At 39.1% G+C, this 72,089-nt stretch overlaps 1 long non-coding RNA gene across 1 annotated transcript; it reads left to right on the top strand.

Moving 5' to 3' along the window:
* The first annotated feature begins 29,719 nt into the window (after positions 1 to 29,719).
* On the top strand, positions 29,720 to 47,096 carry LOC116659584. Its single transcript, XR_004314935.1, has 3 exons — positions 29,720 to 29,803; positions 41,916 to 41,918; positions 47,087 to 47,096. It is a non-coding gene; the product is annotated as an uncharacterized LOC116659584 (long non-coding RNA).
* The last annotated feature ends 24,993 nt before the right edge of the window (positions 47,097 to 72,089 follow it).

The following is a 72,089-nucleotide window of genomic DNA, read 5'->3' as shown; positions in this document are numbered from 1 at the left end:
CAATTCTTGTTACAATTAAATTTTTGTGATTTCTCTTAATCTATCTTCAGGCTTACTGAATACTTTTTTTCAACTTCATTTAATGTAAACCCATCAAAAGTACTCTTCATCTTTTTACTCTTTCTTTAATGTCTGCATCTTTGTTAATTATTTATTATTGTTTCCATCTTTTTTGCTAAAATCACCTCTTTGAACTTGCATATTCATGCATGTTTTCAGTTACAGCCTTTCCCATACCACCATATTAGCTATTTTAAATTTCCCTTCTGATAATTTCAACATCTGTGTCCTGTCTGAGTCTAATGACTGCCTTGTCTCTTCAGACTGAGTTTATTATTAACTTTCTGTACGTCTCCTAATCTTTTGTTGGTAACTGGACATATCGTATAGGACAGTGGATCCTGAAGTAATGCTTGAAAATGAACTCGTCTTTCCTCCTGCTGGGCATATTTGGGTTAATGTAGTCAGGAAGTAGGCTGGGTTTGATGTTAGCTGTTACTATGGTTACCCACAGCTCACTAGGGATTTCAAATTCTCTAGGGACACCTCATTTTTAAGGCTTGAGCTAAAACGTCTCTCTTTCTTCATGTTTAATCATCACTTGTCTTAGAATGTTCTTACTTGCTTTTAAGTCTTCCCTTTTTTCCACCGTTCCTCCCAGTTGCATTCCTGTTATTTTCACTCAACATTTCTTAACATTTTCACTTCTAGAAATTATATCTGGTCATTTTTCAAATCTGTCATTTTGTTGCTATATTTTTAATTCTACTCATTTTCCCCAAATTTCATGTATTTGTTATTACATGTATAATTACATAATTAACAGTGTCTGATATCTTTGAATGTCTTGTTCTGATGTGTGTTTTTCCTGCTGATTCTCACTCATTATGTCTTTTTTTATGATTTTCTTTTAGTACCACCATTTCATAATTAATTTGAGATAATGTGGGAGTTCCTTGAGATCTTGATTTATATTTGGTTCCTCTAGATAGGACTTTATTTTTCATTCTGTTGAGAACTTAGTGTTTCCACCAAATCAGAATCTTTTTATATTCTTGGCCTGAGGTTTCATTTGCTTATTTTATAGTAACAAAGGTGCTTTGCATTTGGACTAAAAACTTGCATAAAGACTAGATTTTGGTTAATAGTTCTCCTAAAAATAATTACCCCAACTCAATGATGATTTTAGACTGGCAATTTTCTTTTCATGAAGCAATCATATAAATTTGCAATCATGTAAATTTTGACACTTCCTAATTTTATACATTTTTTCTGTTTGTTTTTCTACTGATTTTACAAATTTGTTGACTTCAAATATAACATTGAATGGAAGCATTTCTCGCCTTGTTCCTGGATTTAATGAGAACGCTTTTAAAGTAAAACGAGACTAATATTTATAACATTTTTTTCTATTTCAAGGAGATATGCTCTATCTGATTACAAACATCTATTCCATTTCTACTAAGTCTTTATTAAGTAAAAATTATGATTTTTTTTTTTACTGGATTGGTTACTGTTCCATTTCCTATAACAATGTCATTAAAGCTCAAAATGAGCAATGTAGATTTTCCTAATTTTTAAATCTGTTAACAATTACGTATGACAGCAATTATTTGCTCCTTCAAGGTCAGTAAAATTTGCTTTTAAAATTATCTAAGCTTTTTGTTTTTTTGAGAGAAAGGATTTAGACTATATGTTAACTATCTCTAAACATTTTTATTTTATTTAATTTTGTACATCTTATTTTTAATTTTAGGGGAGTATCCATTTCATCTAGGTTTTTCAATAAAATGATTAAAAATTGGTCATCTGTACATCTACAACTGTGTTCATTTTAATATCTAAAATTATTTATGACTTTTCTATGATTTTTTAGTCTTTGTTTTAACATTTTTATTGAGTTATAGTCATTTTAAAATGTTATGTCAATTCCAGTGTAGAGCACAATTTTTCAGTTATACATGAACATATATATATTCATTGTCACATTTTTTTCCTCTGTGAGCTACCATATGATTTTTTAGTCTTGACAGAGGTATTTTCCTATATTCTTTCTCAAAATAGGAATTTTTTTTATTTAACAGACTCTACTTTTTAAAGCAATTTTAGATTTACAGAAAAATTGAGCAGAAAATATAAAATGTTCTCCATCTCCCCCCATACAAGTTCCCATATTATTAACACTTTGCATTAGTATGGTACATTTGTTATAGCTGATGAATAAATATTCATATATTATACATTATTGATACCTAAAGTTTATAGGTTCACTCTTTTGTACAATTCTATGGGTTTTAACCAACGTATGTCATACATATGCCAATGTATATGTATTATAACAACCATATATGTGACAATTACAATGTCAGATCCATCACTGCAGTATTATACAGAGTAATTCCACTGACACCAAAATCCTATTTATTCATCCTATTTATTCATCCTTCCCTCCCTCCCTTAAGCCCCTGGCAGCCACTACAGTTTTACTGCCTCAGTAGATCTACCTTTTCCTCATACATCTGGAATCAAACAGCATGTAGCCCCTTCAAACTGGCTTCTTCACATATACATATACATTCAAGTTTCCTCCCCGTCTTTTGTGGCTTGATAGCTTATTTCCTTTCATCACTGAATGATATTCCACTGCATGGACATACCACAGTCGTTTTAGTAGCTATGTGGGTGTATCTCACAGCTGTGATTTTCAGTTCCCTAATAAACACATGATGCTGAGTGCTTTTCTTTCATATGCCTGTTTGTCAAGACAATATTCTTAGTTTTGCTTATTGCTGTAACTTTCTTGTATTTCATTTAAATGATTTTCTTTTCATTTATTGATTTTTAAAATCGTTTTTGAGGGTATTTATTTCATCTATTCTTTCTTTACCACTTCGATTCTTGAGTTGGACTCTTACCTTATTTATTTCATATTTTATTTGTTTAATGATGGAATATATGTAATATCTATAGTAGTTTTATTGTGAGACTTTAGCTGTCCCCAAAACAGACTTGGAGAGTTGCCAGAGGAGTCAGAATGCATATACTAAGAACAGGCACACGAGGAACACTGCAAGTACTGTGGTAGGTGTTAGATGTATCTGTTTACCCAGCAGAGAGAATCAGATGGAAAGTTATAGTAAGTCAAGCAGAAAATGAGAACCAGGTCTTAGCTAAATATCTAACACCCACATAAAACTGAGATCAGAGGGCAGATATATAAAAGGATAGGTTGTATGCAAAAAGAAACTCTTGAGAATTTTGTATGTGGTGTAAAATAGACAATTTCTTTTCATTACAAATAAGATCTGAACACATTAGCCTCTAGTTCTTCACCTATATCCTGAATTGTGCCTCATCCTTGAGATCTGTTTTTAATATAAAGAAGAACAAAATGTCTTAGACTAAACAGAAAAAAGCTAGAGGGAGCATGATGGTGATCTTTCAAAAAATTAAACAGAAACATCTAAAAGGAAGAAGAACCAAGTTGTTTTATTTTTCCTCTATGTGAACTGGAAACAATTAATCGAAGTCTCAAAGAAAGAAGTTATAGAATTGGAGAATTTTATAACAATTTCATTTTCCAACAAAAGAGAAAGTAATTGCTTATGATAAAACACAGCCTTCTCAGTAACCCTGCTAAACAAAGATTAATGAGCACTGCCCAGTCCTCTGACAGTTCATCCTAAATCTGAGTGTCCACATTTTCCCACGTGTGCATATATTTCCGTATGTGTGTGTGCGTGTATTTGTGAAAGCATATAAGTGTGTATGTGTGTAATTGCCTGCCAAAATATTTTTATTGCATTTCCTATAAAGAGCATCCCAGTTTCATAATACTTAAGAACAATCTGTGGGTTTTCAGGACCTGTGCTTAGCAAATTTATGACATAGAACAACATTTTCTCCTACCAAATTTGAGGGGTTTTCTCACCAAATACATTTCTGTCTTTTTGTTTGTCTGTTTACACTTTTCTCAGAAATTCTTTTCCCTAATTTTTCTAAATTTTCTGATAAAGGATTTGAATGCAAGACATTGGTTTTACACTAGGGCTTTAAGGCAGTGTCTTTGTTCCTCCAGGTATATTTGCTCAGATCTCTTCCCTCTAATTGAGGAATAAAAGTCTGTCCTATGCTAAAAAGTTCCAGCCATCCACAATAAAGAGAATGGAATTATAAATTGAAGAGAGCTTTATCCTGGCACCCCCCAAATCCCAATATTAAGCAGATACATTGACTATGAATTAAACCAGAATTGTAGGGGCAGAATTTAAAATAAAGTGTTGCGAGTTTCCTTGTCCAAATGCTGTGAACCTAGGGGAACAACATCTGAAATGTTGAGTGGGTCTCTCCAACCCCCTTGTTCCCCGTCACATTCTAAGGCAGGTGGGAAGGAGTGGTGTTGATGGGAAATGGCTCATTTTCCCTCTTAAATGTTATCTCCCCTGAGTTACAAGACGGACAAAGGGTGCAACTTTGTAAGGCAAGTGGGGACACTGGGAGGCAATGAATACACAGCCTCTTTATTTTAGCAAGTCTTGATGGAATTTTCTTCTGCCCAGGCCCCAATCTCCATATACAAATTATTAGAAGATGAATGAGTTTCAGAAAATGAAAATTAAACTCAGAAAGTCAAAGGAAATCAGAGTCAGGCAGAGGGGTCCTCAGAGAAAGAGAACAAAGGCAAGAAAGACAAAGAGAAAAGAAGGGGAAAGTGAAGAAAAGGCAAGGAAATAGGAGAATACAGGGAAGGTCCCAGAAGGGCACAAGCAAGAAAGGACAGAGATGCCGTTCTGCATGGCTCTCTCATCTTGGGAGACCCTAGAGACGGCGGAGAGTGTACGGGAAGACTCCCTACCAAGGAAGCTATTCTGTGATGCACAATTCCCCCAAGGTTCCATATCCAAATGAAATTGTAACACATGATTATCTTTTGTCATACAGTGACCAAAGGCTGGGCATATCCACTCTGGATAGCCAGAATCAGTTCTAAAACTTTGGAAGATGATATACTCCAAATATATATTGTCTAGGAGCCCCTTAAAGTCACCCAACCTCTCTTCATCCATTTTATTTCTTGTTCTGAACTTCCCACCTAGACTGTGAATGCCTGATGGGCAAGGAGTAGGTTAAGCTGCCTTTCGCTTACATTCCCTCCTTGCACAAGGCTAGGAAATCTCTCTCTGCTATTTAAGTTCAAAGTTGATAAAAGTCAGATCAGCCTAGTCTAGACAAAAAAGTTTCATGGAAAAAGAAGCATGCTGAGTTTGTTTCCAAATGATTGGCAGTACATGAATAAGCACAGAGAGAGAGTGTAGGTTTAAGCAATGGTAGGGCATGTCCATTAACGAGTTGATTAAAAAGGTTATCCCAGATATAGTATGGAAAAAATATAAGTGCACCAAAAGACCAATGGATAAATTAAACCATAGCAGAATCACAAATTAATCTAAATAGAAGCTCTACTAGCATGTTCGATTTTCTGGGTGTGATGAAGACAAGGAGGCCACTTTATTGCAATGCCTCTGAGGTTCATGTTGTCAAAGTTTACTGCGCTGAAAAGGGTTAACTTAACATAAGGTCTCCTGTATCTCTACAACCAGAGGAAGAAAGTAAAAGCCAGAGCTGAGGCTGATATAAGTATGATATATAAGGGAGTAAGGATTTTGTGTGTGGGGAAGGAGGGAATGGCTGGAGATGAGATAGAAAAGAGAGATTCTCCCTTGTCTACGACTTTTGTGGGATACACTGCTAAACATTGCTGCTTCCAAAACTTTTCTTTTGATCACCCTCTGTTCAAGGGCACCAGACATTTATCCACATCCACATCCACATCCATACCCAAGTCAGGTCAGATACTGTTTTACCAAGGGGCTCTACCTGTGGTTATCAGCCCATCTGCAACATGTTTTGGAATTGATTTCCTTTGCTAGAGCCTGGTTGATATCCCTTTAAATACGCTGAGATCTACAGCTTGATCTTCTGATCCTTATCAGTCACGTTAACAAATTCTATGATTTTTCCCATCACAATATCGCTTGTGGCAAGAGAACCAGCAGAGGTGAAACAGCAGTGATGGCAGTAGTCACCTCGAGGTCTCTACACGGATGTGCATCTCATTAAGGCCAGGACAGGCCTCTTACAGGGAAGATTCAAGTGATGCCAACCGTCCAGCTAGCCAGAGCTGAATCACAGCAATATTTCCATGCTAAAGATGAAGATGTGAGTACCAGAGATTTCCACATATATATTTCCAATTTTGCCCTTGTGTTATAAGATGTGAAGATTCTTTGGATGGTGGAAAACAAAAGAAAACCACTTGGATTGACGAAAAGCATAACCCTTTGTTACCTACAGATCCCAATGAGAGAAGGCTGCCATGTGGGGCCACACAGGGTGTTGCATCTGGGGACAGGGTACCAGCAAGCTAGAACAATAGGAGGAGGATTTTTTATGGTAAATATGGTGGGATTAGTTAGTTTCACTGGATTACTGGAGATTGGGCAACTTGAATAATTCTGTGGGCCCAAGAAAGAAGGGGCTGTCCCTGGATATTACATGCCTGGGGATCTCCTGAAGTTGAATATGTGTGTACTGTAACCCAGAAACGTTAGACTTTGATAAACGCGGCTGGGGCAGGTAGAGTTGAGCATTGTTAGCCATGACTTCAAAACTGGGTGAAGACAGTACTTGGGAAATATACCATAGACCTCTCGCCTAAAACTCCTATCCCAAATATTTAACTGCCTTCTAGGCAGTTCCATACAGATGTCCAATAGGCATCTCTAACTCAAAATGTCCAAAACTAAGCTTAGACAATCATCCTAACCCATTCCTTTGTTCTTCCAAAAATCCCTCCCCATCTTGGTTGCTTTAAAGTTGCCTTTTCCCTTGCAAAGTATCAAGTCTCTCACCCATCACTACTACCTGATCTCAAACTTTCTCTCCTTCTGCCACGCAGTGAGATGAAATGGCTAGCAGCTTGACCTTCTCTAATATGATGTAGACAAGTGTTGAAGCAACAAAAGACAGAACTCAGACAGGTGGACCAGCTGTGACTTTTGATTTACAGTGAGCACCATCATAAGTTTTTATAACATGTCACCAGCTTAGTCTTGGTCAGTGGTGTTAATCTTGGGTGACAAGTCATGAATGATAAGCAGCTGTAACTCGGAAGTTTCCCCCATCACACACTTGACAGGGCCAGAAATCCTGACCTGAGATAAAATGCCAGCTGCTTGCTCAATGGCTACGGTAAAACCAAACATTGCAGCATAGAGAATGGGGAAAAAATGTCAAAAGTTCCTCAATACATATCTCATTAACACATAATAAAAATTATCTAGTTATTCTCTTGGAAGGGACAAAAAGTTAGTACGAATTAGTTTTTACTCACATTTTTTTCAAAGGGATATTTTCTAGTCCCCACTACTGTGAACTCTAGTCTACAACAGCTCTCCACCAATCTTGTTAATTAACATTAAATGCATGGATAATAAACTTAAACATTGTGGTAATAAGATTTTTGGAGTTGTTTCCCTCTACAGAATCATAAAACTGAAGGATTAAATGGAACTTTAGATTAAGTGACCTAAAACCTCACTTAAATATGAAGCAACTGGAGCTCAGAAACTCAGAGGAATTTTCCCAAGGGCCAATAGCTATTAAATGAAAGAGGTGGAATTTTAACTTATGTCTCCTGACTGTGAGTCAGGGTTCTTTCCATTCATCACACTACCCTTCCTTTTTAAGATGATTCAACCAATTAAACGAAATTGCTTTCTTTGTATTGTCTTTGGCTACAATTATAAATAAATGGGCGACTTCATGGAGAAAATGAAGGTGCAATTTGATGGGAAATTATGAGAAAGCAACTGGATTCAGAAATTGTATCCTTACATAGACCAAAAAAGTAAATAGTAAACTTAAAGAAATTCAAAATGGCCAACTTGAATAGAGAGTATTCCACAAAATTCTAATAAACATGAAATACTTTAGAAAACTTACTTGGGGCAGGGAAGCTGGAATGGTGTGAAGGGTGACACAAGCAGAAACTAGGGTAAGGGGCATCCAGAAAAGGCTTTGTTGTCCAAATCACCAATAAAAAAGAAGCTTCAAGTCAGCTCTGTAGCTGCTCACAAGTCTTAAGCTTCTTTAAAAGTCTATGTGTCAATATAAGACCTGACTCCAACCCCAGTTAGGAGCCCTCTTTATCACATAATCTCACTGTCTATTTAAAACAATTTTCATTCATTTCTGTTGTGGGGAGATGAGCTGCTGATGCCTGCTCTGGGCCTGCTGGTACCCATGTGGCCATCCTGCTGACACACTTCCTTGACCAACGGCCAAGGAGGGGCACAGCAGACATCCACAAATACGGAAGGGCAAGCCTATAAAAAGGACAGAGACCAATTATTCTCATTAGTCAACAAGGACAGAGTAGGAGCTAATGGGGCTTCTGCTTCAACAGAGGGAGAATTTAGGTTAATTATTAGGAAAAACCTTGTAACTATTAGAACAGTTAGGACTCTGGAAACAAGGTACCCAGGGAGGAAGCAAAATCACCTTCACTTAAAGGTACTCCAGGTAAGGGTAGCTCACATTTATCAAGGAAGATTAAAAGAGTATTAAATAAGGACCACTGAGAAGTGCAAAAAATAAATAAATAAATAAATAATCCTGGCCCAATATACTATCTGGCACTTCAAGTTGTGTCATGAGCAGAATGTCAGACAGCAATCTAGGCACTAACAATAGAGCAGAAAACAAAACCAACAAAAAATCTCTCCTCTCACAAAGCTTACAATGTAATGGGGATGAGGGAACGGATTGGAGGGCACAATAAACAAAATAAACAAGTACAATAAATGCCATTTTAAGTCATTATAAGTGCTGAAGAGAAAACTAAAGCCAGGAAGAAGGATGGGAGATGACTGGATAAGAGGAGTGGCAATTTTAGATAGGGCTGTCAGAGTAACACTCAGTGAGAAGATGATATTTCAGTGAAAATCTTAAGAAGCAAAATTATCACAGGAAGCCTGCAGTGTTCCAGGCAGAGGGAAGAGCAAATAACAGACCCTGGGTAAAGCCTAACTGATATGGTAAAGAAAAGGCAAGGATCCCCTCTTACTTTAATTATTGTGATTAAGAAGGAAGTAATATGAGATGAGCACAAAGGGGTAACGGGGGATAAAGATGGAGCAGATCACACAGGCTCTGTATTCTTGTAGGACTTCAGCTTTTTCAATTAGTTTAGTGGGAAACAGAGAAATGGTGTGATCTCACTTGTAGTTGAACAGGATCTAGCTTCAGCTGTCATGTTTGGAATAGACGAAAAAGGAGCAGGCATAGAGAAAATGAATGAATAATCTTGGTGACTTTTACAACAACTAAGGTGGAAGAGCATGGTGGCATAAGCTGAGATGACTACGGTGGAGATGGTTTAATGAAGTCAAATCCTAAATTAACTTTAAAGATCTAGACAACAGGGTTTGATGAAGAGTCAACAGAACACACTGAGGTATGAAAGGAAGAGCATGAGGAGCAACATACCATAGAGCAATCTCAAGATAGACTATTAAAAAACAACACAAAATGGTATATGCCTAAAAGGCCAATAGAAGAATTAAGTAGAAAAGTGAAAATCAAAGGGAGAAATAGGAAAATACACAATCACAGCTGAAAATTTTAATGTCCATCTCCCGTAAGTAATAGAACTAGACAAAATATTAGCGAAAGTACATGGGATATAAACACTATCACTGATCTTAATCTAATCAATATCAATCAAACACTAAACCAGACGAAAAAAAGAACATACATTATTCTCAAGGTCACATGAAATATTCAACAGGATAGATCACATGCTGAGCAATAAAACAAGTGCCAGTAAGCACCAAAAGGCTGAAATATTACAGATCATGTTCTTTGAAAACAGCAGAATTAATTTAGAAATCAATTAAAAGAATGTACATATAAAGCTACATGTATTTGGGAATTAACACACTTCCAAATAACCTATGAACAAAAGTAAATTATAAAGAAGGTGTAGGAGGAGGAGATATAAAAAGGAAAATCAGAAAAATTTCCAAATGACTAGTAATGAAAATACAATGTACCAAAATTTATAGGCTGCTACTACCACAAGGCTTGGAACAACAAGACTTAAAATTAATTATATAAATTTAAAACTTAAGCAAGGGGAGTATATGAAAAGGGGAATATACGAAAACCAACTTACTTTCAAAGTAAATATTAGAAAGAAATAAGGTAAAAAAACCCTTCAAAAACAAAGACAAAAATTGGAAAAATTAACAAAGATAAAGGCTCTTTATTTGAAAGGATCAATAAAATCAAAACACTCCTAGCAAGACAGATTAGGAGAAGAAAGAAAATATAAGTTGCTAATATCAGAAGCAGCTTTTTAACTGCTGGAGGATAACTACAAAATTATACATGCTTAATGGTTAAATAACAAACTTTTTCTCCCTAAGATCAGGAACAAGTCTGTGATTTTTACTTTAATCCCCTCTATTCAGCATTACAATGGAGTTCCAGGCCAATGTAACATGGCAAGAAAAATAAACACAAGTTATAAAACTCGAGAAGGGAGATGCAAACTGTTTTTACTTGCAGAAGCCATAACATTTTAAAGAAGAAAATATTAAGGAAGCAATAAAAATTATTAGAAATAGTGAGTCACAGAGTTTCAGGTTACAGAATTAATGCACAAATGTGAATTATCTTTTTATAAACTAGTAGCAGCAACTGGGATATGAGATAAAAATTCAATTTATATTAGCATAAAAATACTTGGACAAAATTTAATAAACACTGTTCAAAAACCTCTACTTTTATTGGAATAACAATAAAATAACAATAACAATTCTCTAGACAGAAAACAACACATTGATGAATGTGTTGAAATGATGGAAATAAATTTTTAAAAATACTTGTTGATAGATGAAAGACTAGAGTTTAAGATTTTAAAAGGGGTCAAATTTCCCTAGATTGGTCTATAGATTTATAGCAATCTCAATCTTAATTCCCCCAGGCTTTCTATAAAAGTTTACAGGTTAATTCTACAATGTATAATGGAAATCCAAAACATATAGGATAGCCAAAGTAATTTTGATAAAGAAGAAAAATATTAGAGAACTTAAACCACCTGACTTCAGAGTTATTATAAAGTTACAGTATTAAAGACAGTTATCGAATTGGTATAAATATACACACATAGATCAAATGGTGTACAATCAATTTTCCAAAATAATACAGATTGGGAAAAGGAAGGTCAAATGGTCCTGCAACAATTAAATATACATATGTTAAAAAAATGAGCTTCAATCTCTACCTCAAAACATTAAAAAAAAAGACATACACATAAAAGATTAAACTTTTATAAAGCATTTTATGTAAAATATAGAGGGAAATTTTTGTGTGCTAGAGATAAGGAAGTTTCCTAGATGGAATCCAGAAAGCAATGACCACAAATGAAAAATCTAAGATTTTAAACATGATTAAAGTAACTCATCAAAAAACCATTAAGAATATGAATATGCAAACCACAGACTGGAAGAAAATATTGCCAAAAAATTTATCTGACAACCTGCATACAATGTCAATAAAGAATACATCAAACTCAAAATTAAAAAGACAAACAACCAAATTCTTAAAAAGGGCAAACGACCTGAACAGATATTACAAAAAAAATGTATCCTAACACTCAATAAATACAAGAGACTTTCTTATCATAGAGGTGTAAGTTAAATCCACAATGAGATGCTACCAAACACTCACTAGAATGCCTAAAATTACGAAGACTGATAATAATAAATGTTGACAAGGACACAGAGTAACCTAAATGGTCATTTGTGGAGGGGAAAATTACTCAGCTACTTTAAAAAGTTATGAAAGTCTTTTACAAGGTGACACATACACCAACCTATAATTCAGTCTTTCTATGCCTGGATATTTTGCCAAGATAAATGAAAACATATGATCTTTAAAAGATGAAAAGAAAAATTTTCATACCAGCTTAATTGATATTTCCCAAACATTCTAAACAACCCAAATGCCTATCAATAGTATTGATAAACTGTGGTATATTCATGGAATGAATACTCAGTAATAAAAAAAAAAAACTACTGATAATGCAAAATATGGATGAATCTCAGACTAGTGCTGGTCTTTAGGTGAGGGAAGGCACTGATTTTGAAAGGACATAAGGGAACTTTCAGTGTTGATAAAATGTAATTAATCTTGACTGGAGTGTTGTTTACACGTATGTATCTACTCATCAAAAGTTTTTCACTTATGATTTTTGCTTTTCAATGTACATCAACTTTACTTAGAAAATCAAAGTCTGAAAATAATTGATGTGACAAAAAACCCCCAAACTTTTGCTTTTCTGAGTTGCTGTCTAGGCATTTCACAGTATGATAACCCTGTTCACACCCACAGTCTGGACATTTAGGAAAAGACTTGAGTTCAGGATTCCTGCCGTACATTCCCACTTTGCTTTTCCTGGGGCACCATTTAAAATAACCACTTTGAGTTACACCCTCAAAAAGTTAGTGACCTTCACCCCAACCACCTTATAAGTCACAGGTGCTTGCTGCCCTGCCCTCCATCTCTTGCTGGATGGTGACCTGGGACAAAGGACTGCCCTTCACTTGCCTCACTTGCAAGCCCCTCATGGGATCTGTAAGTAATAAATCTTGTGACTCTAATTCCTTTGTGTGGGTATGTTGAAATTGTGCCTTTAATTATAAAACTTCCCCAGAGTGGGAGCTTGGAGGCTGAGAGAGCTACCTGCTGACACTGTGTGGGTGGCTGGTGCCCCTTCATTCAGCAGGTCGTAATCTACACACTCTTATTTCAATATACAAGCTCCAGCTTCTCAACACAAGTGGTGGGTGGGGAAGTCATATGAATTGAGGACAGAACATTGACAGTCACTGAAGTTGGGTGATGGTTATACGTCAGTTCATTGCATTATTTCATTTACGTTATATATGTTCGAAATCTCCCATAATCAAACATTTGATTTTTTTAATGATTCAGCATTTTTGGTATTAAACAACTGGAGTAAGTCTGATGTTGGGAAGACTAAAAAGAAGTAAGATATGCAAGCAGTTAGGTTAGAATCGATTTTGGACATGTTAAATTTTAGATGTTTACTCAACATTCATTTGCAGATGTGTCATTCATTGAGTTCATTGGTGAAGTCTGTATTTGAGACATAGAGCTTAAAGTTAATGGTGTAGACTGTTCTTAAAGAGGTGAGGCTGGTTTAAATTACCTGCGGAATTAGTATAGGTAGAGAGCAGTAGAGGTCCATGAGCAGAACTCTCAAATTCAGAGCTAATGAGACAAGGAAAAAACAGAAGTTTGAAACACAGTAGTCAAAGAATAGGAAGCAAACTAGATGAATATGACACCCTGAAAGACAGAAAAAAAACGTACATAGATTCCAGAAAAATAACAGCTAGAGAAGTCTAGGTTATCTAGAAGAAGCAGGATATATAAAATTCATTACTGAGGAAATACTTTAGCAAAAGATTTGCCTGTCTGTGAGTTTCTTAGATGATAATTAACTCAATAGAGACTGATGGAGCGATGTAATATAAGTTTACATAGGATAAAAATAAATGCTCCATACACAAAAATTTATGTTCTAATAAGAGAAACTAGGTTAACATAAATGGAAGGAGATTCAAACACAAAAAATTAAATATGAGTGCAAGCCACAAAATGGGAAATGCCAGGAGGTACTAAAGAAGTATCAAGTAAATGGTTCAGAAAGTTAGACTTGCAGAATTTCAAAGAAATTAGAGAACACCATGAATGAGAGCTGCCAGCAGAAACTTGGTGGAAACTGGGCTATGAAAAAAAGGGTAAAGAGGAGAAAACCCTGAGAAAGAGCCAACAGAGCCCATGTCATGTACAAAAGATATTTTGGAGATGAGTATGTCAGTAACAGAAGATGTGAAAAGAACAAGGAAAGAAGATGACATTGGAAAAATAAGAGTATGGCTCAGATTGTTGTTTTGAATGGGCAGCTAAGCATTTTGATTTTCTCCAAAAAGTGTTCTCAGGGTCATTAGACCTTGAAGGCATCCGTCATGATTGACCCCGAAGAGATTAAGCAGATACAATTCTAGAACCATCAGGAAGAAGGGCTGCTGGACTGCTAAAGTTCCTTTCTATTGATTTTTTTTTTTTTTTATATCAATGCAGGAGAGATTCCATTTTAGAGCCTCATGAGCCAGGTAGATGAGGGCCACATTTCCACTATTCTGTTTTCCTAAAACAAAGGCGACAACCATTAGAGATTTGTTTTATCACTTCCTCCCTCCTCCCTTCACTGCAAGAAAGGGAAGCACCTTCAAGTAGAAATAGAGTTGATGTGTGGGAGTTTTTGTTATTCCTGTGCTGAGTCTTGAGAGAAAAGAGCTGGAAATTCAACACAATGAAAAGTGCTGAATTTTGTACCACGCCCAAGAAATTGCAATCCTGTATTCCACAGGCTGTTACTTCCCTGTAGAAGACACTTGCTCACCTCCTTCACTTCCTTAAATCCTTCCTTCCATCAGTACTAGCATGAATATCCCTCCTCAGACCTTCCTGATTTACATTTTGTTATTGAAGTCATCTGGATACACATATTCCTGTATATGCTTTGTGATGTCCCTCTTACCAGTTGGAGGCTTGCTATCTTATGGGAAAGGACCCACTCTATCCTATGTGCTTCACTTTTCCAAGGCTTTGTCCAGGCCTGGATACAAAGCAGCTGCTCAAAACATCTTTGTCAAATTCACAGAATTAAACTTGAGTCAAGAAAGTTCCATCCAGGAGGAAGTCTTAACAAAGACAGAAGCTGAGCAGCAGCTGTTGGAAGTTATAACGTTAGCATCGATCTGAAGGTGGCTTGGAAGCTTCTTTCATTTTCTTGCTAATGGCATTAGGGGCTTTGCAACAGATAACAGGCTGTGACATGGAGACCTTAATCCAGGCGGTCTGCAGAAGCCCTGACCTTCAAGGAGTGCAGACATCGATCAGCACGGAGAGGGTGGAGGGTCAGAGATTGAGAGTCATCAAGCCCTGCAGAACTGCAGAAAAACAACGTTGCTCATCCTATACCTTGGAAAAGGACCATGTTCAATCCAAGTGGAGAAGAAGCACATTTGTAGAGAGTTCCATAGAATTTTTTTTTTTCCTTCTCTAGACAACCTCTTGAAATTTATCTGGAGGCCTAGGGTATGTTAAATTTTTGGGCCAAGTCCACTGGGAGGAAGGAGGAATGGGGATCCTGAGATTACATCAAATCTTTCCATTCTCACCCAATCCCTAATTCCATAGATACAAGGGGGAAGCCAAATAATAGAAATTTAACTCCTGTATGAGAAATTGTCTCAAGCCGTGTTTCCCCTTTGGGGTTTTCTTTACACAGATCACACTCTCTAGATTTAATCATCTTATTTTCATACTTATTTTTGTTCTTCTGAATAACTCTAGCTCAGAGCAGAGGGAAAGAAAGTCAATACACACATAATTTGACTTGAGGCCCCATCCATTATCAGGTTTAGACATCTTTGTCATCATCCCCAACCCCTGATAGGCCTGAACTGTTTCCCTATTGAGGCACTTAACAAGCCAGACTACAAAGATTGAGAAATTACTCCATGAGAGTCCCATTAATATATAGGATTTCTGAGAAACTGAGAGGGTGAGAGAAGTAGAAATCTAACACTGAGTGACTATTTGGATTTGTTTGGTTTTGTTTTTAATTTTTATTGTGATATTGTTGATATACAATATAAAAGTTCCAAGTGTACAACAGAGTAGTTCATAATTTTTAAAGTTTTCACCCTATTTATAGTTATTATAAAGTATTGGCTATATTCTTCTGCTGTAAAATATATGCTTGTAGCTTATTTATTTTATACATAGTAGATTATATCCCTTAATCCTTTACCCCTGTTTTGTCCCTTTTCCCCTCCCTCTCCCTACTGGTAACCACTAGTTTGTTCTCTGTATCTATGAGTCTGCTCCTCTGTTAATATTCACTAGTTAGTTTTATTTTTTAGATTCCACATGTAAGTGATATTATACAGTATTTGTCCCTTTCTGACTTATTTTATTTAGCATAATACCCTCTAAGTTCATCCATGTTGTAAATGGTGAAATTTTATTCTTTTTCTGGCTGAGTAGTATTCCTAGAATAAAATACCTAGGAATAAATCTACCTAAGGAGGTAAAAGGCCTGTACTCAGAAACTATAAGACACTGATGAAAGAAGTTGAGGATGACACAAACAGATGAAAAGATATACCATGTTCATGGATTGGAAGAATTAATATTGTTAAAAAAAGACCATACTACCCAAGGCAATCTACAGATTCAATGCAATCCTTATCAAAATATCAATGTCATTTTTCACGGAACTAGAACAAATAATATTAAAATTGCACAAAGTAATCATGAGAAAGATGAACAGAGCTGGAAATATCACACTCCCTGACTTCAAGTTACACTGCAAAGCTATAGTAATCAAAACAGTACGGTACTGGCACAAAAATAGACACATAGATCAGTGGAACAGAACAGACAGCCCAGAAATAAATTCATGCACTTATGGTCATTTAATCTGTGACAAAGGAGGAAAGAATATACAATGGAGAAAAGACAGTGTCTTCAATAAGTGGTGCTGGGAAAACTGGACAGCTACACATAAAAGAATAAATTTAGAACATTTTCTAACATCACATACAAAAATGAACTCAAAATTGATTAAAGATCCCATTCCTGGGCTTATATCCATAGAGAAATCTAATTTGAAAAGATCCACGCACCCCATATTCATAGCAGTCCTATTTTTACAATAGCCAAGACATGGAAACAACCTAAATGTCCATCGATAGATGACTGAATAAAGAAGTTGTGGTATATTTATACAATCGAATACTACTCAGTCATAAAAAAGAACAAAATAATGCCATTTAGAGCAACATGGATGGACCTAGAGATTGTCACGCTAAGTGAAGTAAGTCAGAAAGAAAAAGAAAAATATATGATATCACTCATATGTAGAACCTAAAAAAAAGAAAAAGAAAAAGAAAGAGGACACTAATGAACTCACCTATAAAATAGAAACAGACTCTCAGACATAGTAAACAGTCTTATGGTTACTGGGAGAATGGGGGTGGGAAGGGATGAATTTGGGAGTTTGAAATATGCAAATGTTAGCCACTATATATAAAAATAGATAAAAAAACAAGTTTCTTCTGTATAACAGAAGGAACTATATTCAACATCTTATAATAACCTTTAATGAAAAAATATGAAAATGAGTATATGTATGTATATGCACGACTAGGACATTGTGCTGTACACAAGAAATCAACACATTGTTAACTGACTATACTTCAATTAAAGAGAAAAGAAAAAAAAAAGAAATATATACAAGAGGAAAAAAAATGGAGTCAAGACTTAAATGTGAGACATAAAACTCCTAGAAAAAAAAAAATAGGCAGAACACTCTTTGACGTAAATCATAGCAATATTTTTGATCTGACTCCTAAAGCAAAGGAAACAAAAGCAAAAATAAACAAATTATACCTAATTAAACTTAAAAGCTTTTGCACAGCAAAGAAAACCCTCAACAAAACAAAACAAAAAAACCTACTGAATAGGAGAAAATATTTTCAAATGATAAGACCAATAAGGATTAATATCCAAAATATATAAATAGCTCATATAACTCAACATAAAAAAGCCCCATTAAAAAACAGGATGAAAACCTGAATAAACATTTTTTCCAAAGAAAACATACAGATGGCCAACAAGCACATGAAAAGATACTCAACACTGTTGATCATCATTGAAATGCAAATTGAAACCTCAATGAGCTATCACCTCACACCTGTCAGAATGGCTATCATCAAAAAGACCACAAATAACACATGTTGATGAGGATGTGAAGAAAAGGGAACTCTTGTACATTGTTGGTGGGAACGTAAATTGATGCAGGCACTGTGGAAAACGGTATGGAGGTTTCTCAAAAGATTATTTGGATTTTTAAAATCTTTCGGCAAAGATTTGTTATGTTTGTCATGTGTATTTTATTTTTAATAGAATTATTCTTGTTGGTTTTGTGCTTCCTTTAGTTGTTTGTATGATTCCACAATCGGAGTTTTAAACACAGTCCTTCCCTTGGGGTAAAGATGTGCCTGGATGCACTGAGGGATGTTGACTGTATTGTAGATTGCCCCTCACCCCATCCCAACAAAAAGGAAGCCCTGACACCCCAGGCTCTGCTCCTTGGAGCCCTCGTAGCTTTGCTGAGCAGTGCTGATGTTTTCAGAGGATGTCTTGTTTGAGTGGCGCTCTGTGTGGGTTGATAGTTTTTTGGGGTTTTTTGTTTTTTCCCTTTCACTTGTGCAGATTGCTAACTTTCCACATTCATTTTCTCAGACACTTTCCAGTTTTTCTTTTCGCACAAATCTACTCTCAGAAATGCCTTCTGTCTCCCGATTACAGAAGCTATCATGGCAATTGCTTTACTCTTCATGCTCCCTCACACTGCTACAAAGATGTAATGATGACATTATCTCGTTCTTTCTAATTTCGTTAATAACTCAGAGCTGTCACAGTAATCATTAATTACTACAAATTTCATAGTATTTCACACCTTGGTAAGACACCTAGTTCTAAAACGGCAGCTTTAATTGAGAACTAGAACAAGAAGTCGATCAGAGTGGGAATTAAAAAACTAGAGATGTTTTCATGCTGATAGAGTCTGCCTGGTTCCTGCCTTCAGAGAAAACATTTGAATTGGTTTTGCAAAAACCAACGCATTTTATGACACTCCCGTCCTCCAAACCCTTCAGAAGCTCCTGGCATCTAATCCCTGAAAGGAGGACTCAGTCTATGGTTCCAATCTTGCCTCCTATTTTTGCTTATCCAAAGCATCTATCCCACACAGGCGCCTCCTTTTCCCCACAAAACTCCATGTTCATTTCCATGGCTACACCTTCACTCATGCTATTCCCAACACCCACCTTCTCTTCTGAATCTACCCAGGACCATCACAAGTTCTTCTGCTGTAAAATCTTTGCCATCATTCCAAACTGTCCCACTTGTTAGCTCACATGCAGAACTCTGATGATCTGACAGGGAGCAAATATGTATCTTCTCAAGTGCATGTTTATTGTCATTTCTGTGCAGTCTACCCTCCCTAAAGGCAGGGGTCATGCATTAGTTTTGCACTGCACATGAGAAGCATGGTAAATTAAAGTAAAAAGTCATATAAAGTAGCATGCATAAAAGGTGATTGAAGAGAGTATTTGAAACATATTATGGAAAGCATTTCCTATTAAAAATGGTAACTAACACATTGAATACTTACTAAATGATAGACTATACCAAGTGTTTTTTAAAGTAATTCATTCAATCAATTATACTCTCAACGAATGACTATTGAGCACCTACTGTGTGCTGGATATATCTAAATATAGTTTTAAACCAGAAACAGCCCCTATTCTTATGGAGTGCACATTGTTTTTCTATTAATAATCGCCATTTTAATAACTATAGTAATAGTAACAGTAAAAAAAATAAAAGCAAGTCTCATTTATTAAATGCTGCCTGTATTTTTCAAGCATTTTTTCATATGTATGTCAAAACAACCCTATTAAGTGATTATTATCATGATTTTCTGGGTGAGAAACCTGAGATTTAGAGTAGGCAAGTCACTTTTAAGGTCACCTCTTTTTATGTCTGTAATAGACATTATTGCCAGGATTCTTAAGCATCAATGGCCGTCTGAGGCAGTCAGCTGTGGTCCTTGCTAAAAAGCCGAAGTTCAGGCTCTACTCTTCAAGACTCTCTTTTAGTTGGTCTAGAGTGAGGCTAAGAGGTGACACAAATGTTAAGAGATCCCAATGGTTTGATTAAAAGCATTTGTGTTTGTTGTGTTGAGGTTGTGGGAAATAAGCCAGACAAAGGAAGATGAGTATTGCATAGCATCACTTTATGTAGAATCAAAAAAAAAAAAAAAGTAAATAAAATAAATAAAATTAAAAGTCAAAATCATAGAAGCAGAGAGAGTAGAATGGTGGTTTTCTAGGGCTGGAAGGTGGGGAAAATGAGGACAAGCTGAGGTCACAAACTCTCAGTTTTAGACAAACAAGGTCTGAGGACATAATGCATAACATGGTGACTATAGTTGGTAACACCGTTCTACACATTTGAAATTCACTCTGCGAATAGAACTCAAGTTTTCTCACAGAAAAGAAAAGGAACTCTGTGAGGTGATGGATGTGTTAATTAACTGTACTCTGAGAATCCTTTCTCAATGTATATGTATATCAAATCATCATGGTGTGCACTCTAAATATGCTACAATTTTATTTGTCATGGACCTCAATAAAGTGGAAAAACTCCCACCATCCTAAAGCCGCAGCAGGGAAGGAGCCCCGGGCTGTGGTGGTACCTTGTCCTCAGTGGGCCACCCATCTGCCATGTGGTCCTGAGAAAGTTCTAGATCCCCAGTCTCTATTCCCTCAGAAGTGAAGAGGAATTAAGATTCTCTAAAAATGTTTTGAATTTTGGTGAGGGAAAAGACATTAAAGATCATCAAATTCATTATCTGCATTCTAAAAAAGTGCACATACAGTCGGCCACAGAGTTTAGGTGATGACTGTGGTAGACTGGAAGTCCTGGCCACAGGTGTTTTGTAACTCTTCCCATCAGAGGTAGAGTCCCTTTACTCAGCCCTTGCTCTGGCCTGGACTTATAACTTATTTTGTCCAATCATTTGGGGTGGAATGAGGTTGTGTGAGTTCTGGAATCTCAGTGTACACAGCTTCTTGTCTTGGAATGGTGCTGTCTCCCTGGAAGGAGACCAGACCTCGTAATGGTAAGACTGCAGTGAAATGAGTCCACGTGTTTTAAGCCACGGAGCTTCAGACTGACTTATTACATAGAAATAGATCTTTGAAACAAAAATTCTGCAACAGAGCAGGCCTTGTAGCTCTGCTGCAGAGCTTGGGCCACATTTTCCTCAATGCTCCAGCCCCCAGGCTTCACTGCTCTCACTAGGGTCTCGGTTCCATTGAGCCAAAAGAGCTGAAAATGCTTTAGATGAAAACTAAATTATAAAACGTAATGAGACACAGTCAATTCTAATATAATTGATCTTCCTCTTGCCTTATGGTTGTAATCTAAGACTTGCTGCCAGTTTCTAAGGATATGCGTACAGCAAGCCTTATAGTTAACTCTGGATCCTGAAACCCACTTCCACCTGACCTGCAAAACAAGTCACTCTTCTAGCTACACATTTATCTGGACATTCACTGGGTACCTACAGTATTTAGAAATGTAACTTGATAGAATGAGATAAAAGCATAAAGAGGTGTAGATTCCCCCGGGATAATTTATGAGATCCATGTCTCACTCCTGAGGTCCAGACCCAGGTGTATGTCCCCAATGCCCAGAGGAGTGTTTTTGTGTTGTTTTTTGGTTTTTTTCCCAGATCATCCAGGCTCTTGCTTACGCACCATGCTATGATTCTTACCACAGCTCTGCCTTCGCTTTCTGTTCCCCACGCGTCCCTCCTCCCCAACACATGCCGCCTCTTCCCTCCATTTCCTGTCCGGGACCTCATTTTCTGCTGTTTTAACTTTCACATTTGGTTCTCCACATGCTTCATCAGTAAATCTCTCCTACTCATTTATCTCCTTGAAAAGCTCAGATTCTGCTTCCATCACTCTTAATCTTGAGAAAATGCTTCTTTTAGAGCACACTTCCGTGTCTGGTGGAAACTGGATCAATCCTTTCTGGTTCTCTTCAATGGCACGATCCCCTTTGCCCCACTGTGATGATCACAACCCTCTTCTAGTCCCCAGGTTGCTGTTTTCCAGCCCCTGCCCCACCTCCAACCCCACCCCAGCAGCAGACACCTTACAGGTGGGACAGAGGAGCTGGGCACAGTTCATCCTTTTAGGCTTAGGGCTGTGTATACCACACCTCCAAAGAAAAAGCTTAAATAAAATACAAAACGTGGATATCTCTAGAGTTGGTTAAACAACCGGTTACTTTTAAAACTTGTTTTAGATTTAATTTATCAACCAATCAGTAATCAATCAAGTATCAGATATTGAGTATCTTAGCGTGTAAAGAAACTGCTGTGTGCTGGGGAAAATGCAGGTGCCATCCATGCCCTCTGGCCCTAGCGAATGCAGCCAAGGGGGACAGTGTAGCGACAATAGGGGGCCTGTGTAGGTTGGCTTCCTAAAGATGAATCCACTGAAAAAGAAGCTACAACGTGAACTGACTGAACCAACTGCTGAGACCAACTGTAATAAGCTGGGCTTGCCCTTAGCACATCTATTCGGGGATTCTGAAAATGTGTCTTCTTCAGGCTGGTGAAGTAGGAAAAAGCATCTTTCTCTGTCTTTAAATACAGTTGTTTACCAGCACCCAGCTTGGTGAGTGGAGGGCCAGCAGGGCTGGTGTCTCCCCCTTGCTCCCCAGCCTGAGTCCCTCTCTCAGGACACAGCTTAGACAACTTCCTGTGTGGTGCTCCTGGAATCCAGGGGGGGTCCAAAGATACAGCTTCAGAGGATCTAGAACATTCTGAAATAGTATCCCATAGTATTTGTGGAAGGCCATGCTTGTTCTCAAGAGAGAGACCATAGTCTCCTTTGAATCCCAAAGAAGTCCATGCTAAAAATGCCGAAGAGACACCGCTCCAGACACACAACCCTGCATCTCCCTGGGTGTTAGAAATGATGGGTCTGGTTTTGCATTTTGATCTTTTCAGCCTGTGAGCTGAACGCCTCTCCTCAAGCTACTGAAACACTCTCTTTTTGGTTTTGTTTTGATGTTCTTATTGTTCTTATTTCATGTACTGGAGTTCAAATAAATATCCTTAATAAGTTTATACTCACCGGGACACCTCCTCTCTCCGGTCACAGCCATTCAAATGTAGCTGAATGCTAAAGTTTAATTCATTCTGTCTCACTGTGTTTGTACTTTCCCAGAGCAGTCTCTGACTAAAGAGCAAAAATACAGATCTGTATATACCCAAGGAGAGTTTTTGCTCCCTCCTCCCAATTCCATCTGCCTACTCTCTTCTCCCTTGGTCTGAAGTCTCAGGCTCCTCTTTTAGGGCTTCCATCTGGCCTTCTGCCCAAGGGTGGACCATCACCACCCACCTCTCTGCAGTGCAGCTAAAGGGACATCTAATTCATAGATTCCAAACCATCCCCACCTTGCTCATTTTTCACTCAGATTCTTCACATCCTATCCAGTTTAATTTCCCTGTAACTTCATTTTAATCATTCCTTTGATAAAATCTTAATTCCCTGTCCCTTTTATCATATGCATTGGGCAATCCCTCAATCTGCCTAAATCTCTCCTCTGCCCGTATCCAAGCAACTGAAATTGTTCTAGAAACCACTGCTGGAGGGGAGTATAAATTTCTACCACCAATTTGGGAAACAACTTGGCATTATCTTTAAACTTGCGTCTACTCTGTGAGCAAACAATTTCATTCTTAGGTGAGTAAGTCAGAGAAATTGCACCCATACACCAAGAGTTATGCATGAGAACGGCCATACAGCTCATCTGTAAAAGCAAAAACAAAAGCTACAGAGTGAGTGGAAATAAATGAATTACATCTCTGAGCAACACTATGGATGTAGCTAATAAATATAATATGGAACCAAATGAAGTCACAGAAGAATACATTCAATATGTTTTAAAGCTCAAAGCCGGGCAAATTAAACAATTTTTGGTTTAGGGCTGCGTTTGTATACAGTGATGATATATATACATAAAACATACAAACACCCACAAGTGTAGAATAGACGCAGAATTCAGAAGAGTGGTTATAGCTTCAAGAAAGAGGAAGGGGAAGGAGGGACGTGTCGTATAATTACTGGCAAGATTTATATCAACTTCTTAACTGGTTTCTCTTTAAATATAAGACCACACACTTCAGGTGGGCCCTCAGCACTGTGCAGAGGCATTCTGCATTTCATGAGTCAAGCCACTTTCCCACTTTAAGCAAGTGTAGACGTGTCTTATTTCTCCTTTGCTATCAAACCACCACCACACCTCCTGAGAAATTAAACTAAATATGAACCAATTCTGAAATTTTTCTCTTAAAAAAAGCCAGCTTTTTCTTCAGTAAATGTTTCCTCATTAGAAGCCTAGAAGAAAAACATATGTAAATGAATAAAATGAAGATAATATTCAGTTCTGATCTGACTGTATCTGAGGGTTAGAAATCACGTGTGACAATTCCACCGTCCTCCCGTCCCAGGTTTTAATCTATGGAGAGCACAGGTATAGGAATCATTAACCAAACCAAGACTCAAAAACACCAGCTGCATTAATTGTTTAGAAACAGTGATTAATAAACTGTCTCTGGTAAACTGTGTTAAAAGAAATGGCTACAGTTTGAGGACTGGAATAGGGCATCGCAGTTCATTAACGATTAATTGGGGGTCCGCTGGGTCCACAGGCGTGCAGAGGTCTTATAACCCGCTCATTGCGAATGGAGGAGGGCGTGCTAGCGGCTAGCGGTTCCCTGGAAAGGGAGGAGAAACTCCTGTAAGGGAGAAGGGAGCAGATGAAAACCCACTGCCCTGATGACCCATCCAAGAGACAGGCAGGTCCCAGGCAGAGTCAGGGCACACGTGTGCATTACTGTCAACAGGTCCCAGCGAGCATCTGACTCTGACCAACCTAACTGGCTGCTCCTCTTTCAATGGAGAAGGACCAGTGAGAAGACAAAGAGAGGAGCCGTAGTTACTTTTCCAGTCTTCCCAGAAGTAGAAACGGTGTCATTAAGTCCCTCATCGCTTGCCCAGGGGAAGGAGCTTTGGTACAAGGTAAAGAACCTCTTCTACCAGCCACACCCGGCTTCAGGCTTTCATTCATTAAGTAAGACTGTGCTAATTGTCTTGTTTCTCCTAAGGTCTTTGAGCAGCCCCTTAAGAATGTATACATCTAGAGACCTTCAGGATATTATGTAGGTTTCAAACATTTCAGTCATAGCTGACTTGCTTAAGTGCTGTTTTCCGTGTTAATAAAAAACTACAGATGGCGGTCTTCCTGTCCCAGAGCAGGAGGTGAAGAAGCTAAACATTTGGGCACAGAGTTGGTCCTAAACTGCTCCTTGACGGTATGGTTGTGTTTAATTTCATGACCCCTTATTTGACTAACTCCTCAATGTGAACAAGTTTTCTCCTTTGTCTCTTTCTTCTTAAATTAGAAAATAATCCTAATTAAGGATCATGGCTCACTGGGTCCTGGTTAGCTGAGGGCTCCCTGGAAGGTGACAAGCGACAAGCCCTCCGCCCTCCCTCGGTCACAAGGCACAGTCCCCAACCTCATCAATAGTAAGCCTGTGCCTCTCAACCAGAGTGTGCGTGATTTGCGTTTGAGAAATTAGTGCTCAAGGACAGGTCACTCACCCCGCAGGACTTGGCCTCCGGTGACATCACAGTTCAGGACAGCAAAGGAAGACATGATAGAGGCAGCTGGAATCCATCCATTTGGTGCATTTTTGTGAAGCACCTACTATACAGCTAAGACAATGTGATTAACTGCTCAGACTTCATTTTATTTTGGTTGCAAAAAATAACAAGCTAAGAAAAAAAAAATCACCAAATTTAATCACTGCTACCTCTCTCTTGAGCATTTCTAGAACAATTTTTGATTGTAGAAGATGCTCAAATGAAAATACAGGTTCCTACTGATCTCAGAACCTGCAGATCACCAGACCTATGAACAGGATCAGGAGTCACTGACACAGAATCTCTGAGGCTCGGTGTTCAAGCTGGATGAGCGCAGGATGATGTGTGTCCTGTCCAGGGCAGTGTTCTCAGCACTGGACAGTATTCTGTGTTTGATGAATGGTTTTTAAAACATGACAGGTAGGAAGGAAGAGATCTTAGTCCATTATGAAACAAAGGGAATGTGGTTCCATGTATCAAAAAAACCCATGTCTTCCTCTTTTTTTTCTTCCTCACCCTTTCTTCTGAAGAATTTGTGATGACTTCTGGACTATAGACATTATGGGCAGGAGTTACTGGGATATTTTCCAGAATTAGTATGACCTCACAAGCTGAACTTTTCTTGTGGGCCACCATATACTAGTGACCTCAAATCTGGAATCCCAAAAACTCATCTGTGGAACACTGCAATGTCTCCATTCCTGCTTTGGTTGAGATCAGACTCGCTCCAGATTTGCTCCACAGGAGCTCTGGTCCACAACCTCTACCACCACATACAGATGTAGACAGCCTTCTCTTGCTTGACACTGCTTCTGATTTAAAAATCATCTTCAGAGTTTTTGAAAAGATTAAAAAACACAGTCCAAATGGCTCCATTGTCAAAGCTAAATTTACTCACCAGACCACAAGCTTCAGAATGGAAAACGGATGGTTATTTCAAAAAACAACTGAAAACTTTATTCTTTATACCTTTTACACAACCCTGTCACTAAACCACTGGAGTACATTGCCTGTTGGCTTCTATTTCATCTTCATTTTAATATTCTGAGGATAACTGAACTCCAAGAGGATGGGTGATTTCCTTAAGATGTAGGTCCCTTCTGGCTCTAAATTTTATGACTTTGTGTCCCTTATAAATCAATAAATCTTTCTAAAATTGAAAATAGTAATGACCCATTGTTCTGATGTCAATCTCATGGCAACCTAGAATTTTAACAACAGAAATAAAAATCTTGAATTAAATGGAAAGGCATCCCATTGGTTTAAATAGTGATAATCAGACATCACATCTTAACTCCTAAGTACGCTCATCATGACTTATTGGCACTTATTTTATGGCCAAATCTTACAAGGATAACATTTAACTCTCCAAGCCCATAGCAGATTAAAATCAACAGACCAAAAGAAAAAGAGAGCTCAATAAAATCACACTCAAAGCAGAAGCTGCTGCCAATAGCCTTAAGAGTAAGAAAAGAGAGAAAGTTTTGAAAATTTTCACAAGAACTCCAAAACACAGCTCTGGCGTCATTCATTCTAGCAGGGAGCTGCAAATTGTATGCAGTAGGGCACAATAATTATTTTGAAAGACATTTAGTATACTCTGAGAAATCAGAGAAGTAAAACATATTTTAGCAATATAAATCAAAATGAGTAAACTATTCTAAAAATTCTGGTAAATCAGGAATTTATTTTTAACACATTTTTACACATTTTTTGGAGAATGCTATTTTTGTATAATAGATACTTCCACAATTGAGACTGATCAATAGAGTTTAATGTATAATTTTTTATGTTAAATATATTTGTATAATATATATATTTCTGGTTTTTTAAATTACCATTCTCCTAACTTTCTGGGCTCAATTCCACTTGAATGTGCTCTGTGTATCCATTCTTAGCTTCATTATAAGCCTTATCTCATCCATGGTGTGGTTTAACCCCTTTGGGTGCTAGTAAATACGGAAAACATTAAGAAACGCCCCTCTACACCATGCTGTTTCACTAATTAACTCTTCACCTTTCCAACTAATTAGTGGTGGCTATTCTAAGCAAAGGATGCTATCAGATATTAAGGAAGGACCGTGGGATGGCATTGCTAGTTCAGAAGACAATGTAAGATTCCAGAGGGGCAAAGCCTTGGTGGGTCTGGAGTCTTCAGTGCTTAGGTAAGTCAGGAGAAGACGCAGAACCAACAGTTGGGAGCACTCAGAGTAGAGTTGCAGGAGGTTAGATTTGCAGGGAATGTGAAGGCCATGAATCATTTCTTTGGAGAAAACAAGACTAAAGATGGCAATCATGTCACCTTCAAGACTGTGAAGACTTTGGCTGGAGATGGTGAGGAGGGTGAGGGTATGCCTTAAACTCATTGCCAAAGGGCGGTTCTGCAACATTTGGCAGCTGAGCTGAGCCTCCACCACTGTAAAACTAAAACCTATGATTGAGCAGAACAGCCATCATTCAAAAGTCCACAAATGATAAATGCTGGAGAGGCTGTGGAGAAAAGGGAACCCTCCCACACTGCTGGTGGGAATGCAGTTTGGTGCAGCCACTATGGACCACAGTATGGAAAGTCCTCAAAAAACTAAAAGTAGACTTACCATATGACCCAGCAATCCCACTCCTGGGTATATATCCAGAAAAGACACCTGCACCCCAATGTTCATAGCAACACTATTTACAACAGCCAAGACATGGAAACAACCTAAATGTCCATTGACAGATGACTGGATAAAGAAGCTATGGCATATTTATACAGTAAAATATTACTCAGCCATGAAAAAGAATAAAATAATGCCATTTGCAGCAACATGGATGGTCCTGGAGATCATCATCCTAAGTAAAGTAAGCCAGAAAGCGAAAGAAAAATACCATATGACATCACTTATATGTGGAATTTTAAAAAAGACACAAATAAACTTACTTACAAAACAGAAACAGACTCACAGACATAGAAAATAAATTTATGGTTACCGGGGGGAAGTGGGGTGGAAAAGAATAAATTAGGAGTTTGAGATCTGTAGATACTACGATATATAAAACAGATAAACAACAAATTTCTACTATATAGCACAGGGAACCATATTCAATATCTTGTAGTAAGTTATAATGAAAAAGAATATGGAAATGAACACGTGTGTATATGTATGAGTGAAACATGACGCTACACACCAGAAACTGACACAACATCGTAAACTGACTCTACTACAATTTTAAAAAATAATAAAAAATAAATAAAAATAAAATCTCTGGCTGGGAAGTAGATGCTATCCACACATTCCTCTTGCTCCTTTTATGTCCAAGGGCACAGTTTTGAGAGTTAATCGGCCATGGCTGACATCAGTCTTAGGGTGCAGAAAAAGATCGAGGGGCCAAGGTTAGGGAACTGCCTTTTCCCAGGGTTAGGAGACCCCCTTTTATTTTCTGGGGCACAGTGTAAAGGTATCTAGCTCTGGTGCTATCCAAACAATGATTCTGACATTCTGATTCAATGGGTCATGAGCTGGCTGCTGCTTTGTTTTCTCTAAGGACTTGTGGCATGGCTGATCCTAGACCTGGTCATCACCTGCTGCCACTTGCAGGGAGAGCAGCTTTAGAAGCAGAGCTTGCTGAGAACAGTGTGCATGTAAGAGAGAATGGAACTGGGAGCTTTTGGCCTCTAGAAGTCAGAAGAACTGAGTCAGTGTAGCCCTTCCTCCTGCTCTCCACATCATCTAAGCTCAGATATCATCTCCAGTGAAAAGCCTTCCTTTATGTCCAATTTGGATGTCGCTCCTCCGTGTTCCTAAGACATTGCAAAACTTCGATGCCCTATCTTGTAATTGCCTAAGTGCTTGTCACTATCTGTATTCTCCACTAAGATGTGAACTGCTTCAGGGTATAAATTGACTCTTTAACAATTCTGGGTCCCTAGCTCCTAGGGTATGCAATAAAAATGTGTTGAGTGGGTGGGTACGTAAATCAAACCACCTCCATGTCTGCCTACCTTCCCTATACTTTCAGCCATCTGGCCCTGGCCCTGATTGTGTCAGTCTACTGAGACTGAAGATGATGACACATGTCACCATCCAAGTAGAACCACATAGCTGACCACAGTCCGCTCTCAACCTACCCCTTCCTCAAGTACCAAGTCAATCAGCTCCTCTTCCACTGAGCCATGCCCAACTGCTCCAAGCCAAAACGACGCCCCCATTCTCTGAGCTCCAGCACTCAGTGTGCTGGAATTTATCCAACTAACTCTTGACCACACACTTCCTTCTGTGTGATGTCTGTGGAGAGTCTGGTCCCTGTGAGCACTTTATATTGTAAGGTCAATGTCTCCTCTTCCTCTTCTGTTCCTTGTGTGCATCTAAGCACTGCCTGGGCACAGAGAGCCCTTCCAAACAGCACTGACTGGATGAAATGATCCTCATCTGTGTGAAAACGTAAGTTCTGAAGGTAAGCTTTTTGTCCAGAGTTCTACCTGGATTTGCACTCAAGAGACTGGATTTCTGGTGATGAAAAAAAGCTGCCATGGCAATGGATAGGAGAAGAGATGGAAAGTAATTGGCAGAGGCAGAACTGTCCTTTGGTTATTTTGTTATAAATAAACTCCCACAGCGAAAACTTGTTAACCTCAGTCCTTGCTTTCACATCTACTTATATGCAAGATCTCCCTCAACAAATCAATCTTCACACTGCAGTGGCACTCTCTTGACAAGATATGTTTGGCTTAGCCACTGTTGATATTTGCTCTTGAAATCTCGGTCGTACGGCGTGGTACACTCTGAGAGCAGAAATGGAGACGCTTAGTTTACATGCACAGAGGACGGCCAAGATGCAAACAGAAAGAGACGGTCCACGGCAGGGCAGCGGGGGTGGCGGGAGCTGAGCAGCACTTAATACGTTGTGATGTACTGAATCTATGAAATGCCTGTTCAATAGCTAGTCGAAGTAAATTTAGAAGGACACAGGAAAGGGACTTATTTTTTCATCATTGTAAAAATGTTCATTATTTCTTATGCTGTTGGTCATGGTCTACTGGTGTCCTTTTGAGGTCCCAGTGCCCTTAGAATCCCAAGCAGCACCACTGACAGGATTCGGTGAGGTTTGTTCAATATATTCAAGTCTCCAGAGGACCACAGTTTTACTGGTACTTTGGGAGTGGGTTCTCTTGCTGGATTTCATTCTGAAAAGAATGAGCCAGAGAGCTTGACACTTTCTCAAGGTAAATGAGTCGATCTCTTCTCCCCTAATGCATAACTTTTTTGGAGCATTTCCCACATTTGGCTGAGATCATTTACATGCATGTCTGTTTAGCTCATCAGACAGTGAGGGTTTGCATCAGAGACTATATGTGGTTCATTTTTTTTTCTCCTAATAGAGTGGCATTGTGCCCAGCACATAGGAGACCCTCCTGAAATGTTTGCTGAACAAGACATCTTAATATCCCTGAAAAAAATGCCTAGGTGAGGGAGAAAACAAAAAAGGTAAATGAAAGCTATTTTGAGCCAACTTAAGAAAAATGCAGGCATTATGAGATAATTAATTAAATTTTAATTTTCCTATAAGTAGTCTCCAGAGAAACGCACTATTTTAGAATTGTGTCCTAGACTAGGCTACTGTGTAAACAGTTCCTGTAGTCCCAGTTTTAGGCTAGATGGCATGGGAGAAACATTGAATCAAATATGGTCTCTGCAGCAAGAGTACTGGGTACCCTCTGGGGAGAAAAGGCCTGAGACAGGGTGCAAAGTATGCAGGGGAATATAACGGGAATTGAAAGAGGTCAGAATAGGAGAAAATTCCATAAGCCACTGCCATTAGGAAGGCATTAGGAGGAGGCAAAAATGCATTGCAATGAAGTTTCAGCTGATAAATGATGTGGATAAGCATTAATTGAATCATGCTGCTGTTTTATAGCAGGTTCAAGATGGGAACATTAGATATTATTTCCAGCAAAGAAAATTCTCTGCAGTGCTGTTGGAGAATCCTCAGATCATCAGGTTTTCCTTAGGTCTCTCTGTGCATCTTAAGAAAGACAGTGTGACAGTCTACTAAGGAAGACTGTGCTGAGCCTAGAAAACTTGATGGTCTCCCTCAAATCTACTGCTAGCTGTGTGACCTTGATAAAGTTAGTTAACCTCTCTGGGTCCCACTTTCCTCTTTCAAAGTGTTGACATCAGAAAAAATCTGCCCAGACTTCACCTCAGGACATGAAAATCACCTTTATAGAAACCGGAAGTGACCTCATCCTTCAGCCTCTACAGGGCCAAGACTGAAAGGAAAAGCGACAGAACTGTGTAACCGCTGTTCTCCTGAACAGGTACTGATCTTTCAGGCCTTCAGGACACTGTCTCCCACCCCTCAGTTTTCATTGTTATTCAGAAGTTGGATATTCTTCGAACACCTGTAAGCATTTATGTGTGTGCATTCTGGCATGAGGAGTAGGGCTGCCCACAAGCAGAATGGCATGTGTCACAAGGGGGTGGGATCACGGGAAATGTCAGAAAAGCCTGGATTAGTGGATACGTTAACAATCCCATTTATTTATTCATCTGTCTTTCAATTTAGAATTTCAATAAGCCAACAGGGGTAGGAGCCAATTCAGAATCTGTGGCAGCAATCTGTAGTGAATGCTTGTCTGATGAAAAGCAGGAACTGGGGGTCAGAGCTATTCAGAGTAAACCAAGAGAAATCTGAAACAATGGACATTTGTAGCTAGTTCTAAAATATGTAGCTGAAGCCCATCTATTCAGAGATGAGCAAACAGAAAATAAAATAAAAAGGAAGGAAGGGGGATCTCTGGAAATTACCTCCTGCAGAATCAAGAGATTGGCATTACCATCAAGATACAAGAATGTGTGGCCTCTTCTAAAAAGAGCAGAGTTTCCTAAGGAGAAATCTATCAGGCTAAGATGCAAATTCTAGAAAATAAAAGGAAAGGAAAGAAAAGGAAAGGGGGGAGGGTCTACAGCTCAGTGGTAGCATGCATGCTTAGCATGCAGGAGATCCTGGGTTCAATCCCCAGTACCTCCATTAAAATAAGTAAATAAATAAATAAACCTAATTATCTCTCCCTGCAAAAAAACAAAAAAAAAAACAAAAAAAGATTTTAAAAAGGAAAGGAAGATTGGTAAGATATTAATAGAAGGAATTTAAAATTCAAATTCAAAAGACTGATGGAGCATGTGAAGAGAAGAAATGATTTTAAATGACTAGGATTCCATCACTGGTTTGAAGGACAAACTTGAGAAACTAACAGAGACAGCCAAGACCAGAGTCCTGAAATAGACCATAACTCATGTTGAGAACCCCAAATGGGCGAGAAATGTACAGACAAAGAGAGTTTCTAAAGGAGAGGAAAGAACAATGAAAGCAGAGGAAAACATCAAAGATACACTTTCTTCAGTTCTGGAAAGTATGCACAGATTGAAAGGTTCACGGGTTTTTATGGCAAAATCAATGAAAAGAGAGTCGCATTTAGATCCACATCTGGCGATTTTTATTGTAATTACAAAACTAAGAAAAATATCAAACTGGAAAAGTAAGCTGGCAATGTTCAAAGGCATAAAAATTATGTTGTCATCCAGACTCACATTTGCAAAGCAAGATGCTGAGGGGACTGGGAGCACAAATGTACAACGGAGTTTTGACGAGAAAATTTTGAGAGATAAGAATTTTGTCCTTGTCCAAATTGTCTTTCATTTGTGAAGATCTTCTCAGATATGCATTTCTTCCTTAAGGGGAAAAAAACAATAACCTGGAAATATAATATGACCTACAAACTTCTCTAGAATAATAAACCAAGCAAAAGAAAAAAAAAGAAAGAAAGAAAGAAAGAAAAGGATGGTATGGTGGTTAATTTTATGTTAAGGGATTCCAAGATGGCTGGTAAACATTATTTCTGTGTGCGATTGTCAGGGTGCTTCCAGAGGAGATGAACATTTGAGTTGGGAGACTGAGTGAGGATCACCTCATCCATTGAGTGGGCATCATCCAATAGGCTGAGGGTCTGAATAGAACAAAAGGCAGAGGAAGAACAGATTTGCTCTTTGCTCGAGCTGGGACATCTATCTTCTCCTGTCCTGGGACATTGGTGCTGCTGGTTCTTAGGTCTTTGAGTTTGACGGACTTTTCTGGGCCTCCAGTTTACAGGTGGCAGACCAAGGGACTTCTCAGCCTCCATGGTCACGTGAGCCAATCCCTTATAATAAATCTCTTTCTTTATATCTCCGGGTATCTAGGCACCATACCCAGAGTTTCAGATTCAGTGCATCTGGACTGGGGTCCTATAATTTGCATCTCCAGTGGTTCCCAGTTGACGCAGATGCTGCTTGACCAGTATGTTGCCCGTTGAGAAGCACTGGGCCAGGTGATGCCAAGGACAATTCATTCACTACTACTACTATTGCTTTGGAAAAGGAGACATTGCAGAGACCAGGTTCTGACAAAAATGCAATAAATTTAGAAATTAATAATTAGCAAAGCTAAAAAAAAAAAACCCAGTGTCTGCAAATTTAATTAAAAATAAAAAGCAATCATTCCCAAGTTAATCAATTTAATGCATTTCCAATTAAAATTCCAATTGGATTTTTTTTCTTTGAACTTGACAAAAATGATTCTAAACTTTATGTGGATGAGTAATAGAAAATAATAGCCAAGACAAATTAGAAAAAGAAGACTACTTGGGAGAACTTGCCCCACTATATAATAAAATATGATAGATTTCTAGCACGAGATTGCATACCCAGCACATTCTCACTTCATGCGTCTCTAAAATCTCCACTGAAATACTGAAATGAAAGCTTTGAGGTAGGACAAAGAACAAACCAGTAATAGTGATGAGGAGGGGGGCAGCATGAATATGAGAAAGAAATCTGGGGAAGATGAAAGAGGATGGGAACATGTTAGCAGAGAATAAGAGGGATGAAATTTACATGACCTGGCAGAATCCAGAAAGGGTGGTGGACCACGTGGAACACGGTCTGCCTTTCAGAATCCCGAACGGAAGGCCTCTGGGCTGAGTGGAGGCGTACATGCTTCTGCTTGATAGCAGGTGTGAAGATGGGGCTGAGAAACAAAGGGCCAATTAAGGTTTTGTGCATGGAGCAATTGAATAGAGGGACATTTCCACCCCTGACCCCATCGACTCTAATGTAGGTCTCCTTCCTTGAGTTAGAGTAAAGGCAACCCAACCTGTGTCCCCAGGCACAAAAACAGAATATTATTCTCAACAGAAATGGAATGAATCATTGAAGAGAGTTAAAACGGTAATGTTGACACCTGGGAGTAAATCCTCCCTTACGTGGCATCTGGGGACCCTTAACCTTAGAGTCAGTATCATCTCATTCATGGGGAATTAGAAGAAAGTTATCAAGAGAAACTGAAATAGCTCAACAGATGAAACATGTAATACCAGTATGGAAGGTCTCTCTAGCATAACAAAAACTCTAAAGCAAAATCCTAGCTCTAGTACAACAAGGGTTTCACAAAGCAAAACACTGTGGATTCAACTCGGGAGACCATTCAAGATATATCCCAGGCTGACAGCTCTGTAATCAGGCCTGGAGGAGACCCAGGCCTGGATAGACCAAGAGGACAGAGGTCTTCTGAAGCAAAGGCACTTTGGAAAAGAGTGATAATTGATAGAATAACTGATGTAGTGGTGTCCCAGTCCACTTAGGCTGCTACAACAAAATACCGTAGGCTGGGTGGCTCATTAACAACGGAAATTAATTACTCACAGTCTGGAGACTGGAAAGTACAAGATCAAGTCACTGGAAGATTATATGTTCTGCATCGAAGTTCTTTGATAAATACGTTTTGCAAACATTGTCTCCCAATCCGTGGCTTGCCTTTGAATCCTTTAGTGCTATCTTTTGGAAGACAGACTTCAATTTTTGGTTGTTGAATTTATCATTTTAGCTTCTTGTATAGTTCTAGGAAATTATGACCCTACCACAACTTCAGAAAGGCTTTCCCTGTGTTTTCTTCTAGAAGTTTTCTAGTTTTAGCTTTTAGATTTAAATTCATGAAATACTGCAAGTAAATTCTTATAAATGGTATGAAGCCAAGGTAAAGATTCATTTCTTTTCCCAGAAGGATATCCAGTTGCCCAGGACCATTTGGTCAATAGGCTCACTTCTCAACATCGGGAATAAATGTCTCATACTTAATTTTTTCAAAACTCTATACTGATTCATTGATGTATATATTAGTCCTTAGGCAAAAAGCAAACTCCTGGCCAATGTAGCTTTATAAAAAAACTTGAAAACAGATAATATAACTCTTCCAATTTTGTTCAATTTTTTAAAGTTGGTTTTGGCTATTGTAAGCCCTTTGTATGGGCACATAAATTATAGAACCAGCTTGTCAATTTATGCAAAATCTTGCTGAGATTTTGATTGGAATTGTGCTGAATCTGTAAATAAATCTGGAAAGAATTTACCTCTTAACAATATTGAGTGTTTTGATCCAAGAACACGAGATCTCTCTCCATTTAAAAAAATCTCTAATATCTTTTTGCAATGTTGTACCATTCTCAGTGTACTGGTTTTGCACATCTTTTGTAAAATTTATCCTTAATTATTTGATGTTTTCAATGTTATAGTAAATAGCATTTATTAATTAATTTCATTTTTCAATAGTTCTTTCCAAAAAAAAAATAGAAGTCTAGTTGACGTTTCTATTGACGTGGTATCCTGAGACATTTAAGTTCTCTTATTGGTTTTTGGTGTATCCCCTAGGATTTTCTACATAAATAATTATATGTGAATAAAGACAGCTTTACCTCTTCCTTTGTAATTTGCAAGCCTTTTATTTCTTTCGTATGCCTTATTGCACTGGTTAGCACTTTTCATACAATGTAAAATTCAAGTGGTAAGAGCGACAACTTTACTTATCTCAAGTAAAGGGAGTCAACTGTTCAGTCTCACCAATAAATTTATTACCTGTAGATTTTATCAGATTTAAGGAAATTCTTTTTTAATCCTTGTTTATTGAGTTTTCTACATGAATGTGTTTGAAGTTTGTCAAATATTTTTTCCATATCTATTAAGATTAATTTTTAGTTTATCTCTTTTGTTCCATTAATGTTGGATTATGTTGTTTGATGTTTAAATGTAAAACCAACATTATATTCATAGAATAAATTTCACTTTGTCAAATGTAATATCCTTGGTCTATGTTGCTGTATCTTTCAATCCTCTATGGTTTCTGCTTTAAAATTTTTATTTTCAAAGTCTCAGGGAAGGGTATGGCTCAAGGGGTAGAGAGCACGCTTAGCATGCGTGAGGTCCTGGGTTCAATCCCCAGTACCTCCTCTAAAAATAAAGAAAAAAATATACCACATTACCTCCCCCCAAAACAAAAACAAAACAAAACAAAGCAAAAAACTCAGTGTCTATCAGCCATGTATCAGTGACACTGAACACCTACATGTTTCTAATACCTTAATATTTTTGCTTTTATAGCTAGAATTTTAATCTGGAATGCATCTTTGTATGTGGTGTTAGGTAGTGATCCAGTGTTGTTCTCCACAGCATAAAAGTCTCCCAAATCTGTTTAAGAAATCTGTGTGTTCCCCCATTGATCTCTCTTGCCATCTTTATTGTATATTAGATTTCCAAATTTATGTCAGTGCCTCTGTACTTATGATGTTTCATTGACCCATTTTTTTCAGGCTTTATAAGAAAAATGTACGGTTTTGTTTCACTATTTTACAATAGTTTTTTTTTCTACTTTCTTGTGTAATTATGCCCCCCCCCCACGAACTTTAATTTTCTTTTATAAACTTACTCAGTTCTTCCTGGACTATAATTCTTTGATGTAAATTTTATATTAAGTTTACTGAGTTAAACAGAAATCTAACTGGATATTTTAGTGGAATCACATTTTAATTAGAGACTAAATTGAGGAATAATTTACATACAAATAAATTTAATTATCTCATCCAAGAACATGGAGTTTTCATTTACTCAAATTATCTCCTATGTACTTTCTTCACATTCTAAACATTTTTAATAAGAAGTGTTATTTTTGATTAATTTAATTATTACGTACATTATCATTTTTGATCCTATTGTGAATTGTATTTTACTTTTTACTTAGAATTTCTAGGTGATTATTGCTGGTGGTGTTAACTTTTTAGTTTACCTACTAAAAAACTAGTTTACTTTGTTAAATTTACAGTTAAATATTTATGTACACATACATGATAAACATTGCTGAACTTTCTTAAAAAATACCAATAGTTTTATCTACTAGTTTTACTGGTTTTTCAGAATAAGCAAACTCTCTGAAAATAATGACATTTTAATTTCACCCTGATTTCATCATCTTTCTTCCAATAACTTTATTTAAGTATTTATGTTTTCCTCAGGTAGCTTTTACCTGCTCTGGCCATGTTTTGATGTTGAACTCACATAATTAGTTATGAACAGTTGGCAAATTTCATTTTTATTTATGCCGTAATGTGTTATGTAAAGGCATGTCTGTGAATTTGTGTGTGTATGCTTGTGCTTACAGAGGTCTGGGTGTTTTAATTTCCCAAGGTATAGATTTTAATTGGACCAAAAATCTGAGATGAAATTATTAATTGTGGTCAGAAAACTTGGTGTGAATGACATTAACTTAAATGTCTTTGGATCTGAGTGAAAACAGGGGTGGACCTGTCCTGGTCACTCTCTATGTATCTCCCATGCAGCCTTCACTTTTTTGCTGCTGCATGCCCTGGAAGAGTCTCCTCTATGGACTGTCACCCAGGAGCCCTGGCCTGCAGCTTCAGTTTACGTTTGTCAAATGGGAGATATTGACAAAGGCTTCTGGTGAAGGAGCGAAGAGAGAGGTGGGGGTGTTTATTCCCCACTTTTTTCCTGCTTTGCTACAATTGTGCTATGTCTTTGTTCGTCCAAGGCCACAGCTCCTGAATGGTTTCCCCTTGACCTCACTCATCATCACTGACCAGAACGCATCACTTTCTGTTACTGACTTTTCAGGCTAAGGGCAGTAATCCATTCCTCCTGTTGCTGGCTCCTGGATGTCTCCCCAAACTTTGTTGATTCCCCGAACCCTGTCTACATGCCTGTAAATAAAAAAAAAAAGCTTCTTTTCAGGTAAATCCTTTTTGAATGTGCCATATGTTTCCTCTCAAAACTCCTTATTCATACTCAATAAGAAATGTCAAATAAAAACATAAGAGCACAATATGGAATCATCAAACACTTGGTTAAAAACAATAGTACAGGGAGGAGGGCATAGATCAATGGTAGAGTGCGTGCTTAGCATGCGTGAGGTCCTGGGTTCAATTCCCGGTACTTTCATTAAATAAATACATAAATACATAAATACATAAATCTAATTACCTTACCCCCCCCAAAAATTTTTTTTAAAATAAAAACAGCAGCACACAGGGGAGAAGACAGATTCCAACATTCCATCCCCTGAAGCCTCTATATATGTCAGATGCATTTCTATACATGGCAGGCGAGTTCTTGGCACCTCAACCCTAACGACTATGGGCCATTTTTGAATCTGTACAGTAAGTAACCAACTCAGCAGCAGTTAACCACACTCCAGGCACTTGAGCTGGTATAGTAAATACGGCATCTTAAGGGTGTGCTTCCTATCTGTATTTATTTGGCCTGATTCACTGCTTCGGAATCTAATTTGGCAAGATCCTGAAACTCTTCTGGAGCATGTATTAACTCTTTCACTTCTGTGTTTGGAATTTGCCTTCTGACAGTACTACAAGCAGTAGAAAGTGGCACAAGACGGCTATACAAAAAAAAAAAAAAAAAGGCATTCATGTCAACTGCTCTGGGTTGATTTCACCAATTTTTTAAAAATTTTCTTTGTCCTCCCAATGGAAGACTAGATCACTCAGATTATGAGAAGACCTCCTTCCAAATGGATAAGAGGATTCGAAATTCTCAGAGTCATCTTTGTCTGCCCAAATATTTTCTTCCAAGATTATAAATTATACTTTTTCCCCAGCCACTACCCTTCCTTAGCATATGAGCTTGGTGCGGTGTCTATTGCAACTTAGAAATGTGTACATCCAGGCCTTATGTCTAATTTTCATCCATGCTCTCTCTATTGCTGAAAAACAAAGGTTTTCTCTTAAGACCACCTTAGAAGCTTTCTGATTCTTTGTCCATGCCTTCCGTGCCTTGAGTTAAGAGGTTGAATCCTTAAGCTTCTTTTTAAATTCTTTTTGTAAGCCTTTTAAAACAGTCAGAATTAGTTGCCTCAACATCACATCCTATGGACTCACCATTATCACCATAGCAATTAAGTACCTCAGCCAGCTGATCCCCCTTGACCCTTGCCCTCCACTTGTAATTTATTCTCTTTTCACCAGTAATAATTTTAATACCTGTAACCATAGATTACCACTTATATGTGGAGCCTAAAAAAAGAAGACAATCTTATTTACAAAAAAAGAAACAGACTCACAGACATAGAAAACAAACTTATTGTTACTGGGGTTGGGGGAAGAGGGTGGGAAGGGATAAATTGGGAGTCCAAGATTTGTAGATACTAACTAGATAACATAGATAAACAACAAGTTCATACTGTATAGCACAGGGAACTATATTCAATATCTTGTAGCAACTTGTGGTTAAAAAGAATATGAAAATGAATATATGTATGTTCCTATATGACTGAAGAATTGTGCTGTACACCAGAAATTGACGCAACATTGTAAACAGACTATACTTCAATAAAAATATATTTAAAAAAATAAGCTTCTAAAGGGGCAGGCAGATGTGGTGGACTTGATAATATGTGTGTTGCAAGCACACAGCTGTGTGGTGAAGAACTGAGAAATAACTGTGTGTCTTTCTTACCATTCTATTTTCACTTCTAATATAGGAAACCCCAAATTTTATTGGAGAAAAACTAAATCTATTGCCTAATATTTCTAGGTCATTATTTTTTTCTTAGATTATGACCTCTAAATTTAAGAACTGAGTCATCCTCTGACACCTGCACCCCAATGTTCATAGAAGCACTATTTGCAATAGCCAAAACATGGAAACAGCCTTAATGTACATCAACAGATGACTGGATAAAGAAGAGGTGGTATATTTATACAATGGAATACTATGCAGCCATAAAAACTGACAACATAATGCCATTTGCAGCAACATGGATGCTCCTGGAGAATGTCATTCTAAGTGAAGTAAGCCAGAAAGAGAAAAATACCATATGAGATCGCTCATATGTGGAATCTAAAAACAAAAACAAAAACAAAAACAAAAAAACTAAGCATAAATACAAAACAGAAATAGACTCATAGAGTCTCATAGATATAGAATACAAACTTGTGGTTGCCAAGGGGATGGAGGGTGGGAAGGGATAGACGGGATTTCAAAATTGTAGAACAGATAAACAACATTATACTGTATAGCACAGGGAAATATACACAAGATCTTAAGGTAGCTCACAGAGAAATAAATGTGACAATGAATATATATATGTTCATGTATGACTAAAAATTGTGCTGAACACTGGAATTTGACACAACATTGTAAAATGATTATAAGTCAGTAAAAAATGTTTAAAAAGAAAAAAAAGAAAAAAGAAAAAAACTTGAGGTAATATATTTTTTTAATTCTCCATTAATTTCACCTTGACAGGTGCACACAACTCTAATATAATAGATGAATGTAGATGAAGCTACGTCATTGTGAAATTTCAAAGCAACATGAAGGAAGACTGGTCCTAAAAGCTTCAATTTTTTTTTTTTTTTTTTGGCAAAAGATCAAGAATCAGAATGGTATTGGAACACCCATCAGAAACCCTGGAAACCAGAAGTCAAAAATTACAGGGGAAAGCAATTTGAAATGTAGGATTATACACCCAAACTATTGATTAAAAGTTCCAGTGAAAAAAAATATTTTCTGATAACAAACATAAACAAAAACAAAACTGAGTCATCCTCTCTTATACTGTCCCTTCCATTCACATACTATGGGCTTTAACATACAGGTCAATCAATGAAAAGCACTTTCATAATTACATAGAAATCTTTCGGTCACAGCCAAAGGGACACAGAATGAACAGTTCCTAAGAAAGCAGCTCTGGGTTTATTCTCAGCCGGGATGAGTTCTGGAGACACCATGTTTACAACTGCGGTTACCAATCTGGTCCAGTGGTTAGCAGCTCATTGATCTAGCACTTTAAAGTTTTCATCTCCTCCATCATCTTTTGCATTCTCCATTACACCTTCCATGCCACTAGGCATTCAACATGAAGAAGACATTTCTATGGCTAAAGTTTCTGCTTCGAGTATCGTAAAATTGTCACCTAAATAATTAAAAGATTCCTTGGAAGCTATTTGCCTATAATATGTAGCTCGATAATTGCCGTCATGGAAGGCAGCTAATGTTGAGGGTACCATGAAAGTCGGTCTCAAATCTATTGTTTCACTTCCTTCTAATCATATCCATTAGGATTGTCCAAAGACCTGGTTCACATTTTCTTTATGTATTGTCCTTTAATTATATTGGTATTTTAGCTCCCATATTTCTTTTTGCCACTGCTGCTAATAGCCACGTCTGAATTGTTCTTTCTGAAACTATTGGTGGATACTACATGAAAAAATGAGGCACCTATAATGTTCCATTTTAATATTATTTGGAAAAAAGAACACTCCCTTTTTATCTCCCTAAGTCATTCTGGCATGAGCCACCCATTATATTTTTTGTCACTTTCTCTCTTCCAGCTTCATGCACCATCTTTCATTCTCCTTGTTTTCAGGCTTCCGTGCCCCAAAACAGTTCCTTTTTCTATAAAATTTTGTTATAAAATAAACACAACTCAAGATGTTGTGTTACCCTCCTGGGGGCATTCATCAGTCTCCTCCAAACTGAAATTATTTAAGACAAAAGAATATACTTTCAGGGAGAAGAAATGCGACTCTCTGAAACAGAAGCAAAGGGAAATCTTTTGGTCTGAGAGATTATTTTAGATTTTAAGTCATATCAAAAAAGCAGCACCCTTGTCACAGTAGGATTTGAGGAACAGTGCTTTGGTGCAAGAAATCCATGAAGAGGACCCTTGTGCCTCCAGAAAAAGAGGCTCCCCATGAAGCCTGCTTTCTAGACCCAACCCTGGGAATGAGAGAAATTGTCCCTTTAACCCACAAAGGAAGTGTAGTCTGCCCAGTAAAAAATATTACTTATTGTGTCTCAAAATACAGGCTTCTGGCTTGCCGTCAAAAATGTTATAACTATGTTGTTTGTGATTTTAATTAGTTTTCCAAACATATGACAAACTAAATTGAATAAATCAAACTGACCTTTAAATTTCTAGAATTATAGCCTATTTAAATGTCCATAATCCTGCAATAATAACCCAAGTTAATAACCATTTCACTCTCCTCCCTGAGAGGCTCTCTGGGTGATACACAATGTTATTAATTTTGGCGTGATTACAAATTATTCCCATAGTTCAGGTTTAATACAGTATTGATGTTGTTATTAATATGGATTTGTCAGTAAAAATACAAAACTGAGTCAGTCCCAGCTAATGTCAGTTTTAAGGTTAAAAATAAAAAATAAAAAAACCCAGTTTATATTCGAGGAAAGTAGGAAAAACCCATAAGACTAGAATTTCATTATAGGAATCCTTGGCTTGGTAGGAAAAAGAATTCAAAATGACAACAAAAAAGGGGGAAAAAAAGGTACTGTAAATCTATCTGTTTTAGCAGCTTAAGTTCTTTAAAAAGTGTAGATTGGCCATTTCTGAATATTTCAATTTGGGGGGTTAATTAAATCATGCAACAATCCTACAAGGATTTTCCAAAAGTAAGTCTAGAAGTTTACTCATCAGTGTTGGGTGGATAGAGGATCATAATTTTACTCATAGTACACTATTTTGTGAAGCATGTAGGGTAACAAAGCAAACTGGTTATAAATGCATGAGTTGAAGTAAGAGAAAATTACAATGTGTTGAACCCTTGCGTGGCAAGGCAGCCCAGCACAGTGGTGGAGAGTCCTAGCTGAACCCATGTGAATTTAGGTTTAAACCTTGGCCTCCCTTGTGCTCGTTTTATTCATTACTAAGCACCCCTGTGCAAGATACTTCATCTGAAATGTTACATTAAAAATATCACTTATCTCAAAAAGTTTGCAATAAGTAATGCATGAAGAATGTTCAATGGTACCTGGCTCTTGGTGAATGCTCAAAACATGTAAGTTCCTGTTAACAGGCTACCGCAAAGTGCAAAAGCAAATACTGCCAGGCCCTGACCCTTCCATGGCCACAGGTGGATGTAGGATGGAGGGCATCACTTCCTCTCAAGACCCCATAAAAGTCAAGAATCGGGCATGTCTGTTACCTTCTATGTCTCTTCCTCATCAGAGAGCGAAAAATCTCTCTAAGGACTTCTCTCGGCAGAATCTCCCTTACATGTCTCTGGCCGGAACCGGGTAATCTGCCAACCTAGAAATGAGCTGATGGGTGCACCTTCTGAGAAATCTGATAACGTTCACCCAGGACCTGAACAAAACCGGGGTACTGTTAGCAATAAAGGAGGAAACAGCTGTGCGTGAGCTGACAGCAGTGCCCACACAAGAGGTTCACACGCTTCCCCTTCCAGTTGGCTTTGCGTTTAATGACGGTGATCACTGCTTAGAATTCCCCGGTGATGAGGGCGTCTGGTACAATGATTGGCCAGCATTAAAGATAATTTGGGGCAGGGAGGCCTGCCTAGATTCACACTTCGGAAGCAACCATCTGCTTTCCTTAGTCTGCCTACAAATAGGGACACATCTGTCCTCCTTCTTTAAATACCTGCTCGGAATTTGCTTCTCCATCCCTCCAAGGCTTACTGACTCTCTGATGCACCCAGCCCTTACCCGTGTGGTTGGAGAGCGCACATTCTGCAGGGCTAGGACTGCCCACCCACCATCCCTCCCAGCAGGCAGAGACATGCCTCCTTGTTCTGTCAGGGAGTGTGGCCTTTTCTTAGGCTCTCCAAGTAACTCAAAAAAATGACTCAAGTCAATCTACCGTTCAGCACATAATCAACTGATCTTCCAGAAACCACTGCTCACGGATATCCAGGGATATATTTCAGTTACCTAAAATCTTTGGGAAACTATTTTAATGATTTTTTTCATAGGATGTAGGGAGGGGGAGAGAAATATATAAAGGCCATTTTCTTCCCTCTCCTTCTTTCTTTCCCAAAGCCCAACATCCTATAATTCAGAGACTGGTTTTTCTATGTGATGTTCAAATCCCGGTATTATCTCCCTAAATGTGTCCTAAGTGCAGCTTAACAATTTTGAACATAATATAAAGGATAAAAAGAACACTGCATTGCACCCACCTTCCCCTGTTTAATGCTCAAGAATAGAGACTTGAATGTGCTTCGTTCTGATGCTACTAAAAGCCATAACACTGACACGTGTTTACAAGCCTACACTTTGAGCGCCATCTCTAATGGGTGGACTGTCCTTAAGTCTCACCACTTGCTGCCCCTAGGCTGAGTCTTTTGGTGTGGCCAGCCACTTTAAAGTAAAAGCAATATGGACTCTGCCGAGGAGACCCACTGGCTTGGGGTCTCTATCTGCAGTTGTCTCTCTTTGGTTTTGCCATTCATGAGTTGGACTCAGCGTTGGGCACTCAGGAGGGCACTCAGATGTCCAAGAGCATCATTCTACATGGAAGCAACAGTCAGCACTACGTGATGTAGGATAACCTGAGTGGCACCAGCAGTTATGCCCTGACCAAAGGCAGTAGCTCTGCAAGCCCCATTGCTACTGCCCCTCTGGGCTGGTTGATACGGGCCATCTACGCATTAGGGAGGTGGCCCATACCAGTCTTCATATCAGTCTTCCTAAAGTCCAGTAGCAGCAAATATCTGCTCAGAAACACTTCTTGGCACCTCATTACTAATGCTTTTTTAAAATGATACCATCTAATCCAGTACATGTCTTACTGATTTTTTTTTTTCTTTTAACTAAACCAGATACAAACATACGGTTAAAATGTGGCAGTTAAACCAACCATAAATACAAATGAGACTTAACAGCAAGACAATGACTGGGGGAAAATTGGAGTTCTCAACAAACTGACGTATCCTCAGGACTCTCATGAATACAGTTTGTTGTATCTTGACGTTTGTCTTTTATTTTTTTATCGACTATCTTGAAGTTGCACAATCTCAATCTGAAGATGAATCTTAAATGAGGAAGATGGTTCTGCCTTTTCTTTGGAGAGCATCTGACAGAGACGTTTTCCTCATACAGGTGGGGCTTCAGGAATGATCTGAGGATTTCAAGAACCTCTCAAGGCCTTTCCAATTCCGGTAGCTTGAAAAATCGGGGGAAAATAATCAAACTGTGCAAACCCAATAGCTCTGCTATTGACTGGCATCTCTATTTCTCCAATTTCCATTTGAATAAAGAACTCATGATACAAATAAAAATAGCTTCTTTTGAAAATACCACCATATAACAGGCTGAAAACATGCCCCAATAATTCTGTTCAGACTTGCTTTCACCCCTGGGTATTTTCATCTGGTAACTTACATCATGTATCTCTTCTTCTTCTAAAATAACCTCATTTCTTTATATATCAGAATTTCTTTCCCCCATTAGTAAAAATAAAATCATGTAGGTGCAATTTTGTTTTCCTTATACTTTGGGGACTAAATTTAACTAATTAACATTTTAATAACATTCCACCATTTGTTCCTGCAGAATTAGGGGACTTGCTCAAGATAGATTAAGATATACTTTGAACCATCTGGAATTCAAGCAGCTTTGATTTTAAATAAGTACTTGTTTTCCTATAGGCTTGTGGACATTTTGGGGTGATTAACATACAGGCCATAAGGTAAACTATAGAAAGAGTGGAATTTATTTATTTTTTATTATACTTTTCACACTCAAAAGAGTCTGAATTGCTTCCTTAAATGGAATTTAAATATCGGTGAGTATCTTGACAGAACAGACACTCAAGGTAATACTGTGAATGAAACCTCACTGATTCCAAATGATCTGAGGGAATGCCCTCTATAGAGAAGCTTCTGAATTATAAGATTGTCAGGAACAAACATTTTTATTACTTTTAAAAATGCATGCATCGACTCAACAAAGTTAAAGAAGTGTGGCTGAGTGAGATATTACTGGACCCAGTTTAATGAACGACTAAAGACTGGTACCGTGGACGCCAGAGAACCACAGTTGCATCACATTCTGGGTGGGGAAAGGGAAGGCACGGTTGGGGGGAAGATTGGGAGAGACAGAGAAAGCCTTGCATGTGGCGTTGGGCTCAAGGACCTACAAATTCAATAAATGAGCCAGATGGCTCCATCTGGAATGAGCCCCAAGTCAGCTTAGGCCAAGAAGATAATTCTTTACCACGTGTGATAGCACTGGGCTTCCTTGGTAGTTGCGGGCAGACAGTGAGGAAAGAAACTGAAGAAGGCAAGATCGTTTTTTGAGACCTGACGCTTGAGAAATTACACAGCCTGCAATGACCCAGGTTCTAAGGATCTCCGCTGGGTTTGGTGCCATGCCATCCCCATAGCAACAGGTCCAGCAAAATGGAATTCCAAAATCAAGGAAGAGCCCAGAACTGACTCCTTAACTCCATGTAGAGCTGTGCCAACGCACACGGCCCTCATCGCTGTTTGCTCTTGCCCTTTACTTCACCGTGATTCTTCCTAAAGCTCGTCTTCAGCATAAATCTCTGTAGGATTTGTTCCACCTTTTTTCTCTTTCCTGTAACCTCTCAATTTTCTAATCTTCCATCTCTCCTTTAATTTTCATTCCTCTCAATATTCTATTTTGCACTCCGTCAAGATACAAATGCCCTTATTCCCTATATTTCTAAATGGAATAAATACGACTGTTGTATTGCTGTTACAGCCACGGCTCTCTAATGTTCGGTATCAAATGCAATGGGGAGAGAGGGTGTGGGGGAACATGTTCGCCTTCCTGCAGTCTCACCCTTTACATGCTTTCATAGATTCCTGCACAAAAGCTGACTCCATGCACCCCTGACTAGGCAACCTGCTTGGGCATCCAATGGTAGAGACAAGGATTATTTTTGCCAGACTCTCCTAGGTACTTTTAGAGATGCAGAAAAGCAGGATTTAATTAACTTGGTAACTGACTTGAACAGGAGTCTTCACGCACAATCCACAGTTCACACGCGGTTCGAGACCTGACCTCACAAGCTCTTTACTAAAGCGTGCACTGATTCTCTCTCTCTGTTACTGCCCTCTCAACCGTATTTCACCCCAGCTGAGCATCTGAATGAACTGTGGATCAAGCAAAGTCCTTTTCCTAGTTTTATCACCCTGTTTTCTTAAATTAGGGGAATATTCAGTTCACTGCCTTTAGTCAGCTAGTCAACTTAATAACTTTAAGAAATGTTAATACTAAACATCTGTCCCACGTGTGTTCAGTAACATTTCGGACCTTTCAAATTATTGTAACATTGTCTCTCATTTGAGCAACAGTATAAAATATGCAGGGTAAATATTACAGTAACTTGCTGAAACAGTAAACTCAAGCACAAAGGGTAGATTTTTATGGTACACAAAGAAATAAAATGAATTATCAAAATTACATAGCAAGTTCCAGCAGAGTCTAGTCTACATCCCAAGGCCCTGCTCCCTAACACCATGATATTCCCAGTATATTGTACCTCTTCCCTATTACTGGCCAGTTATCTTAATCTTATGTGGCATTTGTAGTCACTGTATTTATTTCCTACCCTATATGTAAGAATATTTAACCTGTTTTGATTGCTTAACAAGCAGAAATATTTTTTTTTTTACTTGAGGAAGCCAAGCCACGCCTTTCAAACTCCTTTGCTGATGACTAATATAATTTTAATATAGAGCAGGAAACAGAAAGGAACTTTCTCTATAAGAGTATATATAATTCTCTGCTTCCATGTTGGAAGACCGAGATTATGATAGATTCTATATACTGGGAACATTTTGAGATTATAAAAGATTTCACCCTGGAAGGAAGAGGAGCAGGTACGAAGGCCTTCAATCTAAGCAAGGATTCAAAGAGTGTCAGGAGAGAAGGAAAAAGTTGGGGAGGAGTAGATTATTCATTGAAGTTTGGACATGCCGATCATCTGAGCTCTGGAAATGAACCCAAAACTAAGGATGCTCAGAAAGTAACCATGCTCTGTGGAAGGGAGAGGGAGATAGCCCTTCAGAAAAGGAAATACTCAATACTGTGTGCTAACCCTGGTAGAAGCCTAACCCCCAGGTAGTACGGAGTCCTCTGAGATGGCAGTCCCCAGCTGTGGGGTTCTGGGGCCAACAGTGACACTAGGATAGGCATCAGGGTAATAGATGAGAAAGACTGGTGTCTCCTAAGGTGACGCTTTCCAAAGTGTGCCCCAGAGACAAGAGCTGCAAGACATGCCCCTTCCTAAAAGGCTTCCAGGTCCAATAACTGGTAAATATCCCAGCACTATAGCTTCCTTCTAAAGATTCAAAACTGCAAACCAATGTAATCATGAAAAGTCCCGCAGAAGAGAAAGAAAGGAAAAAAAAAAAATCTCAGACAGGGGTAACTATTTTAATTATGAAATGTTTCAAACATATACGATGCTAAAATAGACACCCATATACCCACCACTCAGATTAAGTACAGATCAGCAGTTTGTCCTGTTGCTTAACATAAAATGTCCCAGATGCAGCTAAATCCTCAAAGCATTCTCCCCGCTCCCTCTTTAGAGGGGACAACTATACTGAAGCTGTTGTTGACCCTCGCCTTCCTGTTTTAACTTCGGTAAATTCAGCATTTCCCAAGCATGTTTACTCACAGAAACCTTCTTCTTATGTAACATCTATTAACAGACCATGGAAGATCTGAAGTGAGTATATAATTTTGGAACACTGATTTAAGATTCCCATATGTTTAAAAAAAAATCTGGTGAATATGCTTCAGCCGAGAGAAATGGGTCAGGAAAGAAAGAAGTGAGTCTGGGGCCAGGATGAACAAAAATTTCAGAGACATTAAAGCTGCAACATGAGGTCTCCAATGGACAGTCTAGAACTCAAAGGATGGCTTCTCTGAGCCAGGTATGAAATTGTCTCCCTTCCCCAGTGGATCAGCCAATGGTAAGAGCCAAGAAGGCTTATCTGGGGCTAGATTAGATACTCCAGGGTGCACCCTGAGAAATGAGAGAGACAGCCTCTGTGAGAAAATAGACTTCAGACTTTTAGAACTGTCAGCAATCCAGTTCAATCTCCAGGTAAGATCTGCAAGGCTTGATTTAGTCTCCCACGTAGATAGGGTTCTGGTGAGAGCTGGTTCTCTTGTCATCTTCCCCAGGAAGTCCCCCAAAACTTTCTGTGTCTTCCCCAAGCTGAACCTCCCCTCCACCTCCCTTAGCCCCCGACAATTTTGATTGAAGTTACTGGCTCAAATTTTAGTCCGTATTGCCCACACTGCAAACATGGGGAAAGGGCCATGCCATCCTTTCATCTCAGCTAAGCGTGATTCTCCAGAACTGAATTGGCTGGCCAGGAAGCACCGAGAATGAGACGTAACCAGGGAGTAAATGTGAGTTACACTTGCCATAACTTCACACAGAGGCAAACCCGCATTCTGGGCCATGCATGGTTCCTAAAATTCTATCCAAACTGAGCAGACACATTTCACCTCATTTGCTGATTATAAGGAATAGCTAACTGCTTTCAGTATTTGGGGGTCGCGCCTTGAACTATTTTAACTCATCCCATTTGTGTCCCCTGTGAATGTGCAATGGGCTAGAAAGAGCCCCCATTTAGCAGTTCAGGGGTCTGCAAGCCACCACTTAAATTTAGGAGAGACGTCGATCTTCTCTGAACAGGGGTAACAACACCCTCCCATAGTTTGGTGCAGGATTACATGAGCTAATGCCTATGATGTGCTTATCTTAGTTCTCAGCAAGTGGCAGATCTGCAAAACAAGTGCTATTTTTATTACTGTTAATTATATATAAATAAGTGTAAAACCAAACTAAACAAAAAAGATCTGTTTACTTCGGGATAGCAAGGAATGGATGTTTTAGGGGGTGCGAGGTGCTGTAGAAATCTGCTTGAAATCTCTCCAAGCAGAAGAGACTGAAGAGAAAAGAGGTTAGCTGAGCAAATATTTGTGACCTAATGGGGTCAGGGAAGGGAAGAGTTTAATTAATATTTAAGTAACATTTCACCCGCCTGGGAAAGGGATGTAAACCCATGGTTGAGTCAACATATAACGTCAATGTGTTATTAGATACAGCCAAGCGCCCCTGTGTCCCAAACCTCCCTTCCCTCTAGAAATGAGTAGAGAACGCAAGGCATGTGGATATTTCTGCCCAGTCCCCTGCTGCATCCCTCGGTTAACCTGCAATCTTATGGGAGGATGTGTGGCTGCTTGATCCACTGGCTTACAAGGAAACCCTGCTCACATTCCACCGGAGTCATGAAGGAGGCCGGAAGAAGGGGATGAGGGTCTTGCAGAGCCGATGAAGGTACCCGCTGGGCTGGTCCAGGTGTCCCTGCCAGCTCAGCAGTGACCGTATGCCTCCTCCACACGTGTCTTTGCCCTGCTCCGCATCTTCTGCGTGGTGCTTGCTCAAGTCATTGCACTCTATTCTCACCTCTCTGTCTAAGCTCCTCCTATTTTGCATGGCATGGTTCAAGTTCCCCCTCTTCTATGAATTCCTCACTGCGCCCCTCAGTCCATGACCTTCTGTAGACCACACCTACTGTAGGGACTACAGTTTGTCACTTAACACCCATCTTGTGCTGGGATTGTATGATCGGATTTACCCATGCCCCCTCCACTAAGATCGTAAGCCCCTTTAGGGCAGAAACGATGGCTTCTGCATTTCCTTAAGCTGCTAACACAGAAGTGAGCACATGAAAACGAATTAATAAATGCCTGTGAAAAGAAATGTTTTAAGACCTAAACTAAAAAAAAAAAAAAAAAAAAAAAAAAAAAAAAAGCCTAGAAAATTCTACAGGGACATAAAGAGCTTTAGAAAACTCCAAATCCAAAGACATTTGCCCTTGCAGTTGCGTTCAGAAAGGGCCTCGTCCTGACCCCAGAGAGCCTCCGAAAGTATCTGTCATGTGAGCTGGAAATGGAGCATTGTCATTATTCAGATGGAAAATAGAATCACTTATGAGATCATGGCTCATTGTCAATTCTCTATATATTTGCATTTATTGTGACAGATGCTGTCGAATCTCATCCTAGTTCTATTATTCTACAGAAATAAATTGGCCCTCTCATGCTATACAATAATAATTACTGATAATATCACCCATTAACTCTCTATGCTCCCTTCTATCTAGAAAGCTCAGAGAAAGCTTTGATGATGGCAAAACCTAAACTCTACTCCATCAATTTCAACGGGACCCTCACTCTCTCCAAATTTTCATTTTTGACTGAAAGATTTCATAGGCTATTCACATCCCAAAGGGGATTTTTTTTTTCTGAAGTTTGAGATAATGGGTTTCAGCCATCTTGACTTAGAGCAGAATGAATAAATGCATTTTCTCCACTGAAAATTCATAATGCCCTAAGATGAGTTTGTGCCTATGACATATTCTTAACCACCTACTGAATTGCTTTCTCTTCATTTTCGAGGTTAAATGGGAGGCCTGGAGCTTAGAGTAGAACTCCACCCTTATGTGCTGGTGGAACTTTTTTTTTGTAAATAAAGAGAAAAGGAATACAGTCCTGGAATTCTCAGGCAGCACAGTGAAAACAGTAAAATCTCTGAGAACACTAGAAGCTTCTGCCATCTTTTCTGGGCCAGGTGTCCATTGGTTACCTATCGGCCACAGCCCCGTAGCTTGTGAAATGATTTGTTCTGTACCAAAAATATAAGTGATTGCACGTCTGTCTTCTCAGGACCACGCATATTTCCAGGAGAAAGGAAACACAGTGATGTAATGTGTTGGACTGGTGTCGATCACTCCTCAGTTGTGTTCCGTTTGGGGGCCTTACGGACACCTCAGCATCAATTAGGTGACTAATTGAGAAAGGGAGCAAGTCAGGACAGGATGGGATGGGGACTGAGGAATACGATCGGATTATAGAGGAAGCCACAGTAGTAGGGGACTCGGTTTTTAGCTCTTGGGCATCAAGTTTCTTGATAAGACTCAGCCCTGGGACCCAGGTCTTGAAAAGCTACCCTTATAAAGAATAAGCCTGTATGTTAGCAGTGGACGTTCTGGGCATTGTCGCAACTCATTGAAATCTTAAATTGCAATATCTGTCTGGATAACCTTCAAATAATACCTGATGGGTGGCTCGCCATTATGTCTACAAATGAAACCAACAGGCACCCAACACAGCACAACAGAGTCAGTCTCCCACATGCTATGACTCAGTGGGGCTTCACCCTGTCACTGCTCCGCACCGTATCTTCAATGTGAAAAGGGTTGGAGACCTGATAAGCCGCTTGCCTTTCTGGAAACCTCTTCGGGAAACAACTAAGTCTAGAAAAAGCCCAGTTCCACCAGTACGTTGCAACCACCCAAGGTCTATACTAAAAACTTCATACGCACCCAGAAAGAAGGCTGTCTGGGAAGCAAAACGTTCGCCGTGATCACTTCCAGCCCTTGCCCCTCAGATGAGCCAAAGGGAGCCCTCAGACCCAGAAGAGAACTCCGAGATTTCAAGAAAGCCAGCTTCTCCATGCCTGGACCAGCCTAGCGGTGTGAAGTGAATCAGAATTCCCCTCATACCACAGCTATTTCTGAGTTTAGTTTGTGTATCTAGAATAGTAGATAATGAAATTATACTTTCAGGTTTTAATATATTTCATTTTTGATTGCAAAAGAAGTTACAGAAGATTACTGATGCTTGGAACCCAAGTGTCTGAGCTCTCCTAGAAAAGATGGAATTTGATACCACACCAATTCATTTACTTTCTTTTCAACTGGATTTTCAGAATAGCAATTTTTGTATTTATTTATAATGTTTATCATGGCCCTAATGCTAATTTAATCTCTTCGGGGGGGAAAAAAAAACCCCACAAACTTCAGGCTGGTAATAAATGATACACTGGGAAATAGGGAATTGATAATACATACTGATTTTGAACTCTGACTAAAATTCCAGTTTAAATCTACACTTAGGAATTATTTATATTCTCTTATGTCATATCAATTTAAATAATATCCTACTCACTGGGGCATAAGGAATAATGCTAATATTAAAGTTTCTATTTAATATCTGCTAATTGCACATGAAGGGGTTATATCAGCTGCATTTAGGGTATTTTTTTAATTTAATTTTACTGTATTAGAAAATCTATGAAGTTAAGTCTCCTGAAATTATTGCTTCTAAATATTGAGTAAGAAGAATATTGTCCCTATGATGCACCCTGAATCATGTAGCCTTGAAAAAGCTTTCTCCCTGTTGCAAAGGAAGAGGACTAGCAGGGTGATTGGTCAAATACTGTTAATAAATAAGGGTGATCAGACTCCTTTTAAAAATACCAAATCTGTATTTTAAAAAATATTGTTGTCTTCATGAAATATGTTCATCCTTGATAGGGCTGTCTAAACCAAAATTCCATGAAAATTTAAAGTGTTATTACTGCAAAGTTGGTTCCTATCCTAAAGGAATGCATATAAACCATACTAAGTGCCCTACCTCAAACTCTCACCTTGATCTACAAGTTTTTTAATCATTCAACAAATGTCAGCTGAATGCTCTCAAAATGGGGCAAAGTGGTGAGGGTGGAAGGAGGCTTAGTTCCCAGGTCAAGGCATAACCACATGTGCTTATGAGCTGTGTGGCCTTGGTAACATGGCTTAACTTCTCTGAGCCTTGATGATTTCATTGTCTGTAAAATAGCAATAATAATCCTATCCTGAAGGGCTTCTCCTTTTTTTGGTAATATCTGAAAACAAATGCTTTTAAAGTCTCTAGTCCATACTAGTGTAAATAAATGGTTGTATGACAGTGTTCATACCAAATTTCATCCTTTTACATGGCTGAATAATATTCTACACCTTCTTTATTCATTCATCTATTGATGGACTCCCTTTACGTTGCTTCCATATCTCAGCTGCTGTAAATAATGCTGCTAAGAACACTGGGATGCATATATCTTTTTGCATTAGTGTTTTAATTTTCTGAGGCAACACAGATGGACCTGGAAGGCAGTATGCTTAGTGAAATAAGTCAGACAGAGAAGGACAAATACTGTATCTTCTCAATTACATGTGAAATCTAAAAAATAAAAATACAAACAAACATGACAAAATAGAAACAGACTCACACATACAGAAAACCAACCTGCGGTTACCAGAGGGAAGAGGGGACCCCAACAGAGCCTTCTCCCTCGTTATAGTTCCTGTGACATTCCCACATGTGCTAATCATTAAACATGAATAAATACCATACTGCAATCAATTCTATATTTGCAGTCCCACCTCTGTCCCTACCCCATCAACATCCACACACAAAATGTGTTTTTCACAAAATTGACCTTTCTATGTCTGGCTCCTTTTAACCTCACTGGTGACGGTGATTTTTCTCCCTAGAAATTCTCAGATTTGAATAGACATGGTCATACCTGCCTGAATCTCACTTAGATTTTATCAGGGACACCCCACAGGAGAGACTTTGGTTGCTATTAATCTGTTGCCCAGTCCACCGGCAATGTCCCCAGAAACAGACACACTCACTCTTCAATGGGAGAAGTAAGTTATTAACACAATAAATAGAACACAATATACTGAGAAGTATATCATCCATGACATAAACATGATACGAACAAAACAGAGGGAAGAGAGGGAACCCATGTGTTTGGACCACCAAGGAGAAGTTGAGGGAAGAGATGGGTTTTGATCCGGATGTCAAAGAAGGGCAAAATATTGGCACAAGTGGGGAAGGATAAAACCTGATGGCACTGGAGATTGGTGGAGAGTTTCTCTAGAGCAGAAGGCAAGTGTGAAGAAGGGATACTGCAAAAGAGGGCTGGACAGAGGTCGAGACGAAAGGAGCTGTGGAGGTGGTGGTGGTGATGGTGATGGTGATGATGTGGGTGTGCTGGGTGGCGATGATTCTGATATACTGCTCTCTTGTATTCTCATACCATCAGCAAGTATTAGTTTCCATTATGCAGTTCATTTCTACCCAGAACTGCACACACTTTCATTTTCATTCTCATTATTATTCGTAGACCATATTTACAGCACAGTGATGTAGAAGCATCGAAGTGGGGGTAGTGATGGGTCACATAATAATCTTATCTCATGGTAGAGCTCCCCACCCTTACCAAAATAAGCAGAAAAACTGATTGGCAAAGTATGGTTTGAGGTAAGACTGGTATGTCCCTTCATAAGAGAACACTCATATTTTATCTTTGTTTTTAGTTTCCATGTTGATGAAATAGTTACAATATTTCAGTGTTAGAAAATAATTTTTTCATCGTTTACACAGCTAGTTTCATAGACTCAAATATGTTATGTTCTATTGCATTTCAGATATAATGCCCCTTTCTTTCCCAATGTTGCCAGTTTGTCATTGGGATATGGGAACAGTGGTGGATAGTCCATTCTTATAACCCAGCTGGAACAACAGTCACACCCTCCTTCCCTTCTAGGTTACAGTTGTCCAGAATTAGGAAATACACCTATCTCCAGAAACCGGTTCTTAATTTCTTGTGGCATTACACTTTTCATGGTAAGATGATCCAATGAGTCTCACACATCTGTTTGCTTTGTAAAAGAGGACCTAAGGGAAAGAAATGCCAAGACACAGAGCTCCAATGGTGGAATTATCTGGCAGGCAAAATAATCGTTTAAATATCAGAGGGGAGTGTGTTCTAGAAGGCACTAGCATCACCAATGCATCGAAGTTATAGGTAACAAAATCTGATTCAACATATGTAAGAACTTTCTTATAATAAGATCTGTGGGGGAAATGTGGAAAGCATTCCAGTACTGAGCGGAAGCTTCAAAACAGTCATCTCGGGGGGCTCCCCGCAACTATGAATCTCTGACAAGTTCAGGCAACATGACTATCTGCCAGGGGGAGGATATTTTTGGCTGGCGAAGAGAGTCCTAATGTGCCGAGTGATTGGAAATCAGGAGGCTGCCTGTCACACATCCACAGGAGGCTAGAACCAATTGCAGGTCTCTAACAGTACAGTGTTAGCAAGGTGTGCTAGGGTCGTACCATGAAACATGCTTTACAAGCAGAAACTGTGAATATTGAGTAATTGTTAGTCTTGTAATCTGTAAGTTCACAGAACACACTGAATAAACGTTTCTGGTTCACGGGACTAAACACGAATTCTGCGTCAATGCATGGCTAATAAAATGAAGCTCAGGACGGTGTGTGTGTGGACACATCCATGGTTAATTTTTTTAATACTTTAATTTGGAAGATCACTGTTAACTGATGAACAGTAACTTCAACTTAATAAATGCTGATATTGATCAATCAAGAAATCAATAGCTGCTTAATAAATTAGAAGAAAATACAAATTTATCAGATGTATTTAATCAGGTTACATATTACATTTAAATTACCTTCAAAGTATGATATTTGCCAAGAAGGTAAACAATGCTGAATGCTTAATTAGAAATATATTACCAAGGCAACTATTATTCAGAACCAACCTTCCATAAATAAATAAATAAATAAATAAGGAAAGAGAGAGAAACAGATTTGCTTCCCAACTCAGTGAGTGCAAAGGCAATGATGCAAATGAGAAGGCACGGCGTAGTTCACCCTACAATCAAAAATGTGGGCGACACCTTTGTGGTACAGTGGTGGGATATCACAAAAAGATCCAGTATCTACACATACATATGCACACATATATAAACACACACGCATTTAGGGATGAGCATGTGAAAAGCTCAACATTGCCTTAACAGGTGAACTGGAATATTTATACCACTGGAATTTAATTTTCTTAGTTGAACCCACGTGTCTAAAACACTGCTGAGACAGGAAAACTAATACTGATTATTACTGGTTACTAAGATATGAATGTGAAAGAAACAACAAGGACCTACTGTACAGCATAGGGAACTATATCCAATTTCTTGCAATGAGTTGTAATGGAAAAGAATCTGAAAAAAATATATGTATGTATATATGTGTATGTGTAACTGAATCGCTTTGCTGTACACCTGAAACTAACATTGTAAATCGACTACACTTAAATAAAAAATAGTAATTTGAAAAATAAATAAATAATAAAAACACTTATCCACACACAGAAAAAAAGATACGAATGTGAATTTGTTGCTCAAAATAATGATCATCACTAGCAATGATATATTAGATGGGGAATTTTTAATGGAAACAAGGGAATGTACAAGTTGTAAAACACGGACATTTAGCATGGTTAATACCTAGGTCATTACGGTGTTGCAGAGAGGCGTTTATTTTAATATTTTGACCTATGCTTGATCCGCAGACCAGAATCATTATATGTCTAGTGCTTGTTATTGTCTCTCCAAAATGTGATCACTTCCTGGATTTAACAAACTACTTCCCTGTATCTAGAGACTTCTCTCTCCTGCAGTCTTTCTGTGTGTCCTCTCCAGTCTCCATTTCATCCCCTACTCTCTCTTAATTTGGCTTTCTCCTCTCAGTCCCCAAATCCTCTTCATTTATCATTTGGATTTTTGCTTCCCAATTTTAACTCTATACTGTCACCAGAATGATCAATTTAAAATACAAATCAAGGAACTTTATTTCCTTGGGCAGAAGAAGGTATGGTTTGGCTGGAACAGTAATGGTAGAAGGGTGGAGGGAGTAGGGATTACAGAGATTAAGCTTCAGGTTTGGGCAGTATCACACACACACACACACACACACACAATGGTCAACCAGAATCCTATCTTGGATGAGCCCCATCCTCTCACTGAACTGTCAGGGGGCGGCTAGACACACAAGGAAAACTCACAATATGCATAAAATGCATGGCTGAGGAAGCACCTGCGATCTCAGCGCAGATCCATCTGGTGAACGGCGGATGAAAGCATGCTGCTTAGTTACAAAATCCAAGGGGAGCTCCTCCTGTCCCGCTCCCTGGCCCCAAAGCTTGGGGCAGGTAGGATCAGGCATGCTTGCAGAAACAGAGGGAAAAAAGAGGAAGGTTCCAACCTTATAGAGCAGATCCTGATCTGAGTTATCTACTCAAGTCTTTGCTTGGAGAAGATGGAAGAGAAATGGGGAGTCATAGCTTGGTTTCCCCAAGGGACAAGACTTTGCCCAATAATGAGAAGGGAAATACCGGGTGAGAATTAAAAACATGGTACAACAACCTGCCTATTAAGAAAATCTCAGACTGTGCATGCTCTAGGCGCTGCTCCCCCGGCAATGATAGGATGGCTAAGAAGGCTGTGTGCAGATGGTAGGGAAAGAGAGAGAGCATTTTCCTGTGTCTCAACTTTTACACACAGTTACCATCCCTGCCACTTGTTGGGCACTCACCCCACATGAAGCCAAGGCGCTGCAGGAAGTCGTCTCTCATTTACTTGTATTGGTACATTCAATCCTCACCAAATGTCTGCAGAGAAAGCTCTACTCATATGTATTTCCTTTTTTCACGTGAAGGGATTAAAGGTTAGAGGGGTCAAACAACTAGCAGGGCGGAATGTAGCCAGCTGTGGAGATTTAAGAGGTTTCGTATTTCAGGGAAATACGGTATCGTCAATTAAGGGGCAGCACAAACACTGGGCAGAGGCCCTGGATGCCAGCTGCGGCCGGAGAGCAGGTTTCTGGGTATGATGATTGAGAATGTCGTTTGGAAGGAGTCTGTTAAGATGGCTCAGGAGAAAAGCCACTGGAGGTGGGGAAATCAAAACAACAGGAGATTCGCTATGTCCTGAGCCATCCACATCCCGCGGGAAGCGTCCAGCTGTACACTGCTCCTTCCTGTGGTGAGTCAGGTCAGGATCCCCCACCCTTAACATCCAGCATCGCAACGCACTGTGCCTCGTCCTGAAAGAGCTCTGCGTTCTCAGCCCACTGGCCTCACCCGCCCGACTCAGGGCGCACACATTAACTGTGCCCTCCCACAGCTTCAAGTTGCATTAAAAGCACCTAGAAGCCTAAATACTAACGTGTATCGAAATGGCTGAAGTACTGTCTCTAGTCCCATCTGAATTTCCATGTCCAGGGCAATAAATTGACTGAAATCTGCCAGCATGAGAAGTCAAGATATGAGCACTCTGGGGACCCCCAGGATTCCCCAGTCGGTCACTGTGCCTACAGTTCCTCTACTGAAACGCATACTTTTAGCTTCAATGGCGTTCTCCTTTGTGATCAAAGTGTACACTTTCCTTGGAAGAGCTGTGGTTTAGACTGATTTTTGTAACTTATAGCTTCTTATAAGTGAGGAATCTGAGACACAAGTGCTGAAAGGGAAATGAGGAGCCTGAGGGAAAAGAGAAACTGCAGAGGGAAAAATGCTGGGGACACAAAAGACAGACTAACGATGTCTTAATTCTGCACAACGCTTTTCAGGAGAACAGTCTTCATTCACCCTTCTTTACTCATTCAGTGCATGGACCTTGAAGCCTCCCTCTTGTTTTCCATGGTCAAATGGTAACATTTTTGTTACACAAACCAAGAAGTTTGTAAGGAAGAGGTTTTAGTCAATAAAATCAATATCTATAACTAAAATTTAGCTTTGTCGTATATTTTATTTCAAATGTACATGGAATAATCTATTGTCACATAAGTCTCGGCAAGGGTAGGCCATGCCTGCATCCTCTCCCAACGTCAGGGAGGAGTTACAGAGTTTTCCCTTGGTCATCGCAGACCTGCCTGGCCCCAGGGATCTGTGGACTTGTCTCTTTGTTTCTTCAAGACGCAGCCTCAGCTGAAGCTTGGAGACATCTAAGCTGATCGTAAAGATGCCTTCATAAAGATGATCAGTCCTGGTGACAGAGTCAATCAATTGGCCAGTTTGAACAAAGGGAGCTCACAGGACACCATCACATCCAGGACCTTCCCAAAGTACAGTTATTTCCAGGTTCCTCCTATATTTTGAGCCTTTTCCCCTCCCCAGCTGCCCGGTGTGTCAGCAGCTGGGAGAAGATGATCTCTCAAAGTCCCTCAGGCTGAAATGTCAAGGATCACACCCCAAGGGGACTCTGTCAACTAGAGACACAGTGGTCCCAGGTCTCTTAGACCTGGGTTCACCCCCGACTCTATCACAGGCAAGCCGTGGGACTGTGAACTCAGCACTTCACCTTCTTATTAGCCAGGGCCCTTATTTCCAAGTGACAAAAATTCAACTCTAGCTTGCATGTTTGAAAAAGGGACTATATCAGCTTGTGTGACTAGGAAATCCAAGGGCTGGGGACTCCTTTAGTCAGAACGGGACCCAGTAGTTCATTTATTCATTCCAAAAATATTGGCAGAGGGCCTACTTTGGATCGAGAGCTGTCCTAGGTGCTGAAGATACAAGCGTGAACAAAGCAATTTCTAAATATATAACATGACAGATAGTGTTAAGTGTGATGGAGAAGAATAGCATAGGGTTGGGCAGGAGAGGACTATTTGTTTTTCTACCAGGTTTGTGTAGAGGCCTGAGGGAAGCCAAAGTATGAAGTCTTCAGAAGTCTTTAAGGAGTTCCATCATTGCCTTCATCTCTGGGGTTGTCTCCATCTTGTCTCCTGGCTCTGTTTTTCTCGGGTTGCATTCTCAGTTGGTTCATTCCACATGGCAGCAAAGATGGCCATGGGAATTTCCAAGCCTATGTGGCCCTGCCTACTCATCTCTTAGAAAGAGAGCATTCACTCTTTCAAAGTATCAATTCCTGAGAAAGGATTTTAGTCATCTGAGTAACAAGGTCATTCTAGACTTCTCATCAGAGGAATGGAATGTTTTGACTGGTCAGCCTGGATCACATGTCTAGACTTAGAACAGGAAAAGTAGGTCTAGATGACTGACAGTCTCACCAGATGAAAAAACTAATAGGAATAGAGATATGGGAAGGGATATTGGCCATGGGAAAAATACCAGATGTCCACTAAACCACCGATCCTCAGTTTCCTTATCTATAATAAGAAAATAAGGATGCTTCAATGAAGAATTGAAATGCACACTAGAGAGAGAGTATGTAAAGTGACAGTGACTTCGTCCTAGGAATTCATGGACCTTGCCTTTGCTCGATGTGTTTCTTGCTGGGGACAGAAGAGTGAGGAAGACAGAAACACAGCTTCTTTGTTTTTGGTAGCTGCCACAACTCACTCTATCCTTAGAATTCTCCCCGCCAACACAAGACTGTCATGCCTTCTCCCTCTTCCTCCCAGTAGTCCATCTCCTTGCTACCACTGAAATAAGCTCTCTGGTCCTTTCCTTATGAGGACTGTATTGTTAATAATTTCAGAGAATAGATATGGGGAAGAGCAAAACCATAAACAACTGAAAGCCATAAATGCTACATATTTTTAAATCCTTATGTGTTTGATCTCAGGCCTGAAAGGTATGTATGATAATAAATGAAAGACTGCTTTCTGTCTTTATATCTCCAAAGGGGGCTACACTTACACTCAGTTTCTTTCTCAGAAAGGAGGTCCATGGTAAGGAGACCCTTTAGAGCTTCTCAAATCCAACTATATTGCCTGATAACTTATCTGGGTCCCCACTGAATTAGTTCCTTGATACACCTTTGCCCAGGGCTGAACAAAACTGGAGTGGATCCTGCAGCTCCAACAGGGGCTGAGCTGAGGCCAATGGGAGCTAGGTAGTTCTTGCACACCACCTCCTAAGTCATCATTTGTTTTCTAAATGATCAATTTGAGTGAGGTAACCCTGGCAATCGTCAGGGAATGGATTACTTGGCTACACATTGCTTTATACAATGTGGGTGATGACAATAATTTTACATACCAGTGCTATTTCCTGACCATTGCAAACGATGATGTCCAAATGGAGGGAGAACAGTGTGACTCAGAGCAAGGCATGGCCCAGGGACAAGCACAGGACCTATTCTGCTTTCCCCCTGCGAAATGTCTCCCCTGGGCTTGAAAGTGACGTTTATCAGCAAACAGTTATTATAACTGTTTTATTATTGCCTCAGTTAGCATTTATATGGCACTTTGTATTTTCAAGGTGCTTTTCAATCATTTTTATTAGTGAGTCGGGGCAAATGCTCAGGCATAGGTAGATGAAGGCAAGAGGCTGGGTTTTCTTGAGGAAAGGAAAGATGCTTCTGCAAACAGACAATCATTCTGCTCTCTAAATTTGACTTTTTAAATGGTGGTTGAGAGATATAGAAATCTTTTGTGCAGTAATTGTCCAATAAAAAGTCACCCAGCCAACTGAAATGCCATGGGAGAAATTATAAATGCCATGCGGCTATGCCGTCAAAAAGAGAGGAATTCATTCATGCATGCATATATGCATGCAATTCATTCATCATAATTTACTGAGAAATGAACAGTTACCCCCAAACCTTGGCTAGACACTGTAGGAAATGCATAGAAATTCAATTCATGGACTTTATCTTAAAGGATTTGAAATGATTATTTGGAAGATAACACAGTCACATGAAATAATTAAGATTATGAAGCAAGTAGCACTGATTAAAAAGAAATCTCCATTCACAAAAGACAAGGCATTTCCTTGAGTTTCATCCTTTCTGCTGTAGCTTCCAGTCGAGTCCCCATGACTTGCCCAGAATCCTTTAATTTCAGCACCAGTTGACGTCTTTTCTCTTGTCACTTCTTGCTTTAGCAAAATTACTTTCATGAAAGTGGAAAGTTAGAGTATTGGGGGTATAATGTAATGGTTCACAGATAAAACCGAGTAATGATGAGAGAAGGGGGATAGAGAAGGTGACAAAGATCACAATACTATTCCTTTGGATACAAGTCACAGAACGGAGGCTAAGAGGAAGTTAGGCTGGAAGGGATGGAGATATGGAGGTATCCTTTCATCTTAGTACCAAATATCCAATACAAGAATATTAGAACCAGAAAAAATCATGCATATTTACAAAGTGATACCTGCCAGCAAACTGGGAAGAATACGAGCAAACTTGCTCTCCAAGTGAGCATATTTTTCCTACCTCAAATCAACTTCAATAGATACTTGCCTTGAGTTACAATTTCTCAGATTTTGCAACCCTGGCTTCCTCCTAAAACCCAGCGCTGGTGCACTGTGGTGCGTGGAAGGTGAGGTCACTGAATGCCTAAGCACCTGAGCTTTGAAGACCTCTGCTAGTTACTAATATGCAAACTTAAGTAAGTACATTAACTTGTATAACCTGATTTCTCACTGTATTTTGGGTGTAACTCCCTCATCCGGCTGTTATGAGGATGAAATGAGAGGATATGTAATCACTAAACAATGTTTTTTTATGTTTCACATTTACCCAAAGGCCACAGGATTTTCTCCCCAAAATCTTTTCAAAATAATGAAATCGATCTTAAAAACAAAGCTCTGCTAACCAATTGATAACATTTCCAATAATTTCTATTTATTGTTGTTTTAACACTTTCAAAACTACAACACATACTCACTGAAACTTCAGATGGAGATTAGGATTAACAGAGGAAGAAACTAGGGTTCAACAAATCGATCAATTTGCCGAGTCACACAGGTAGCAAAAGGAGGAAGTGGGCCTTGAACTTAGTGGACTCCAAATCTTACGTAATTTTCACTACTTTGTATTGTGTCTCTTCGAGTATATAAATGTAAACATTATAATATAAACCTATTTAGAATGATGAGAAAGTCACACAACGAGAGCCCTGCCTTCTGGGAATATATGTTTATCAAAAAAGGAACCTACCAGAACTTCAAGGAATGGGGTTCTAATGATGAACAATTTTAGCCTTTTAGGAGACAAGTAGAAGGAATATTTTGGGAGAAAATGAAGTTGTAGATACTTTCAGTTCAATATACAGTACATACGGCTATATATGGCTGGCCATTTCTCCCATGACAAGAGTGAAGACAATTTTCTCTATGAAGTACCTGCCTATAAGCAGAGGAGAGGGGGAATAAATGACTCAAACTGTCACAGGCACCTTGAACCATTTTTGAGACTGGAGAGAGCAAAGGACTCAGCCAAACCCTTTTCTAGCATTTCTACATGAAATTTAGTTTCCCCCAATAGCCCAATCAATAAACTTGAGTAGGAGCCAGGAAATGAAGAAGTTCTGTTTGCTGGAAACTTTCTGATTTGTCCTATTATCATAATTGATGACCTAGAATCAAGAAGTTACTCAACCAGAATATCAAACATCTCATTCTTGCATAGACAAATGTCTCTGGAAACTGATTAGGAAACTGATTGTTGTTGATTCACTTCGTTTTTCCCTTCCCTGGTAAATCCCTTCCTCTTTTCCCTGCTTATGGATAAGGCTTAAACGCTAACCCACAGGAAGATGTGTGTGGTGGGGACAGAAGGAGGATTCCAGAGGAGCTTTTCATACTCTGTGTGGTCAGAAACAGACACCTGATCATCAAGGCATGGTCACGGGGAGGGCATTTATGAAATTTCCTTCTAAACGTACTTTACTCTCTCTAAACAGGTCTTGTCCTAGGTTCCTGGGACAACTGTCAACCGACTTGTGGACCATGGTATTCAACACAACCCAGTTTGTTTCTCATCATTCTTGGGTGCTTTTTTCATATGGCCATTCCTCGAGCACATCAAGCTCGTGTTCGTCTTGTGCCATTGCTCTTGGAGTAAACCCAGCCTAGGACCCTCTGCTTACAGATTTCCCCAAAGCTGGCTCTTTTTTTGACACTCAGGTCTCAACTCAAATGTCAGCTCTTCAGCAGAGCCTCCCTGACCTTTCTAGCAAAATTTCATCCCCAGGCCCTTTCTGTCATATCACCCTGGATTATTTTTTCTTATAGCAATTATTACTCTCAGAAATCATCTTAATTATTTGCCTACTACCTATTAGTATCTATTTCCCTGCTTTGAATAGAAGTCCCACAAGGGCAAGGCATTATCTGACATAGTTATGCCATATTCCCAGCTCTTAGATTTGTGTCTGGCACATAGTAGATACTTAATTAATGTTAGTGGAAGTCAAGAAGCAAGGAGGGGGCAGAATTACGGACTTGCCACTGTGTTTAGTGCGTATTCTATGCTACTGTGAAATTTATCTCAAGCCACTTGATGATTCTGTGTTGATGATTTCTTTCATCTTCTCATCTCCCTTAAAAGAAGAGCCCATATCTTCTCTGCCGTAATATCTCCCATGGCTGATTATGAAAGTGGCACTTGGTAAAATTCTTGGTGATTGAGTCATAGCTGAGAGTGAAAAAGTGGTCACCATGCAATTCAAACCAAAATAACCATCATAGATCAGGCAAAAGAAGTAGGTAAATAAACATCTTGAGACCATCAGTTGCTTAAAGAAGTAGCCTCACTTTTCACTTTGCTTTTGGTTGTGCTCTTGGTGTGATGTACAAATGGAGCTGAAAGCATAGATGCAAAAGACACTGGAAAGAAAAACTGGATGGAAAGTTGTGAATGAGAAGGAAACTCAAAAGGCGGGGATCACAGAGTGAACTAGGCTCCTAAGTCTGAGAGACTGAAAAATGGCAAAGTCTTTGGTAGAAATCCAGAAGCTGGGATAAGCAATTCACTGGCGGCAAGGGGAAAATGGACTTAGGTTTAGAAAAACGGAGCCAAAAATAGTGACAGAACATGCAAGGGAAGATGACCAGCAGAGTAGGAAAACTGAAGCTGGAAACAGATGAACAAAGTCCTTCTGTTAGAGGTTATCTTTGATTCATTCTGTGGGAGTGGGTAGAAGTTTCCAGAGGAAAGGGGGTGGGGGCTGAGGACAAACCTTAAAGAAGCAGCACAATAATGGAATTGAGAGGGAAGAAGAGAGATGAGGAAAGGGAAGGAGAAAAGGGGAGGGGGCAGAGAACACAAAAGAAACATTTTTGTGGAAATCAAGAAAAGAGAATATTTCATTTTGTCAAAATAGGAACTATATCTGTGAATCTTATCTCTGCAGACAGAAAATAAGGAACTCAAGGTGAATGCCTTTTTTTTTATGTGTATAGTGGGCCAGGGGGAATGTTGGTAAATATGTTTTATTTCCTTCTGCCCATAATTAACTTATTTTAATTATTTTCAACTTGTTCATTTAATTCAGTTGGTGAAATGTGTCATAGTAATGAGATACAAAAATACTTTCTGACCAAGCCCTCCCCACAGCCCAGCGCCTTCACAGAGATAACTATTTTATGCATGCCACCCCATTCTTTTCTGTGAATTTTTATCCATATAAGTCAGAAATATAGAGATTTCTTTCGTTGATTTATAATGATACCAAGTGGTATTAACGTTATAAGAAGTCATAACTTGAAGCTTTTTTTTTAACGTGACTATATGTATTAGAAACTCTTCTATGCTAATACATGGATCTACATTATTCATGTTTCCTGCTGCATGGATTCCCAAAAAATAGCAAATAACAGCTGTTCATAGCTTATTTAACCAGAACCTTCTTCATGAACACTAACTCCCCTGTCCATGTCCCCTGAGCTCATGTGACTTTCCATGCTTTGGGCACCGATATGTGAAATTGCTAGGTGGGAGAGGGCAGCCCCTGTCTCCTCCATGTCTTGTTTGAACCACTCAGGGCTTAATACAGGCTTGAGCACAGAATAAGTAAAATGACTGCCAGCTAAAATTTTTTTTTTTGACTTTTAAAAATCCCTTGTGTTGACTATTTCCTCTGGCCCCTCCTTCCCTTTCACAGACTTCTGCAACAGAACCACATTGCTGTTACTGCCACTGGGATTCAGTGTAGACACAGAGCTGGCACAGAGGCAGTAAGGATGCTTCAGATGCAAAAAGCAAACCCATTTCCTGGCCCCCTGAAAAGCAACTGGTCACCTTTCACAGTTGGCCTCTAGAATAAGATAAACTGACATAGAAAGAGAGCAAGCATCCTGCTCAACGTCCCGTTGAAAAGCAGACTGGAGAACCCAAGTCTTTCCTTAATCCCCAGGCCTCAGTGTGTCTTTCTATCCACAAGCCCCAGGCAATTCACGTTGCCAACTTTTCACCGCACCGCCACACTCAAATGCCTGCCCGCCACACTCAACAAATTTTATACTTTTCACTTGGTCCCACTCAATCCCATGTGGTGTTTTGAAAATATGTAAAGGGAAAGCAAGGCTCCAATATTTTTCCTCTCCTCATAAATATGGCATTTTAAATAAGGTTCATACATATTCATCCTTTGCTCTTTCTTTTTTCTAAATGTGCACCTATAGCTTAAGTTTTATTCATACCCTTCTCCGGTTCCCTGGTTTGAACTGGAAAATTGAAATGTAAAATATTAACCAAATGTAAGGTATCTAAAACTCACCTTTCAGTGTGAGGTCTGAAAAGAAATAAAGACTATCTTCCAGTAATTTAAAAGCATGATAGTAAAAGAATATATTCAGCTTAAATTTAAAAAAAAAGAATGTAAATCTGTAAACAGAATATTTTTGAGGTGTGAGAGATTGATCTGTGGGAGCAATTTGTGATGGCAGTGTTATTAATTTAGAATCACACTTGAAACATTCAATCTTAAGAATCCTCAGGTAGATTATGACTTTGCCAAAGTTTCTAAAGAACTTGAAGCTCTTTACACATTGGTTCCTTTCAGTCCAGCACAGATGAGCTCCATCCAAAAATCATATTTTTTTTTCTTTTTCTCCCTCTCTTTTAAAAAAAGAAACTGAGCAGGAAATCTCACTTAAACAAGCTGTCTCACAACATTTCTGGCAAATCCTGATTCCAACTAAGTTGAAAATATCTCAAGAGCAGCCTGTCATAAAGAATTTCAGTGCTTCTACTCCTGGGAAATGCAGAAATAGATAGACATGTGGGGTTCAATATCTCCAAAACACCTTTGGAAAAGCATCTTGATGTGAACTTCAGGATGACCTGATTTTATATGAGAAGCATATGCTGCCCCTCATGTATCAGTGAGCTACTGCTGTGTAAGAAATCACCCCATATCTCAGAGACTTAAAATGATAAGCATTTTTTATTTCTCATGGGTCTATGGGTCAGTGGGCAATCTGCTCTTGGTTGGGCTTAAGTCTTTAGTCCATAGAGTAAACTGATTCTGTTGACCTCGGCTGAGTTATCTCACATGCCTGAACACTGCCTCCTACAGGATAGTAAGGATGCCCTTCATAGGACAACTGGACTCTCTTCCACATGGTCTCTCATCCTCCAACAGGCTATCCTAGGCTTGTCTGTGTGGTGATGGCATAATTCTGAGAGAGCACATAAGTGTTCAAGGTCTCTTAAGGCCTAATCTCAGAAGTAGCACGCCATCACTGCCACCTTGTTTCTTTGGCCAAGGTCAAGCACAAGTACAGCCCAGGTTCTGGGGTTTCAGTAACAGCCTCCCAATTCTTGATGCAAGTCACTTTACAAAGGGTGCGGATACAGAGACCATTAAGTGGGATCATTAATATATTCCTCAACCACACCTCATTTTTAGAGAAACACTTTTGGAAGAATCCCACAAAGATTTATATTTTTTTACGTGTACTCTCCAAAGTTCACCTGATCACAACTTCCTCACCAGGTGCTCAGATAACAGTAGCAAATGACAGTTCTGAGAACAAATGACTTAGTAGCAGGAATTTGGGAAGGAAAAAAAAAGGAAAAACAAAAATACATAGTAAAGTACTAATATTTTTAAAATATATAATGATTTACATTTATTGTCATCTGTGTCCTCTACTTCAACCATGTCAATGATGTGGCATTTCTTAAAAGATTGCTCTATTATTGTATCCAGAACTTTCTTCCAAACCACTGCCTTCCTATTCTGCAAGTTTAGATAAAGGGCTTTTTTTCCAGGAGTCTCATCCTCCAAGAACCCCCCTCAAAAAGATGGGGTTTTTTTTAATCTTACTAGATGATGTCAACAGAAATTTTTCAGGAAAGAATCAGTCTGCATATTCCTTCCTCAGCGGTTCTTAAAAGGTGTCTTGACTGAAATAGTGAGAAGTTATGGCTGGCAGGCTATATATACACCAACAGAAGTAATAACCAGGTACTTGATGACAACTGGACTCAACTCTCACCTGACCTACAGCAACTGTAAGACTTAATTGGTTACGAAATGATTTCAGAAATGTGAAAATAACAGGAACTTTCAAATTGATGAAATATGGTACTAAATATCACTGCGTTCACTGTACACAAAAATACTTCCCAGAATGCCACCGGAAGCTTTGATGCCATTGTCCCCAAACAGCTGTATTAGGTTTGCTGCTTTTCAAACTGAAATGTCTTCTTTATGGTTTGTCCATTTCTGTCTAATTGGAGAATCCAACCAGAAAGTTCATTTCTATTGTTTTCAAGAGAGAAAAACTCTCCTTAGGAATCTGGGTGACATTGCTTCTACAGATGCACATATTCCTTTTAGAGATCTTTAAATTACTGGAACGCCTGGGGCACGGGGCAAAAAGGACACATGGACATAGCATTCAGGGTACTTTTTGTTCTTTTACCGTCTTTACCTTTCCAATAAATTAGTGTCTCAAAGTTTAACCTTCGTCTATAATCCATCTGGGGCTTCCTCTCATAACTCACTCCAGAAGGAACATTAGTGGATGTGAGTTTTCTCTCAGGGATTCGCCCTCCTTCTGTTTTAAATCAAAAAATGCTTTTGCAAATTAGCCGAAGGAGACAGGCTATAAGCTTCCTGTAAGAATCCTTCAGTGTGCCCTCTGGACTTTTTGTCTGGCAGTTCTCAAAAGTCGTGCAAGTTAGGATGGACATTAAAATCTACATGGAACGCGTAAACAGCACATGTGGGGACAAACACATCTTCCATAAAACCAACAGGCATCTGCAGAGTTGCCTCATTTGAAATACACAGCATTATTGCTTACGAATCAGAGGAAAGCAGGTAGTTTTTAGATTTCCACAGTGGAAACAGTTTTTAGAGACCGTGCTAGTACACACCCCTTATTTTGTATATGAAGAAACTGAGACTAATTCTTTCATTCAATGCATAATTATTAAATATCAAAACAAGGCAGGAACTGTTCTAGCTTGAAGATACAACAGAACAAAGATCTAGTGACTTATCTGAAACACGCAGCTAGTTATTGGGAAGCCCTGCACTAGGACCCCAGTGCCTTCATGCCTTGTCCAGCAACCTTGATAGTGCCTGCACCTTGCATTGACTCAAAATATTGGGCAATAGATGGGGAAAAAAGCATATTCTAAGTTCCAATGTTCTGATAAAATATTTGCCTTTTCAGTTGTTCACTTACACTTAAGGAGCAACAGGAAATCAGTAACAGAGGGCTGGTGTCCTCAGTAACAGAACTGAACCACCAACTCAGCACCCAGAGACCCCTGCACTGAGGCATGAAGAAAATTTGCATTTTATGTGCCTGCTCCATCGTTTACACTGTGCTCACTCTGCACAGGGTCTGTACAAAGCGTAAAAGAGGACATGAAAGAAGGAAGATGCCGCCCCATTCCTCAGGTAAGTGTTGCATCATCCAAACTGAAAACAACAAAAGCCAGTGGAGGAAAGATGCACTGTAATGTGTACCAATTTGTGCTGAGAGAATAGAGTAAGTTCTCAACTCCCCAACTCAGGGTGTCCCCTGGGCTTTGTCTAGGTTCTCCCTGCCTACTCCAGAGTCTGAAGATCTCCCAAGGCAGTAAGCCTGAGAATCTGTAGGACTTATTTCATTTGTTTCCCATCTTTCCTAGATCATTGTCCATTATCTGAGGTCCAGGTTCTTGGAAATCATTGCTTTATAAAATTTCCTTTTTTTTTCCCCAGAGGATTGTTTCAGGTGGAAGGTAAATCTGGTTCCCATTACCACATCTCAGCCACAAAGAAAAGTCTCAGTTATAGTAATTATTTGTTTAGCCCCAATTTTCTTGCTACTGAAGATCTGTGCCAAATAGTACCCAGGAGGGCTCCCTCCATTTCTGTGGTTCTGAGAGAAGAATGGCTGGTTTTGTTCCTCTGAATGGAATGTACCACTTAGGCTGGAGACCTGGGCTCTGCCTTCACTATATGAGATATTCACCAACAAGCATCCTCTTAGCATGATCCTGTATCGCTATTCACCCTTCAGGACACTGAAAGCCCTTCATCCTATATTGTGGTTAAGAATAGCTGATTTTTTCCTAGGTGTTTTGCCCTCCATTTGATTTCCATTCTCCTTTATTTAGGGAAGAAACCGTCACGTTGATTCAGCCTTCCCTCCATCCAGTGCTGAGCTCCTCAGCAGGTGAGGACTGTAAGGTGACATGGATGGAAGTCCCTGCACGTGGCACGGAGCCTGCACACTGGGGACTCTTAAGGAGCTTTTGCTGATGATAAAGAGGAAGGTAAGGGAGTTGATAATATCTGATGAAGCCCAAGAGGTGGGGAGATAAGGACGCAGCAGAGCAAAGGGTGTGGTCGAACAGCCATACCACCCACCTGTTCTAATTTGAGTAGAAGTCTAACTACATAAAATCAAGTAGGTATGTATCTACTTTTTAGCAAGATAGGCATTCTAGAAGTGTTTAAGTCACCATCTAGATAAAAATGGCAAGAGGCAGGGCGGGCCAGTTAAAGGAAGAAGAAAGGGATCTAG

This window comes from Camelus ferus, chromosome 24 (genome assembly GCF_009834535.1).
Source record: "Camelus ferus isolate YT-003-E chromosome 24, BCGSAC_Cfer_1.0, whole genome shotgun sequence".
Taxonomy (NCBI): domain Eukaryota; kingdom Metazoa; phylum Chordata; class Mammalia; order Artiodactyla; family Camelidae; genus Camelus; species Camelus ferus.
Note: the sequence above shows the minus strand (reverse complement) of the source record. Positions and strands in the feature narration are given on the sequence as shown.